This window comes from Phacochoerus africanus, chromosome 3 (genome assembly GCF_016906955.1).
Source record: "Phacochoerus africanus isolate WHEZ1 chromosome 3, ROS_Pafr_v1, whole genome shotgun sequence".
Lineage (NCBI taxonomy): Eukaryota > Metazoa > Chordata > Mammalia > Artiodactyla > Suidae > Phacochoerus > Phacochoerus africanus.
The window spans coordinates 89933208-90004304 of NC_062546.1; the positions used below are offsets into that span (position 1 = coordinate 89933208).

The 71097-nt window shown below is 48.0% G+C and overlaps 1 protein-coding gene across 2 annotated transcripts; it reads right to left on the minus strand.

Moving 5' to 3' along the window:
- Positions 1 to 25616: 25616 nt before the first annotated feature.
- GYPC (glycophorin C (Gerbich blood group)) lies at positions 25617 to 56083 on the minus strand. Of its 2 annotated transcripts, XM_047772144.1 has the most exons (3): positions 55649 to 56079; positions 28368 to 28412; positions 25617 to 26296 (listed from the first exon to the last, which is right to left on the minus strand). In XM_047772144.1, exons 1-3 carry the CDS (start codon positions 55713 to 55715, stop codon positions 26100 to 26102), a joined length of 309 nt encoding a protein of 102 aa, XP_047628100.1. In that variant the 5' UTR covers positions 55716 to 56079; the 3' UTR covers positions 25617 to 26099. The 2 variants fall into 2 exon arrangements, with proteins under 2 accessions (XP_047628100.1, XP_047628101.1); XM_047772145.1 differs by lacking the exon at positions 28368 to 28412 and having other exon boundaries at positions 55649 to 56083.
- Positions 56084 to 71097: the final 15014 nt, after the last annotated feature.

The window sequence follows — 71097 nt, forward strand, 5'->3', positions numbered from 1 at the left end:
ATAGTTGTTGAGGGTTGCTTACAGATGTAAACAGATTCAGTTTTTAAATTTTAACTTCCAAATTATATTTCTTTATAATTATTATTATTTTAAAATTATTCTTTTTAAATTGATGTATAGTTTATGTAAAATATTATATAAGTTACAGGTGTACAATACAGTGAGTCACAGTTTAAGGTTATAGTCCAAATATTTCCTTGCTGTACAGTATATCCTTGTAGCCTGTTTTATACATAGTAGTTTGTATCTCTTAATCCGGCACCTCCATCTTGCTCCTTGGCTCTTCCCCCTCCACTGGTAACTGCTAGTTTTTTTCTCAGTATCTATGAGTCTGCTTCTTTTTTGTTGTATTTTTTAGATTTTCCATATAAGTGTTATCATACATATTTGCCTTGTTCTGTCTGACTTATTTCGCTAAGCGTCATGATCCATGTTGTTGCAAATGACAAAAATTGCATTCTTTTTTGTGACCGAGTAATATTCTAATGTGTATATGTACCACGTCTTTACCCATCCATTCATCTGTTGATGGACATTTAGGTTGCTTCCATGTCTTGGCTATTATAAATAATACTGCTGTGAACACTGGGCCCAAATTCTTTAATTCCTCCCTTAATAGTTTGAAATTTTTTTTTTTTTTCCTTTGGTAAAGTGGTGTTTGAGGAAAGACTTTTGGATTTGGTAATGTTTGAGGTTTCTCATGTTTGTGTATGTTAACCTATTGCCTAAGTGATTTACACAGGTATCTTGGCTTTTACCCATTAGAAAATCTTTACTGGATATTCTACATTTTCTATCTTAGTACTCGTAGGTGTGATTCTATTGACATTGCTGTTGCTATGGAGATATTTAATGCCAGATGGATAATTTTTACCTTTCGAGGCTATTTATTGTTTTTTAGGATGCTTGAAGAATTTTTTTATCCTTTAGGTGTAGTAATTAACTAGTATGTAAGATATTTCAACCTTATACACTTTGTTTATATTTCCTGGATTAAAATGTGCTTTTAAAATCTATATATTATTTTCCTCCTGAATTTCAGAGATTTTTGGAGTTACTATCTTGTCCACTTTTGGGGGCATGTTTTGATAATTTTTGGTCTGTTTTCTTTCACAATTATTTCTTCTGTTATCTTTCTCTTTTTCATCTGTTTTTATTATCCAATCACTTAATCTCCCTGAGCCTCAGTTTCCTCATTATAAAGTCAGGACGACATGCCCATCTCATAGGGCAGTTTCCAGAACAAAAATCTTAATATAGGAGTTTCCATTGTGGCTCAGCAGGTTAAGAACCTGACTAGTATCCATGAAGATGTGGGTTTGCTCCTTGGCTTTACTCAGTGGGTTAAGGATCTGGCATTGCCACAAATTCCAGTGTAGGTCACAGATGCAGCTCAGATCTGGTGGTGTTGTGGCCGTGGTGTAGGCTGGCAGCTTTAGCTCTGATTTGACCCCGAGCCTGGGATCTTCTGTATGCTGCAGGTGCAGCCCAAAAAAGAAAACAAAAATCTTAATATATATAAAGCTCTGAAAACAGCACTCAGTTCAGAGCAAGCCATATGAAGATGGTAGCGATTATTATTTTCTATAAACTTTTGTTGTTATTATTGTTTATCATAGTGAAGTTGTTAATTTTGGAGCCAGACAGCCATATATTAGCTGTGTGACCTTGGAGAAGATACTAAACCTCTCTGTGCCTTATTTTCCTCCTATGTTAAATGGAGATAATAATTATCCCCACCTCATATGATTATAATGAGGATAAGAGTTGATATTAGTAAAGTGCTTACAACTTGGCACATAGGGCTGTATGTGTTGTTAAATAAATATCTTAGTCTTTTCCTGCAGAGGAACAATTATTTTTAGTGGTTTCTGTTTCTCATTGTTGCTAATGTGTTATCAGTTTTGTAATGATGTTGTTTTGTCACTAACTTGCCTTGTCTATGTTCTCTTTTTTATTTCATCCTGCCTCTGAGCCCTCTTGCCCTGTGCTTCAGGCCCTTTTAAGTATTTCATTAGTTAGCTGAAAGCAGTTGCAGAGCACTTACTGTCACTTGCTGAGTTGTGTTTTCTTCCAGATTGGCTTCTTCTTCTTGCATGCTGTGCCCCTTCGCTACATTGGTCACTGGTGTGTGTGTAAAGTGTGGTCCCATTTACCATGTGCCTGTGGAATGGACTTTTTCTCTTGGCTCCTGCCGGGGCTCCAGACCTTCTGCCTGCCCTGCTCAACATTGTGCTGACTCTTCTGTTCTATGAGGCCTGCTTACTCTCCCCTCAGAGACCCTGTGTGTTTGTGGTTTTATCTTGCTTCTGTAGCTGGAGGATGTGACTGATGAGGTGTGCTGGAGTGTGGTCTCTCTGAGAGGATCTTGCCAGTGCTCATCTCTCACGGCCAAGGTGCTGATATGGGACTGAGCTCCTCACCTCCTATGGCTGACTCAGGAGTGAGCGCCTCATCACTGTGAGGTGACGTCAGTCTTTCCTCCCAGCTGTTATCTCCAGTGTCCATGGGGAGAGTCCAGCCACATGGCACGTTCACCCACATCTCCCCAGAGCCAGCAGCCACTTCCACTTCTTCTCCATGAGAAAAGTATGAGCCCCACAATGTACCACCTCCATTTGCTCTGCCCTGGGCTTGAGGCGTGGTGAGAATCCTTGGCCCCTGCAGCCTGGCTGACCTGATCCTGTGGTGGGTGCCCCAGCCCCTGCTGCTTGCCTTGGCTTCCTACCTGGTGGGTGCTTGCTGGGTTATGCCCAAATTCTCCTTTGGTTGCTGCTGGAGAAACTTCTTCTTTGGGGAGCAGGGCCTTTAATTTATGCTTTCATGAGTTTTGTTTATGTGGTAGGTGCTGGGCAGGGCCATTCTGTAGTGAGGTTTCTGTCAGCCAGTCTGACTGAAAACCCTGCTGTCTTTTGATGAATTGTTCTTCCTTTTTATCGTTGCCTCTCTGGCAATCTTTATTTACTTATTTATTTATTTTTTTAGGGCCATACCCCATGGCATATGGAAGTTCTCAGGTTAGGAGTCAAATCAGAGTTCCATCTGCCAGCCTATGCCACAGCCACAGCAGCACATGATCCCAGCCGTGTCTGTGTCATTACACCACAGCTCACAGCAACGCCAGATCTGTAACACACTGAGAGAGGCCAGGGATCGAACCCACATCCTCATGGATACTAGTCGGGTTCGTTTCTGCTGAGCCACAACAAGAACTCCCTCTCTGGCAATCTTTAAAAGACCACCATGTTTTCAAACCTATCAAATCTATGAACCAGGAAGGTGCCTCTGAACTTATGTAAGGGCTTTAAAATATGGCTAATAGATGCTCTTCCCTTCTTCCCAGCTGACTGAATGAAGCAAAACAACCCAAAACTGGGTTGACTCCAGAGCACTCCCATGGTTGCTGAGAAATATAAATTCTCTCAACAGTCTTTGAGGCCTGAGGACAGCAAGGGTCAGGTTGGCTAATTTTAATTATATTCTCTTAGCATGTCTTAAAGACCATAAATCTAAATGCCAATAAATTAATATATCATGCCGAAGGCCTTCCAGCCACAGCACTAAATCAACTATGCAGGGAGTGCCGTGTGGAATAGGGCAAACTCCCCGAAGCTCAAGCATTTCAATTTCACTGTATTAATTTGTCATTAAAGGGGCCCTCTAGTCCCAGTGTCTGTGTGTGTGACACGAACAGTAGTAATTTGCTGGGTATGAGTTCAGTCCATTGTACCCTTGGCTTCTGCACAGCTGTCTTCCCCCATACCCTCAAGGTGGGTGCTGAGGTAGCTTCAGAGGTGGAGTGGTCCTTTTGTGCAGGGATGCTCAGTTGGGCTGAACTAGGGACTTGGTCAGGCCCGGGGTCAGTGCGAGGCCATTGAGAAGTCATATCTCATCTACACCACTTCCCCTGGAGGCCAGGATCCTGCTGTGCACACCCAACTCTGTGGCTCAATGGGTAATATGACGCCTGGGCCATGATGGGCAGTTCAGTTCAAACGGTAGCTTGGTGGCCATTGGCTAAGCTTTGGTCACTGCTAAGATCCAGGAGCAGTCCAGAAACTGTTCCCCAAAGGCAGGAGATTATCCAAAGTTGGTAGCAGAGCCTTGCTCCCTAATCTTAAAGGCCTGTGATGTGATTCCCATTCAGGGATCCCACGAAGGCTCAGGACAAGGGTTCCAAGTGGCATCTCTGTCCACCAATGACCCTTCAAGCATGACTGATCCACTGGTTCACATGGCCTGAGTGGCAGGCAGCTTGCAGGGCAGGCCTTTGTGTTCAGAACTCTACCCAAACCACTCTTTGAGTCACTCAGTAACTAAACTGGAGCCACAAGCCTTTGTTACCTCCAAACCCAGAGAAGCCCTGATAGGTCTGCACCTGTTCCCTGGTAGTAGGGGTGCTGGGTGCCCCAGTGTGTTCCTGCACTTTATCAGGGATGGCTCACCTTGTCCTAGATCACAGGTCCCCATGACTGTCCCTGAAGTGGGAGGGCCCAGATTCCTGGGAGATTTCTCTCTCACTCTCTAGTACATACATGTATTGTCAGTGTTTCTAGTGTAGCTACTGCGTCCTGCTCACTGGGCCAGTCAGCATAACGTAATCCATGTCACAGGCCAGCTCGTCCTGTGAGAGAGAAAGGGGACCAGGACTCTGGGACTAAGCTACAACATGGAGTGGACAGGTCACCACCCTGAGGGGGGCAGTGAGGGTACTGCTGTCCTTGCTGGCTGAAGGCAAGCTTCTTCTGGGGTCTTCATTATCATGGATGGAGTAAAGGCACTTTCCAGATCAAGCTGCACAGCAGGTACTGGAGGTATGTTCATTTGCTCAAGAAACACCACCCATCTGGTTCAACAGAGTCCTGGAGTCACGGGTTGGCTAAGGTGTGGTAATCCACCATCATTCCCCAGGGACCATCTTCACAGGTCACGCAGGAGAGATGAGTGGGGGATATGGCATCTTCCAGGCCTCAGTGGTTGCACCAGTCTCTGCAGTCCCTTGGGAAATGTGGTGTTGCCTCTGGTATACTAATGTCTGGGGCAGAGCTGTTTTGGTGCTTCCATTTGGTGGTTCCCATAATAATAGCCTTCAGTCTGTGGGTCAGGAAAGCCAGGTGGGGATTCTCTTAAGCATCCTGCATCTGAGGAAGTAACCACAGGATGAGGCTGTGGACCTCTGAGATGAGCCTGAACTGAATGTCCATTGCTCATGTGACCACTGTGACTGGGGATCCTCGGTGACATTTTGGGTGTCCTGGAGTGACTATCAGGTTACAGCCAGTGCCCATTAATCCACTAAATTGTTTCAATTTCTCCAGGTCACAGTCACCCTGGTAAGTGGCCAGTGATCCCCATGGGAGGCTGGGAGAGAGATTAGCAGTATACATTTTTGGTGGTACAGAGGGACCCTTTCTCAAGGCCACTGGATTCCCTGTCATTCAAGGACTCTAGGTATGTTGCCGGACTTGCTGGGGACTGGCTGATTGGGGGTACTTTCTCTTTGGGGTCCTTCCAAGGCAGACTGTTCATGAGGCCTTGAGTTCTTAACACTTAGACATATCAGGTCAGAATTTAGCAGATGCCCATCGGCTGCTTTTCCAGAGGCACCGTGATCATAGGTCTGTGAGTCTGGCTCTTCTGTCGCTGCTTTGGCTCAAGTGGGTGTCCACTGCGGTCACTGGCTGGGCATCCGAAGTTGGCCCCCCAGTCTGCCTCTCACTTTCCTTTTCTCTCCTTCCTGCCTTGAGCTTGGGGCTGCAGCAACACTGCCGTGTGTGTGTCCTCCCTCCCTTTGTCAGGCCATCCAGTTCTGCTCTGTCCACCACTCTCTGTGACCCCATGCTCCTTGGTCCCCACACTCTACCCCAGTGGGCAGTGCTTGCCTGCTCGTTTGCCTCTTCAGGCTGGGAGGTTCTCCAGGAGAGGGCTTGGCTCCTGGACAGCTCAAGTGCATGCCTGTTCAGCAGACATGAGCTTTTGAACTGATCCCTGAGTGCCTGACAGAGGCATCTGACCCTTCTCTGATTGAACTGTCCAGGTGAGAGGTGCAGACCTCCGAGTCTGTTCTCATGGGCTCACCTGCGACATGAAAGGTGCATTCCCCATTCATTTAAAACTCTTTCTAGTCTGCATCCCCAGTCAGCAGGAGACTTGGCAAGCCCTGCACGATTTTTTGTTGTTGTTGCTTCTGACAGCCTGTCCTGTCTGTCAACATGATTCCCCATAAATTGTTCTAATTTATAAGGCATTTCACACTACATGAGGCTGGCAGGCACATGGGGAGGGGGAGGGGCATGGTGAAGCCAGCTCATAGGCTCGTGAGGCTATTGGTGCTCCTATAGAATGCTATGATGGGGGGAGGGCTCCCCTGATGCACAGGATCAGGGCTGGGCAGCAGCTGTAATTAAAGGAAAAAGTGGGCACTTCTGGGCTTCACCACTCTCCCAGCTCCCAGCTCTGTGCTGCAGCCCCTGGAAATCCCTGCATCAAGCAGTGAATTATTCAGCAGGACAAGGCAAGTAAACAAAGAGGTGGAGGTTCTCACACCCAGTAAGCAGGTGAGCAGAGCTTCCGCATTGCAAGGGGCACAGACTTAGCGCAGAAACACGAATATTTATTATGCAAATCTCTTAACCAGCTGTATGGAACCAGAGGCAAAAAATCACCGCAAGTTTTTTCCTATGAGTTAGTCTACTGATTGGTTTATTGCCCTGTCCTCATTGGGGTCCCCTACTGTAGCATACGTGTTTGTTTGTTTTTAGAGATTTTGTTATTTGTTGTGATCCTTAAGGTTATATATCGAATGTCATTTCACAAAAGCACATGTGGCTTTATTTATGTATTTGTCCAGAAATTAAATTTATAAAATGCATTTATCTGATGAAGAAGTTGTTTCAATAGCAGTGTAATCCATAGGCCTTCATTAGATTTCCTCAGTTCCACTGGCACCCGTATGTGTGTGTGCATGTGTGATGTGTGTATTATGTGTGTGAATCTGTGAATGTGGGAGTGTTAGTGTGTGGGTGTGTGTGAGCATGTATGTGTGTGTGTGTGCACTTAGGTCTGTACAGTTTATCTCACATATAGATTCATTCAACCACCGCCGTGGTTGAGGTACTGAACAAGTTCCATCAACACAATCACATAAAATAAAATCAACCATTTTATTTAAAAAAATTTTATTTTTATTTTGCTTTTCTTTAGGGCTGCATTTGTGTCATATGGAGGTTCCCAGGCTAGGGGTTGAATTGGATCTGCAGCTGCTGGCCTACACTACAGCCATAGCATCTCGGGATCTGAGCTGTTTCTTCAACCTACACCAGAGCTCACGGCAACACCAGATCCTTATCCCACTGAGTGAGGCAAGGGATTGAACCTGAATCCTCATGGATACTAATCTTGTTTATTTGTTATAGGTTTTATTAGTCTGCTAGGTCTTCAACACATGAATTTGGCGGGGATGGGGTGAGGATGTGATTCAGTCTATAACCTGGGTCTATTTGGGTTTTCTATCTCTTCTTTAGTCACTTTTAGTAATCTATGTATTTCTAGGAATTTGTCTGTTCATCTAAGTTATCTAATTTGTTGGTGTATAATTATTCATGATATTCTTTTATATTCCTTTTAATTTCCATAAGGTTGGAAATAAGGTCCCCACTTGTATTTCTGATTTTAGTTATTTGTCTTCTCTCTTTTTTCATTCTAGTCAGTCTAACTAAATGTTTGTCAATTTTGCTGATCTTTTCAAAGAACCAGCTCTTGGTTTCATTGATTTTATTTTATTTTTTTGCCTCTATTTCATTGATCTCTGGTCTAATCATAATTTTTTTCCCTTCAGCTAGCTTTGGGTTTAATTCACTATTCTTTTTCTACTTTAATGTGCTAAATTAGGTTATCGATTTGTGGTCTTTGTTCTTTTTTAATATTTACTGCTGTAAATTTCTCTGTAGGCATTGCCTTTCCTGCATCCCGTATATTTTGTTATGTTGTGTTTTTATTTCTATTCATCTGTAAGTATTTTCTAATTTCTCTGTGATTTTTCCATTTTCATATTGGTTAAAATTTTGTTGTTTACATGTATTTGTGAAATTTCCAGTTTGTGTTTTGTTATTGATTTCTAGCTGCTTTCTATTTTCTTTGGAGAAGACACTTTATATGATATCAATCCTTTTGCAGAATCAACTGGCAAGGGATTAATCTCCAAAATATGTAAACAACTCATACAGCTCCATATAAACACACACACATACACAAAACCTAATAAAAAATGAGCAGAATATTTAAATAGACATTTCTCCAAAGAAGATATTTAGATGGCCAAAAGATACATGAAAAGATGCTCAACATGGCTAATTATTAGAGGAATGCAAATCAGAACTACAATAAAGTGTCACTTGATACCAGTCAGAATGGCCATCATCAAAAAATCTATAAACAATAAATGCTGCAGAGGATGTGGAGAAAAGAGAATCCTCTTACACTGTTGATAGGAATGTAAATTGGTGCAACCACTATGGGGAATAGTCTGGAAGTTCCTTAAAAAACTAAATATAGGAGTTTCCATTGTGCCTTAGTGGGTTAAGGATCTGGTGTTGCTGTGGTTGCATAGGTCCCAGCTGTGGCTCTGATTTGACCCTGACCCAGGAACTTCCATATACCACAGGTGTGGCCATAAAAAGAAAACAAACACAAACAAACAAAAAATATAGAACTACCATATGATCTAGCAATCCCACTCTTGGGAATATATCCAGAGAAAACCATAGCTGGAAAAGATACATGCATCCCAGTGTTCATAACAGTATTATTTACAATATCCATGACAAGGAAGCAACCCAAGTGTCCATTTACAGAGAAATGGATAAAGAATATGTAGTATATATGCATAATGGATATTATTACTCAGTCATAAAAAGAATAAAGTAATGCCATTTGCAGCAATATGGTTGGACCAAGAGATTATCATAATAAGTGAAGTAAGTCATAGAAAGACAAATATCATATGATCTTATATGTGCAATGTGAAAAAAATGATACAAATAAACTTATTTACAAAACAAATAGACTCATAGAGTTTGAAAACACTTATTGTTTGTAGGCCTTTTGATGCTGGCCATTCTGACTGGTGTGAGGTGATATACCTCATTGTAGTTTTGATTTGAATTTCTCTGATAATTAGTACTGCTGTATATCTTTTCATGTGTTTTTGGCCCTCTATAGATTTTCTTTGGAGAAATGTCTATTTTGATCTTCTGCCAATTTTGCTGGTTTTTTTTTGTTTTATTTTAATTGAATTGTACAAGCTGTTTGTATATTTTGAAATTAAGCCCTTGTTGGTCACATCTGTTGCAAATGTTTTCTCCCAGTTTGTTGGTTGTCTTCATTTTGTTTATTGTTTTCTTTCCTGTGCAAAAGCTTATAAGTTTGATTAGGTCCCATTTGCTTATTTTTGTTTTTATTTCTATTGCTTTGGGAGACTGATCTAAGAAAACATGGGTATGATTTATGTCAGAAAATATTCTGCCTATGTTCTCTTCTAAGAGTTTTATGGTATCCTCCTATCTTTCTTTCTTTTTCTTTTCTTTTTCTCCTTTTTTTTTTTTTTGGCTTCACCTGTGGCATGTGAAAGTTCCCAGGCCTGGGAATGAATCCAGACCACAGCAGTGACCCAAGCCACAGCGATGACACAGGATCCTTAACTTCTAGGTCTCCAGGGAACTCTGGTGTCCTGTCTTATATTTAAGTCTTTAAGCAATTTTGGGTTTGCTTTTATGTATGCTGAGAGGGTATATTCTAACTTCATTGATTTACATGTAACTGTCAAGCTTTCCTAACATCACTTATTGAAGAGACTGTCTTTTCTACGTGTATAGTCAGTCTTGCTTTACTTATTGAAGATTATTTGACTGTAGGTGTGTGGGGTGACTTAATTGATCAACTTGATCTGCTTAGTACTTACTGATTGAAACTAGGCTCTTTGGAGCCCCTATTTTATCACCTTCTCCCCTTCTGTTGCTCAGCAGATGGCTCATTATATATATGGGCATCTTAGGCTCTTAGGGCACTTGGGGTGACAGTCTCAGGCCCGAGATTCCACCCCCAGATTACCAACAGTCTCTGCTTGCTTTTTCTGGCCCGCTGTCATCAGCTGAGCTATTTATACTTTGTCGGTCGGTCAGCTGCCTTGGAACAATGCACGATAAGCAGTTTCACCCCTTGGCTGACTTCTTTATACCTAGTGTGGAGGAAGGAAGCTGGGCAGGAGGTGGGTTGATTGGGCCCTGGGGTTTGGCACCCGGATCTGTAATGTGGCAGATTGGCCAACACCTCACTCTCCAGAAATTCCAAGGTTTTTCACACCTAGATTCTGTGTATTCCTTGACCAAAACATCCTGAGTCATTTCAAGCATCCTTAGGGATTGAAGTGATCACCAAGGGCCTTGGAATTTAGGGTACCCCTGGGTTATCCCAGTTGGAAGTGATCTAGGTAAAACTGGTGGGTGAGAACCAGGTGGCTCTGATACCTGAGGTTAGATGCAAATTGTCCAAATGTGATGCCCATCACCTTTATCTCTCCCATCCCCTTCCCTGTGGCCTCTTTCATTGCCACAGAATACCACCTTCACTTTGAGTGCCCATCCCAACCCCAAGACTCTATCATCATCCCCGCTGCCACCATCATCAAACCCATCTCAACTCCAAGCCTGAAAAGGTACCAGTCTGTGTGTAAAAATCCCAGAGTCCACCTTCTGTAAAAAGTACAGAAACCCTGGCTTTGGTTATTACCTGTTGGCCTTGAATTTGAATTATTGGTGCCCAGGATAATTGGCTTCCTAGAGCAGTTCTTACAGGACCAAATACCCAGAAGGGCCAAGCCAGCACTGCACTGAGTGAACTGGGCAGAATATAAGAGCTGACAACTGTGCACTTCACAACGGCAGCTTCACCTGTATTCTTTTGGCACACATGTTCTCTTGTTAGTCACACTGGAGTGATTGTTCCTTCCACAAAGCGACATGCTCACTCCCAAATTTCTTGAAATGCACGGATCTTCTGGTCTAGCTCTTCGTCTTCCACAAGAAACCGTTCAGAGGCAGTGATAAATGGCAGGGGACTACTGGGTGTCAGGGAGAGAAGTGACAGGGAGAGGGAAGGCTGGGGTCAGACGGGAGAATGAGCCACTGAAAGCTGGCAGCCATCACTGGCTTCCAGCAAGTCAGGAGGGACGAGCACCCAGGCTTTCTGCCTGTTCTAATTTTCCAAGAAAATCCAGAAATCCAGATATTTCTGGTATGTCCCCTGAGTTTTAAATATGGGTAAGAAATTAAAAGTTTTAAAAAGCCCTGTGTGGGGCAGCACTGAGAGGCCCACGGTGGAGTGTGGGGCTCTGTTCTGGAAGGTGAGAGAGGGAGGCTTGCCAAGTGCCTGTTAGTGTGGAGTTGTCCGCACAGCTGCCTCTGTGTGGGGTTGGCTTACCCTGGTCCTCCAGAGTTCTCTTACACAGCAGGCTTTCTGCCAACCCTGAACATTGGTGTGGATCCACTGTCAACACAGAGGAGGTGGGCGGGGCACGTCCTTGAAGAAGGGAGGGGTGTGGGCGCTGGGCAGGGAGGGTCCAGGTAGCCCCTGAGGGTGAGAAGCAGAGGGGTCTGTCCATCATGATCTGGATGTTGTCTTCCCCAAATTCGTATGCAAAGCCATAATACCCCAGGTGATGGTGGGTAGAAAGGGGGCCGGTGGGAAGTAATTAGGGCTCGATGAGGTTGTAGGGGAAGAAGAATTTCCCTCTGTCCTCCTGGGTTTTATAGCTGAGACTACAAAATAAACTTTACAAGGGGCAGAAAAGGTATGCAAACATATTAAGTTTTAATATTATGTGCTCAGAGCATCCCAGGGGAAAATGTGGTTAGATGTGAGGGCTTATATGCTGTTTTAATGGATGGGGAGGAGGGAGGAGCCACTCTGAGGGGAGTAAGTTGTTTTTAGGAGACAAGAATGGCCTTGGACACATAGATGGGAGAAGTGCTAGCTTGTGAAAGCCTCTCAGGGAATGGTGTGGACTTCCTGTCCATTCTCCCTGGGAAGTTGATGGAATTCCCTGGGAAGGGATATGGGACAACAGAGGAGGCTCTGTCTTTGATAAAGGAAATTGAGAGAAAGCCTCTCCCTGCATTCACTATTTTTCAAGTGACTTGAGCTCAAAATATTAAGTATGCAAAGCAACATCTTTGGGGTGGTGCATTCTGAACACTTCCTCAAGGTCATGGGAGCACGGCCCATGAAGGCTGAGCACCCTTACATGGCACCCTCGTCCTCTCTGTGGTAGGAGGATGAGGCTGGAAGGTGGCTTTACCCCCAGGAAGCAGGTCTTCACTGTGTTGGTACCTTGACCCTGGGTGTCTCCACCTCCAGAACTGTGAGGAACGAATGTTGTCTAAGCCCCTGGTCCACACTGTTTTGTCACGGTGGCCAAGCTGACCACTACTCTGTCACAGGCAACTAGTGTCCATGGGAGAATCAGTCCTGCCATGTCCCTGACAGTGAATCAGTTGCTGAAAACAATCTTTCTGGACACCAGGCCTTACACTTACCAGCTCTGCCACCTCAGAAGGTTTTTTGTTTGTTTTATTTTGTTATTTACTCCCTGAGTCTCTGAGCTTTAACTTCTCAAGTGAGGCTAATTATATTCGTCTCCTGGTACTGCTGTAAGAACTAAAGAGATGATGCTTACAGAGAGCCTTGTGTGGTCCTTAGCACATTGAGTAATAGCTCACTCTTGCCCCTGTTATTATTGCTACTACCAAGGCTCCTGCTGGCATGATTTCTTCCAGCCTCATATCTTGGGGAATAAGGCCAGAGAGCTGGGGGTGTATGTTTCATAACTTGCAGCGCTGATCATTGTAATTGACATCTTTGGCTTGCTTTGCTAACTTAGCGCTGCTTTGCAGCAAACATGGTATTTGTCCTGTGCTCACGGTCCCCTGGTGCTTTGGGAAGATGACAGCAGGGGCTTCCATGTGGAGGGAATGGAAGCGATGGGTGCTTGGACTGACCTGTCTCTGTGAGGTCTTGTCTGCTTTTGCTGGAGAAAAACCCAGGCTTTCATGCAGTCCCAGTTGCCCAGAGCTGATCTCAGCCTAGCCTCACATGGAAAGAGGTACTGATTCTTCTTCTTCTTCTTCTTCTTCTTCTTCTTCTTCTTTTTTTGTCTGTTTAGGGCCATACTGTGGGCATATGGAGGTTCCAAGGCTAGGGGTTGAATTGGAGCTGTAGTTGCCGGCCTATGCAATGCCAGATCCTTAACCCACTGAGCCAGGCCAGGGATTGAACCTCCGTCCTCATGGATACTAGTCAGATTCATTTCTGCTCTGCCACAACGGGAACTTCCAAGGTGCTGATTTCTTGGTCATATGTCAGGACTGCAGACCCTCACCTAGACCTCTGAGTTCCGGCCATATGCCCCCAGCAGCATGGTGCACAGGGCCCCCTACCTGCCCAGAGAAGGTGAAGGCTGAGAGGGGTGGACAGTGCTTGGGGCCCAGGTCCCTGGTGTCTAGGGGAAGAGTTCCATACAGGTTGAGGTCACCCTATGGAGGGGTGATCATTGGCCTGTCCCATAGAATAAGCAAAGTAGTGGAGTCTGAGGAAGCAGCCTGATGTGAAGCAAAGCTTGGAGCCAACTGTGGGGCAGAAGCCCTGAGAAGCAGGAAAGGAATGAGGGGACTCGAGGCAGCACAACACTGGGGTTGTGCTTATGTCAGCTTAACATTAACCTTTTCTCAGCCCCAAACCACCCCTTCTGTAAATCAGCTTGTGGTGCTAAGGCCCAGACTCTGCAAACCACACCTGCTTTGCCAGCTATTCCTTGTTAGAATCTGTTCCTTGTGGGCACTTCGGGGTGACTGGGAGGCTGGTGCCAGAGAAGGGGCTGGCTCCTTCTCCTGTGGATTCCCTGTTCCTGGAGCATCACCTGCACGGCTGGCTTCTTTGCCAGAGTGGTGAGAGGTTCCTCCTGCTGCTGCAGGAGCCACACCCATTTGGAACCACCTGTAGAACCACCCTTCTCTCCCTCAGATCTCCAGCACCAGGGAGAGCAGCACCCTCCTTGAGTCTCCCAGAGCGCAGAGCCCTGGGGTGGGGGCGCTCAGATCCCAGCACAGATGGCAGAGACTAGGAAGTCCAAATAACTATCAAGATGCATGGATACTATGCACTTTTATTTCCTTAGGAGTCCAGCTTTTTTCAAACAAGCACGATGTTAGTTCTGTCATACATTAGGTTCCTTGTATGTTGGGTCTCTTACCTGGTTCTCTTTTTTCCATTTGTCTTTTTCCTCCCTCTGCACTGATACATCATGAACTAATTACTTAAGATGTAGAATAATTCTTAGTATCTGATGATAAGGTAAGTCAACACCTAATTTTGCTTCTTTGGGACTATCTTGCTTCTTTTTATTCTTTCTACTTCTGTGCAAATATTTGAGACAGCAGGTCAAGTCACACAACCGGGAACCCAATAGAACACAACAAAATAAACACAAATCTCAACCACTTCTGTGTTTTGATTGGAATGCATTGAAGACATAGATCACTGAGGTTATCTAACGTCTTTTAATTAAGTTTCTAATTTTGTCCCCAGAGGTCATCTATATCCTCTTTGATTTATTCCTGTGGACTTCACATTCTCAAGACAATTTTAAATACATGTGAAGGTGACCTTTTTAAACATTTGTTTTTAGTATGTAGAAGTGCAGTTTTAGAAACTGACCGTGAATCCAGTAATCTTGCTAAACTCCCTTCATTTCTTTGTGTGTGTGTGTGTTTTTTTTTTTTTTTTTTAGGGCTGCACCCTCGGCATATGGAAGTCCCCAGGCTAGGGGTTGAATCGGAGCCACATCTGCGACCTACACTACAGGTCATGGCAATGCTGGATCCTTGACCCACTGAACATGGCCAGGGATCGAACCCACATTCTAATGGATACTAGTAAGGTTTGTTAACAGTGAGCCACAATGGGAACTCCTAAACTCCCTTCTTAATGCAAAAAAAATCATCTGTAAGTTCTTTGGGTTTTCTGTATTATCAGTCATGTCTGCACATAGTGACTCTTTGGTTCTTGTCCAATCTTTACAACATTGCCCTCCCCCGCCCCCTCCCCCCGCCCCTTGTCTGTCTCTGCCAGCTGGACCAGTATGATGTTCGTATGGGTGATGACAGCGGGCCCTTTCCCTGTTACCGATGTTAAGGGAACACTGTCATATATGAAGCTCATATTATTAGGTTAAGTAAATTTCCTTCTGTCTCTAGCTTGCTAAGAATTTTTATGATGAATACATGCTAAATTTTATCAAATGCTTTTTCTACACCTAATAGATAAGCCTATGACTTTTTCTCTTTGATCTGTTAATGGATGACTTTCACTTATTGATTTTTTAAAAAGTTGAATCAACCTCACATTCCAAGAATAAACCCAGTGTGGTCAAGATCGATAAGCTTTCATATGTTTTGCTGAATTCAATTTGCTAACACATTTTTAGGGATTTCTTATGTTTACACTCATGAAAAAGAGATTGAAATTTTCTTATAAAGTTGTGATTGGATTCTGGTATTTGGTTTTCTCCAGCCTCATAAAGTGAGCCTGCTGCCTTTCTCTGGGAGGGTTGTGTTCACTTAGATATTTGGTGTAGCTCTGGTGGTCTCTCTGTGGGAAGGTTTTAACTATTGGTCCAGTTTCCTTAATAGTTATAGGGCCTCTTAGTTTTTCTGCTTTTCCTTTTACCTTGGTATTGGTAAGTTGTGATTTTTATGATTTTGCCCATTTCATATATTTTCAACTTTATTGGTATAATGTTGCTCATAACTTCCTTGTATTACCTTTTTAATATCTGCAGCATTTAAAGTTATATTCTCCATTTTATATTTCACACCTAAATTATTTACTCCTGCCTTTTCTCATGTTTTTCTTGATTACTTTTGCCTGGAAATTTGAAATTGGCCTTTTCAAAAAACCAACTTTTGCATCATTTTTATACCTCTTGTATGTGCTTCTTTTTCATTAATTTTTTCTTTCACATTTAGTATACTCTTCTTTCCATTTTCTTTGGGTATGGTATATCTTTTTGCTTTTCCCAAGTCAGGTGCTTGACTCATTAAATTATACTTTCCTGTTCCTGAAGTTAATATTTAACACTGTCATTTTTTAGCTAATGTCAAATTGGTGTTCCTTTCCATTTTGATAGGCAGTCTTTTATTATCTTTCAGTTTTAAGTGTTTTCTTATATCCAGTATGGTTTTTTTCTTTGACTCAGGTGTTATTTAGAAGTATGTTGTTGAGTTTACATGCTTGTTACTGATTTCTAACTTAATTACATTGTGGTCAGAGAATGTAGTTTGCAAGATACCAGGATATGAATCCTTTAAAAGTAGTTGGAACTTTTTTCTCTCTCTTTTTGATCTTAATATGTTGAATGCTATGAATATTAATTGATTATCTATCATGTATCTATCATCTCCCTCCACTTCCCTACCTAATTACCTATCTTTCCCTATCTGTCTCTCTGTCTGTCTATCTATCTATCTACCTACCTATCATCTGTCTATTCTTCCATTGGTGCAGAGAGAAAAGCACCCCTCAGAGCTTGGCACTCCAGACTATGGGTTTGCTCCTCCCCAGCCTTCTTCAGGGCGTGGGCAGGGCAGACCCATTTGTACCTGCTCACTCATCTCCATCTGAAATTTCCTTTTGTTAATTCAAATAACTGGTGACTCAGGAGCTCCTGCTTCCCCTTTCAGACCACAGGCAGAGTTCTTCCTCCTAGTAGCTTTGCTTGACCAGCCTCTCTCTTCCCTTTCTTTCCCTTCTCTCTCCTTTTCTTGTCCCCATCCCACTGGATGTGTATGGAAACCTCACGTGCTCCCCACTGTCTCTGTGTTTAGCAAGGTGTGGTGACCTTTGGGTTCCTTTCTGTCACTGTCTCTGTCTCTGTGACATGCTTGAGAGCCGACCTTCATCCCTGCAGACCCCGTTTGCACACAGGGCCAGGCTATAGGAGGTCCTCTGCACACATCCTGTAACTTGGAATGAAGGCACTTCTCCTGCCCTCTCTGAGCCCCACAGGATCTGCTTTGCTGTGGTCAGTGCAGCCTGTCTCCTGGGCAACATCCTCCCTTGGGGTTTCCTGCTACCCTGAGAACTGAGTGTCTTCATGGAGGTACATGTTTCTGCAAGGTAGTACCTTTCCCTCCTCCCATGAAACATCCCTGCTGAAGCAGAGAAGTCCTAAAGGAACAGATACCTTATGGGGTATCTCTGAGGATGTACTTGCCTGAATGTTTGAGGGTTTGCTGGGGGAAGCACTTGCATCAGCTGGAATAAATACCAGCTCAGTGGGTAGGGGTCCTGGTGTGGCTCATTCTGGGCTGCTACTCACTCACCTCATGCTGAGAAAGGGCCTCCAGGGATTCTTGGAGTAATTCTCCTGCAAGCTCACAAACCCCAGATTCCCAGAAACTCATTGGAGTGCTCCCATATCGGAATCACCCATTTCTAAAACACCGCACAGTGACTAAGTGCATGGGCTAAAGCCTGGGTTCAAATTCTGGTTCTGCTACATTATTCTAAGCAATCTGGGTGAGTTTCCTCATGTGTCTCTGTCTCAGTTTCCTAAAGTGAAAGGAGCATAATAACCCAACTTCAAAGGACTTCTGAGAGCATTAAATGAGTGACTGAGTAACGCCTAGTAGGCAGTGATGCTCATGAACCATCATGGTTCACCTTCAGGGCACTGTTGTGTCCAACAGGCCCCTGGCCACCTCTCCTTGGTCTGCCCATCCACTCAGTGAGCAGCTGGGCTGTACAACCTCTCGCCTCCAAGCAGCTGGCCGCCCTCCCATCTCACCTGCCCTCCAAGGTAGCTTCCGCACATGGAAGTTGTGTTTTCTGAGCAGTGTGGCTGGGGCTGGGTGTGGGTCTCTGTCACTTCTGTGTGTCTTGAGTATAGTTTGGGTGATACTCAGTACTGTTCCTCTGGTTCTCCAGACCCCTCCTAGGTACATGGTCTTCACCAGGGAAACACCCAGGGATTTGGCAGGAGGGCAGATGCTAAAATACCCTGCAGTTGCAGCAATGCTGCTTCTTGGATGAAGTTCATATAATTTATACTGCCTTTCCCCCTGATTATGTATTTTTGGTAAGAGACTTGGAAAAGTACATGATAGGAGGGGAACATCAGAAAACAGTGATTCCTACCTATTACTGTCTGTGAAGAAGCTCTGGAATTCCCGCCATGGTGCAGTGGATTAAGAATCTGATTGGAGTGGCTCTGGTTGCTGTGGAGGCACAAGTTCAATCCCCAGCCTGGTGCAGTGGGTTAAAGGATCTGGTGTTGTCATAGCTGCAGCTGGGATTCAACCCCTGGCCAGGGAACTTCCATATGCCCTGGATGTGGCCATTAAAAAAAAATGTGGTATTCCCATTGTGGCTCAGCAGCTTAAGAACCTGACTAGTATCCATGAGGATGCGGGTTTGATCCCTGGCCTTGCTCACTGGGTTAAGGATCCAGTGTTGCCGTGAGCTGTGGTGTATGTCGCAGGCATCCTTGCAGAGGAGCGGGGAGATGCCTGGTGTGCAGTCCGCCAGAGACCATGTGGCCCTTTGACAGGAAGTAGACAGCAGGGTGAAGGACCCATCCTGAGGGTGAGACCACAGAAGGTCACACAGAAGATCCATATCCCACAGGGAAAGGCATCTCAGAAGAGTGTCCCTGAGCACTTGGGAGCTTCTCTCAGTGGCCTTGGCCCTGAGTATCACTATTGATAAGTGGATGGGCTTCCCATCTTCTCTGTGCCTTTTAGTGTGCCTGCATTACATTGTGTATTTTCACATTTTTCATGTCACATTATATCACAAGCATTTCCCCAACTTATTAAAAACTTTCTGCAACACCATTTTATTGCTGCAGAATATCTAATTGCAAGTCTGCATTGTAATTCTCCTAACATTCCCCTAATGATGAATGCTTAAACAGTTCTATATTCTCCTCACTGTAAATACAGCTATTATGGACCTTTTAAAATTGAAATCTTGGTCGATATTTCAGGTATTTTCTCAGAATAGACTCTTAGAGGAACATTTCCAAGATTCTGGGTGCAGGGCCAAATGCACAGCAGAGAAGTGAGGGGGAGGTCTGCCCTCACCGGTGTGTGCCCAGTGGGTCCTCAGTGGCCTTGGGAAAGTTTCTTTCGGATAACCTCTGCCTAATTAATAAGATAAAATGTGATACACACACACACACACACACACACATCCTTTGATTAGTAATGCAGCTGTACATTTTTTCCTCTTAGAATCATTTTTCAATGACAGGTGATTAATCGTGGGTGGAATAAATAAGTTAGAGAACCAGCTTCTCCTCCCCTAGTGGGTAGCTGCTGCTAGATGCCAAGAATTCCAACTCAGCTTGGTTGTTTAAACTCTCCAGCTTGTTTTTTTTTTAATTTTTCTTTAAATTTTTTTTCATTTTTTAAAGTTTTATTGAGGGATAGTTGATTTACAACATTGTGGTAATTTCTGCTGTACAACAAAGTGACCCAGTCATACATGTAGATTATCAGAGAATATTGCGTAGAGTTCCCTCTGCTGTTCAGCAGGTCCCCATTGGCTAGTCATTCCATACACCTCAGTGTGCATGTGTCATTCCCATGCCCCCAGTCCATCTCTCCCTCAACCTCTCCCCTTTGGTGACCAAAAATTTTTCAAAGTCTGAGTCTGTTTCTGTTTCTGTTCTGCAGATAAGTTCATTGGTATCCTTTTTTTAAGAGTCCACGTATACATGATATTAGATGATGTTTGTCTCTCACTGTTTTTTTTTTTTTTTTAAATCAAAGCTGTCTGCAGGGGGAAAACACTTCCATATAAGCAACAAAACATATCTTTGTGATGATGCATTTCAAAGGGTGTTAAAAAAGGGGAAAGTCCATGGTAGAGGCCTTCTCCTCATCTTCCTGAGCACCTGCAGGACACTGGCCCGTTGCAGCAGTTCCCTGAAGAAGGCACGGTGGTTCTTCATGTCCCCTTTCTACTAATGAGGAAACCAAGGCTCTGAAAGGGGAGCATCCTAACTCTGCTCTGTGCCATCTCCCAGGAACCAGGCGGTCTTCCTCAGTGGGTGACAATCAGCTGTAAGACCCAACAGGTCCCCCCTTGTCAGAGCACCTGGGTGTGGGGTGCAGGGAAGGGGGGGGAAGACCAGCCCAGCCTCGCTTTAGTGGAAAGTGCATCCTCAACTGGCAGTGCCTGCCAGGTACATGGGGTGGCAGGACTCTCACAGCCCAGCACTGCCCAGATGCTGCACTTACAGTGAGGTGGAGCCTGCTGTCCCCTTTGGAGTCTCTGAGCTCCCATTTCTTCTTCTACCAGAGAAGTTAGAAGACTGGAGACAAAGACCCCGATTGGATTCTCTGGCCACTCTGGTCATTCTGCCTGACTTCAAGCATAGTTTCTTCTCTACATTGTGGCCCTGGGTGAGCCAGGATGGTGTTCTGACCCAAGGAGGGTGTCCCAGCTGAGGCCTGGCATATTCGTGCAATGAGAAACATCTCCCTTCTCTGCCCTCCTGCCTCCATCCTCCCTCTGTCGTGCAGACTTGCTCAGCACCCCATCCTGCTCTCCACCTCCAGGCTCTGGTGCACTGGGTTCTCAGACAGGAGAGGAGGGGTGTCAGCCTCCTACCCCTTTTCCCTGATGCCAGGAAGGATGGGTGGTCGAGAGCTCTGCAGGGTTTCTTCCTGAAGAATAAAACTTGCTTTATGGCATTTCCGACGTACGTGGGGTCGAGAGTTTGGGTAGCATGCCTTCTGTGGGCATCTCTGAAGCCATTTAGGTGGGCTTTAAGAGGGAACCCTTCTGAAGCCTTTGTTTCTATTTCCCCTCTGGGATTCCAGCCAGTACCTTTTGCCCCAGAGGAGCTGCCATATGTCTCCAGGAAGCTGAAGACCTTGGTTCCCCATGCAGATCTTAGAGACAAAGGCAGATCCACAGACCCCACACATCTATCTTGAACTCATGCTTGGGGGATGTGGTGTTCTATACACATAGTCCATAAGCAGGACAGAGTCAGGCAGATTCCTACTTGTGTCAGAAGAGGATCTTGCTGCTGTCCTGAGGAACCTGTTATAAGGTGCTTCCCCTACTCAAGCATCAACAATTTCTCGGCCGTCTTTCCTCCCAGAGTCCACCTCTCATTCATACTCAACATTGGCCACCAAAGTAATCTTCAAACTGGATCATTTCCAAACGCTGTTCCCTCCCATAAGTCCCTTCAAGAGCTTTCTACCGCCTCTGTGGCAACATCCAGACTGCACATCATGGCGGCCAGGCCGTTGTTACCTGGTTCTTTACCGTCTCTGGGTCCAGCCTCATCCTTGGTCACTTCTGCACATGTCTTGGGAGCCAAAAAGAATAGCACACTTAAAGTTTCTGGAATTCACCTCTATTCCTCTGCATTTCTCATTCCTGCATCTGTCTGACTCCTTCAGAACCAGGCTTAGAATTCCTCCTTCAAGAGCCCTTCCCTGACCTCCCACAGGCCTTTTTTAAAAATTGAAGTAGAGTTGGTTTACAATGTTGTGTTAATTTTTAGGTATACAGCAAAGAGATTCAATTATGTATCTGTGCATCTATCTGTAAATAGATATATATATTCTTCTTTAGATTCTTTTCTAATATAGGCTATTGCAAGATACTGACTATAGTTCTCTGTGCCACACAGTAGGTCCTTGTTGTTTATCTGTTTTATATACAGTAGGGTGTATTTGTTAATCCCAGACTCCTAGTTTATCCCCCGCCTTTGGTGGCCATATGTTTGTTTTATCTGTCTGAGTCTGTTTCTTGTGATAGACTTCCCCAGGGGCCTTTCACAACCTGAGCTGATTTGACACGTCTGTGGTGGGGGGTGTCCTCCAGAGCACGGGAGGCCTTGCTCACATCTAAGTCTCTGGCGTTGTGCCCACCATGTAGTATAGACCCAGAGAGTGCTTGTGGGATGATTGAAGGCGTTTCATTGCCAGACACTGGGGTCTGGTTGTTCACATCATTTTGTCCTAACATCTCCATTGTCAGCCTTAGAGGACAAGGTCTGATGAACAGCAGCCACAGGCTGAACTGTTCTTCCCTGGTTTGCCGCTGAGACATTGGCGGGCCTGTGGGGTGCTTTATCCGGAGAGTATCACGTAGAACTCTTCCCTAAGTATTTTTGACTTAGTGAGAAAAGGAAGAAGAATTCCAGCTATTTGACAATAAGAATTGGCCCAAGTGTTTGGCTTGAAGTCAGAGACTGGGAGGTCTGCATGTCTTCAGCGTCCTTGGAGAGCTATCATGTTGGCTAGAGAATCTTCTCCATCACAGGATGACCTCAGAAGCAGAGGCTGGTTGAAGCCATCCAGCCTCATGGCCAGGGATCTGGATTTATCAATTTACCTGTGAACTAAGACTTTCCACAGTGCCTGCCTCTATTTGTTCCTGTGATGGCAAACCAGCAAAAACCACCAAAGCTGCAGCCAAAGCTCTCATCCACTGGCAAAGAGAGGCAGAATAGGTTCCTACTTTAAACTCCCTCATATACCTGGAGAAGCAAAAGATACTGTCTGATGTGCTGGGGAGACGACAGTGGGGCCATTATTTAGCTCATTGCTGGGAGTGCCCTTGGTCCCAGGCACTGTGTTAGGCAGTACCTAACTTTTTGGGAGGTAGTTCACCATGGATCCCTCATGTGCCTCACATCTTATGACTGAAGCACTGACTGCCCTTTGTCCTGGACCATCTTTGCAAGGATGTTTGTAGAACTGGCGGCGACAGTACTTCCTCCAGCACAGAGGGCAGGCATGCTCACTGCCCCTTAAAAGGGACTCAGTCTCTTCTAGCCCAGTGCTTGCTTCTGGAACTTAATCTACTCACGTGGGCTGTCTGGGACCGTCCTTCAAGCCACGTGGGATGTGGGGACAAAGAGAACAGATGAAAAAATGCTGATTGTTCATGTCCTGGCTGTGGTGTGAATGGCGAAGCCCTCAGTCTCTGACCAAGGACTCTCCTTACCTCCTGTCTGCACTCACAGAAGTGTTAACTTGTTCACTCAAAAGCAGGTAAAATCTTAGCGGCTTCAAGGTTCCTGACAAGTTTATCTCCTTGTTGAATTTTATATGCAAAACACCTTAAAATCCAAATATCTTTATCCTTGCTTGGTTCATTCTGAAACAGAGAAGTCACACTTTATAGGTCACAGAGCTAGTTTGTGCCATGGTAGAGATTTTTTGTTTAGCTCTGTCATCATAGAGAGAACCACTCTCTATGATGTGTGAAACTGTTCAGTTGCAAACATTACAGTGCCTAGGTGCCTATAGGTCCACTGTGGTACTGGGCTGCTTAAAATCCCATTGGTTCCTTAAATCATCCCATTGACATGGTGATAAAGATGCTCAGGGAGGACAAGCCTTTCCTCAAAGGAAGGTAAACAAGATACAATCAACAGGAGTTCCTTCCACTGAAGAAAATGTTCTCATCTAATATTTGGATAACACTTGGCTGGAAGAAGCCCTGACCTACTGCCCTTCCTTCTGGTGAGGGGAAGAGAGCTGTTTCCCACAGCAGACAGGCAGGGTGGACCGCATCCTGTGAAATGCAGACTCAACCACAGCAGAGCTGGTGGGGGGGGTGTGCTCAGGGTGAGGCTGGCTCAGCCCTTGGGCAGTGTCCAGACCTTGCTATTGGAGCCCTGTGTATTTCCATCGTGCGTTGTCCTCTGTGTCCTGTTGAATTTATTAATTGCTACACCCTCATGGAGACTGACCTGTTCCTTCAGCAGCTCCCTGTTGCCCGTGGGACAAAGCAAGTTCCCTTTAAATCATGGTTACTCCTCAGGAATATTTAGAAGTGCTGCTTTGGAGTTCCTGTCATGGCTCAGCGGAAAGGAACCCAACTAGTATCCATGAGGATGTGGGTTTGATCCCTGACCTCGCTGAGTGGGTTAAAGGATCTGGCGTTGCCGTGAGTTGTAGTGTAGGTTGCTATGGCTGTGACTGGCAGCTGCAGCTCTGATTCAACCCCTAGCCTGGGAACTTCCATATGCCATTGGTGTGGCCCTAAAAAGACAGAAAAAAAAAAAAATTACTGCCCTGAGGGACTTGGGCTGGCTGGTACATACACACTCTGCAACTAGCAGTGATTATGACATCGAAGGAAAATTAGAGTGCCTTCACCTTTGCTCCGGCCATGACCCCATGAGCCCGTACCATGTCCACCGGAGGGACCAGGTCACTGAGGCTGGGGAGGTCCAGAAAATGGCCTAAGATCCCAGGGACCAGGAGGAGGGGAACCAGGGCCCCAACCCAGGGAGTGGGACCTTGCGGTCTGTGCTTCTAGCCACTCCACTTAGTGACAGTGACAGTTAGTGACAGTGTGAACCATCATCACTAACTCATCCAGGGAAGGATGGGGCGATAGGGTGATTTGTGGGAAATTTATGTTTGGCCATTCAGATGACCAATATACAAATTATATTTCTCATTGATATTTGGTCTTCATCCAGCCACTGCTCCTGGCCCACAGCTCCCCAAACCCTTGGAATTTCCTAAGTGTTGAGAGTGATGGAGTTGTCTTTTGTGGTTTGAATTAGGTGACTTTTGGAAGCACAGAAGGTTGGGGGCTGGTTGCCAGGGGAAACAAGCAGGCTGTTAAGAGATCTGTAACTTTCAGTCTCACCCCCTTGATTTCCCAGACAGGAGTGAGGCTGGAGGCTGATGGTCGGTCACCACTGACCAATGACTTTGTCAGTCATGACTGTAATGCAACCCCCGTAAAACCCCACAAGACAGATTTTGGGCTCTTTTTCAGAGTTTCCTTGTCAGGGGACCAGAATGTTTCTGTGCCCTTGTGCTGGGACCTTGTTCAGGACCTTGCCCTACATATCTCTTCATCTGGTTGTTGATTCCTACCTTTCAATAACCTTTTCTAATAAATCAATAATCTAGTGAGTAAATGGGTCTTCCTGAATTCTGTGAGCCCTTCTAGCAAATTAATCCCAGGGAGGAGTGGTTGGAACCTCCAGTTTGTAGCCAGAAGCATAGGTGACAGCCTGAGCTGTCCCTGACCTCTGAAGTGATGGTGTCCTGAGAGACAGAGCCCTTTACTTGAGGAATTTGATTCTATCTCCAGGTAGATAGTGTCCAGACAGAGGTGAACTGCTTGTTGCCATGGGGGAGCCTCCACACACGTGCTTGAAGGGGGCTTGGGAACCCTTTTCTGATGGGGTTTGCTCATATTTTTAACAGGTCCTCTCTAATACCAGGCATTTGAGAAAAACTTCAGCAGTGCCCTGGGGGCAGGGACAATCCATTTCTAGAGAGACACTGCATCTGTGCATTTGTGTCCCAAAGCTGTGCCAGTGTGGGGAAGGGAATACTGGTCACTGGTCCCTCCCTGCTAGGTCAGGCCCAGGGTCCACATGCACCCTCCATCCCCTTTGAGAACTGCTGATGGAGCCCTCCCAGCACCAGCACAAAATTGTGTGGGCAACAAGTAAGCCCTTTGAAATGTTTATCTTTCCCTAGACAATCACAGCAACGTCATTTGACTGAATGCTCCGTTACATTTATTTCAAATTTATTTCCAATCACTGAGAGCTGAAACAACGGCAAACAAAGGTGCCTTTGAGCTCTGGCACCTGCTGTTCCCCCCAAATGTCACTGGGCTGATATTTGATGCCATTAACCCCAGTCAGCATAATGATGACTCGCTTCCTTATTCCCCAGCCCCCCCCCCCCCCCCCCCCGGCCCAGCACCCTGCTCACATTCACGCCATGTAGGTGGCAACTTTTATGGTCCAGGAGGCCCATACCTCCTCCCTCTAGCGGAGAATCCCTGGGTCCCTGGGGGAGAGGCCTCTCCAGCTCCATCCTCCTCTGCTCCCTCCGCGCCGTCCACATCCCATGTCCGAGGTGAGGTGCGTGTCACGCGATGTGGGGGTGCTGGCTGGCTGCCTGGTGCCGCGGGTGGTGGGGTCTTCGCTCCTGGACGGAGGCGCTGGGGGAGGAGAGTCCTGGTGAAGTTCCTCAGATGAAGTACTCCTTTCTGCTGTTGTCCCCGCTGTCCTGGAGGGACGGGTCGTCCTGCAGCGCCGCGTCCGCACTCTCGGCGAACTCCGTGCCCTTGGCCTCGTTGGTGTGGTAGGTGCCCTTGTGCCGGTACATGTAGTGCAGCGCGAGGAGAAGAAGGCAGACCAGCACGAAGGTCACGGCCGTGATCACGCCTGTGGGAGGGAAGCACGGCTTCGTGGGGGCGGGGCCAGGGCCGGTCCGGACTGACACGTGCTGGACGCACGCCAAGCGCTGACAGCCTGGCTGGTTCCTGCCCCCTTCCCTGACTGGTGTACAGTGCCCATCAAGCGTCCCCTGTCCTTTCTTCCTCTGCTCAGACCTGCTGACAGCTGCTGTAACGGGGCCCCAAAACAGACCCTGCCTCAAGGACCTCCGGAGCCGCTGAAGAAGGCGGACCTAGCGCAGCTTCCACAGAACACAATCATTTGTCTGCTGAAAACTGAGGTGTTCGCAGCTCTCAGATCTTGCAGGGTTTTTTTTTCTATGTTTTGTTTTAAAGGGATAAACAAGTTTAATTCTAAAGAGTTGGGTATTTTATATACCGATATTAAAAGACTGGGAAAATTATTTTATAACTTGGCAAATACAGAGAAACATAAACATAAATTAAAATGTCCTTAATCCTTTAGCTCAGAAATCACTGCTGTTAACAATTTGATGTCTTTCTCTCACAAGAAGCACTCACGTTTAATCCAAGTTCTCCTTCAGTCTTTTGAGTGGCCCTGCCTACACCTCTGCCACATTTTAGTATTTGGAACTTGCCATAATTTTCAAACTCTTCTTATTGTAATCTATCTGGCCGCTTTGGTAATTCTCCAAATACTTCTTATTTATTTATTTGGTCATGCCCAAAGCATGTGGAAGTTCCAGGGCTAGGGATCGAACCCCCGCCATAGTGGTGGTCAGAACCACAGCAGTGACAATGTGGGATCCTTAACTCTCTGAGCCTCCTAAACACTTCTTATTTGACCATTTTCCCATGTCTGCTGAAGATATTAACCCCTCCCCATCTTCCTGGTAAACCAGCCTCTCCCTCTCCTCCAAGAAGTCCTCTTTGCACTACCCTCCTTCTCCTGGAGAGGGAATCATAGCTCCCCTCAGTGTTTCTGCTACACTTTACACGTGGGAGAATTGAGAACTGTGAGTTTTAAAAGCAGGACAATCCCAAGGGCTTCCTGGGCTTGGGGCTTGAGGAGCTGCAATGAGAAAAAGTGCTGGGAGACAGGGAGACCCTAAACCCAAGAAAGTTCCGGGGGAGGTGGAGACTGGGCGTGGCCGCCCTCTAGGTGCCACTGTGCTGGGCATGCGCAGAGAGGGAGTCCAGGGGTGTGTGGCTTATGCTCCCCTCCAACCCTCCCAACTGCCCTGTGCTCCCTGGAGGCGGGGTCTGCAGGAGGGGCAGGAGGTGAGCCCTGAGAGTTGGTTGAGAAGGACCAGGTCACTCAGCCTAGGGGTGAGGGGGTGAGGGGGCAGATGGAAGGGTCTGGGTAGGACTAACATGCGGCACTCCCAAGAGGGGGGCATTCAAGTTCAGCTGTTTGCTGTGAGGCCATAGAACAAACCCTCTGCCTTGACTGAGAAGGTGGGTTTACTTGGGGAGGGGCTGCTGGTGAATATGGAAGGAGGTGCCTACAGCTGTTCCCAAGTCCCTTTGGGGGACCATTTCCTCACTTTCCCACCACCTTCAGGGGGACACTTCTGTGTGCATGATGTGCATGATAGTGGCTAAGAAAAAGAAGGTTCAGCTGTCCAAGGTGTGGGAGAATGCCAGGAGATCACCTGTTTTTATTTATATACTTAATTGTAAAGTTCCTTGACCTACGAATGAGCTAGTGAGAAGTGATCATCTCAGAAGGAAACAGCAAGCTGTACCCCACAGACTTTGTCCTGAAACAGTTTGGGGTCATAGCTTTGGCCCTGGGGGCCAGAACAGGCATCAAAGCAAGGCCAGGGCAGGTTTAGGATGGGTTCAGAGCGGGGGACCTGGGGTAAGGAAAAGTGTGGCACCAGGGAGCCTGGACCCCTGCCACTACTACACCTGTAGTCCCGGATCCCTGTGGATCTAGGGCCCTGACAGGCCCTGATATGGGTGCCTCAGCCCTTCACCCTCCAGCACATGTTCTTATGGGGTAGGGTGCAGAGTCCTCCAATCCACATCCTAACCACCTATGAGGGGTTTCCTCTGACCCTTCTGGCTGCCTGAAGGGCCCTAGGACCTCCTACCTGCAATGATGGCAATGTCACTGGAGGCCATCCCCGGGTCAGGCTCTGTGAACAGAACAGAAGTCCCCAAGGTGAGAGAGGACACAATGCATAACTCAAAACATCTCAGCTGTCTGCACTCTGCTCACATGTGTACCAGGCCAGGGTTGCCAGAAACATCATGGCACATGGCAAGCCTCTGGCTGTGGGCACACAGAGCGGGGCCCAGGTTCTGCTTGCTTGCTGACCCTTGCTGGAGAGCACTGGGTGGACCCTCAGTATTGTCAGATACTATGTTGGCATCTTTAGGACCATGCCAGCCACCTGAGGGATCCCTGCTTCATCCCTGAAGCATTCCTGACCAAGTGCCCTGCCTGCAGTTGCAGGTGCTCACAAGACACCTTTGGGGGTATGCATGGTGGGCGAGGCTGTGCAGCATCACCTGCCTGTCTAGGCCTCAGATTTTCTGAGGATGATGGTAAAAGGAGACCACCTGTGGAGTATCTGCACATGGCAGGTGCTGGTTTGCCTTCCGCTAGTATACCATGTGCATGTACTATTGGCCCACTGCACGGTTGGGACACTGAGGCTCACAGTGTGATGTGCCCAAGTCACACAGCTGGCCCAGTGGCTTGAGGCCAGGACATCACCTGTGCTCTCACCTCTGGGGGGGCACTTTCTCTCTCCTCACTTGAAGGCCCTTCCCAGGAGGGTTCTAGTCCCCAGATCCCTCCCTGAGGCCCCCACTGGCCTCTGCATCCTTCTCCTGCAGGAAGGACCACTCTGTGGTGCTATCCGAGTTATTAAGTGCGTTTTCTCGAAGCTCAGTGGTTTGGCCAGAAGGCCAGGATGTTCAGGAGGCTGGAACCAGCACAGAACATCCCGTCCCCTCCCCTCTGGGAGATGTGAGAGAGCAAGGATTATTAGAGCACGGAAATATCAGTGTTCATGGAAATCCCAGATTCCCATTACAATGGCTGTGCATATTAAAACAGAGAAGCCTGCTTCTAATAGTCATTTCCACTCAGATCATCACTGCAATTATAGTGTGATGAGGTCATTTTCCCCAGCCAGCTGCCAGATACCTCTTTCTGATAAGAAGCTGGCTGCTGGTGGGGGAGGGACGCAGTGGGAAGAAGCCAGGCTCCAGGCTTGTGTCCTGGCAGAGAAGAGCCAGGCTGGGGACTCTAGGGCTAGTGCAAAGCCTGGGAGTGAAGGAGAGGAGAAAACAAATCCTCTGGTCAGCAAGGGGACAGAGCAGGAACAGGCAGGAGGTCAGCAGATGCTGGACTCTGCAATCCAGGGTGATCAAGTGAAGCTGTGACACTATCTAGCACATAGTAGGTACTCAGTAAATGTTTACTGAATGGGTGATTGTGAGAATGACTGCAGGCATCAGATAAATGCACACAGAGGCAGGTTCTGGACCGTCCTCAAGGAGCCCCTCACAGTTCAGCTAGAAAGGACATTACCTTACTTAGGTTGCTGTGGATGTGATTGTGACATATGAGTCACTTAGGGCAGTTTTGTCCAATAGGAAAGTCAGAATCAGCTAGAGAGAGAGAGGCAAAGAGAGGCAAAGAGAGAAAGGGAGGGAGAAATAAGGAGAGAAACAAAAAGAGGAGGAGAGAGGAGACAGAGAAAATAGCCTAGAAAACAGCGGGCCCATCACCGGCAGGTGGGATGCTATTTGGGCAGCTCTGATTTATTTCTTGCACACACCGCAAGCATGTGGATCAGAGTCACAACGTAAAGGGTGTTTCTTGCAGAGGGCGGCATTCACTGTGATGTTTGCAGACTAATTTAGACAATAGCACTATAGAGGGAATAAGCGACAGCTGTCATCCTACAGTGTTGGGTTCAAGGGTCGCCTGACTAGGAGATGGAGCAGCACACGGACAACAAAGCACAGCTTCATGAAGCTGATGTGGGTGATGGCAGCCAAATGGCTGAGTAGTTCAGCACTTCTGGGCTTCTGAACACCCCCACCCTCAGCTGCAGCCCTGCTGCAAGGCCAGGGCCAGGTCATGCGCCAAGTGCAGAGGCAACAGATGTTTCCCGTGTGGGCCCGGGGAGCGAGAGGAAAGGGAAGGGCTGTTCCTGCCCCAAACCCACATTCGGGGTGGTCACCACCTCCCACGGTGTTGGGGGTGGGGTCGAGATCAGGGTCACAGGTGATGCTCTCTTGGAGGCCTTGGGAAGTTTCAGGTGTGGGAAGAATGTTCCAGGACCATGGAAGTGATGGCTCAGGCCCAGGAGACTCAGCCTTGGGGGAGGTAGGGGTGCAGACTTATTGGGCAGCAGGCACTGGCTGAAGTTGCCATGTATGCGTCCTCATTCAGTCCTACAGCAACCTGGCAGGAGGGAAGTATTTTCTTTTTTTTCCCCAGGTATGGGTAATAATATGCATGCCCAAAGAGGTCAAGTAAGGTGTTGAAATCTCACAGTCAAAAGGGGCAGAGCCCATGTTCTAATCTGAGGTTAGCAATGTGGGCACTCTTCAGAGCGCCAGCAGCTGGCTTGGGAAAATGGCTTCTTTCCCTGCCATCAGTGATCTGGCTGCAGCCCAGCCCTCTCTGGCTTCATGGGTCAGCAATGGGGGTTAGCCATCTGCCCCTGGGCAAAGGCAGCCACTCCCAGGCAGCAAGGTGCAGAAGTGCTGTCCTTCCAAGTCGGCAGGCAATGTTCTCCGCCCCAGCTGGCACCTTGGGTACAGCCAACAAGGCACAGAGATTTGGCAGCTGGCTCCTTGGGGTCAGGTGGTGTTCTTCAGATGTCAAGAGAGAGCAGTGGTCAGGCAATGAGCACCGGACACACACCACCCTTGTGTCACCACTGAGAGGACTCAATTATCTTTTCAGATGAAGCCGTGCTGGGAAGTTCTTTTTCCTGAGGTCTTGACACCTCCTGACCTACCTCAGGCATCTCAGAGGAAGCACCCTGTTCCTGTTTCCTGTTGCCTACCTGGTCCAGCCCAGGGGGAGAATTCAGGTACCGGGAGGGGTTGGACGACTTCAGGAAGAGGAGGACTATTTCAGCCTTAGCATCATGAAGGGAAGAGCAGGTTTGTGTGAAGTCCTTGGAGAAGTTTGTCCATGACCATGGTGCTGGCAATGCAGTGGTGGCCTTGTCTGTTGCTCGATGCTTTGCTCTGGGCTCCGTACCCAGAGAGTCTTCTGTTTCAGGGAGTCTACAGATCTGGTCAGAAAAGTTCACTTGGCAGAGTTCCTGTTAGTTCAGTGGCTAACGAACCCTACTAGTATCCATGAGTATGTGGGTTCAATCTCTGGCCTTGCTCAGTGGGTTGAGGATCCAGTGTTGCCGTGAGCTGTGGTGTAGGTTGCAGATGTGGCTAGGATCCTGCATTGCTGTGACTGTGGTGTAGGCCAGCAGCTACAGCTCCGATTTGACCCCTAGCTTAGGAAACTCCATATGCTGCGGGTGAGGCCCTAAAAAGACAAGAAAAAAAAAAAAAGAAAAGAAAAGAAAAGAAAGAAAAGACACTTTGCCAAGTGCTCTAGGGGTAGGGAGGCCATGGTTTGCATGAGTCTGATTTGGGCTCAGGAGGAGTTCAGGAACTCTGTGGTGTAGACGTTTCTCCTTGTCTCCACTGGAGTCTCCTCTTCCTGCTTTAGATTCTGGCCTCAGAGCCTGAGGCAAGTGAAGCAGAAAACAGCTGACAACTGTGTTTACTGACTTTCCTTTTGCGGAGGAAAAAGGTCAAAGGCATTTTCTTTTCTTTGATAGTTTGTTGCTTTGTGGCCCTGAAAGGGTGTAGCATTCATGTACAACTGGGGAAGAACCAGTCTCAGAAGACAAGCGCCCCAAGGAAAGGAACGGATGGCCTGTGACCCACTGTTCATCTCTCCTGAGAGCTGGCTGGGGTGGCCAAGCATTGGCCTTTGCCCAGGCCCAGGCTTAACGGGCTGTGCAGAGGAGGGGCCTGTCCCCAGGAGGCTTATGAGAGGGTTGAGGGGACGCAACACATTTACATGGAAAGTTAGTTAGGCTGCCAGAACTCTGTGTGATTAGGTGTCAAAATGAGCGATAAAGACATGTCTGGGCTGTTGTCAGGATGGGGGGACCTCAACCATCAGCCCCAGGATGCCCAGCTTCTAGGACAGACAGACAGATAGCTCACGATGTCGTCTATTCATTCTTCCCTTGGGTAGACTTTCTCCAGCACCCACTACGGTCCAGCAACGTGGCTGTTTTTAGGGTGAGGTGCCTGCATCCAAGAGTGTCTCTGGGTGAGTCTGGACAGGGTTCTCTCTGGGTCCTCATGACGGCTTCCTGGAGGAGGAGGTCCCAAGATGTCTGCTGAGATGCTGGGAGTGCAAGGCCAGCAGCAGGGGCAGGAGAAGATGTGAAGGGAAAGCCCAGACCTCCACGTGGTCTGGGCATTGTGTGTCAGAGGTGGGGCTCCTGGCAGCCTCTGGTTGTACCCTGGGGGAGGGGGTCATCTGCCTGCAGCCTCTAGATGCAATCTCTCCTGTCTGTGCAGAGAATGTGTGTTACCTGCCTGGGCTTGCAGACCAAGTTCTCAGGCCAAAATGCCTGGCCAAGCAAGGCCAGTGTCAATGTAACCTGCCTTGATCAGAATGCGCCTGCTAGTCTCAAGGTCAGAATGACTGCCCCATGATCCCTGTGTGTCACCTTGTAAACAACCTCCCCAATCCTAGGGCTGCCAAAGTGCTATGCAAAGTCATGACACTGCTCTGAAACCCTTCACATGACCCAGCCACGCTCTCCTCCCTGCCCAGCCTTCCCTGCTGTCCCCAACCTGCTGCTCCCAGGTAAAAGCAGAGATGGAGATCTGGGGTACCCAAGCCACATCAAACCACTGCACTGCTGGGTGAGGCGCTGAGGCCTGTGAGGTGAAGAGGAGAAGAGGGCTCCTGCCCAGGAGAACAGAGCCATTGCCAGCATTGGTCAGCTGGGGGATGCTGGCCGGGGCAGAGGCAGGAGGGGGTCTGCCGGCCTCTGGACCTTTGCTCAGGGAGTCCTCACATCCAGGCATTTGGGGGATGTTCTCAGTGGAGGGAACTGGAAAGAGAGCTGAGGATGCCGTAACTCACCACCCAGATTCAGGCTTTCCTCCACCCGCATCCCCCTGCTCTTAATCCTTGAGCTTTTTAAAAGCAGAGCCTTATTCAGCCTAAGGACTGGCCTGCTCAGTTGAGCTACAGGGTGCAAGTAAAAGGAAGAGCTGCTTGTCCTCCATTCTTGGGCCCAGAGTGTAAAGAACGGAGCCACTGTGCCCTCAGCCCAGAACACTGACAGCAAAAAAGAGTAGGCAAGAAGCCCTAAGGGGGCCAGTGTGGGGAGACGAGGGTCTGCTGAGAAGACACAGGGGTTCTCCTCGGAGGACTTGTTACCTTTGCACCATGTGGGGTGGGGCTTATTGAGGAGGCAGCAAATCTCCCCCTTTGTCCATGGCTCAGAGTGAGGCAGGGGGACCACTGCATGCTCCCCACATCCCACCCCTGCTCCCTCCAGAGGATCTGAGGATTTCTAAGGAAATGGAATTCAGAAGAGACAGGAAGACAGGGAGGAAGTGACCCCAGTCTCCTGCTGTGTCTGGTTTGGGAGGAGCCTGGGCTGGGCCTCCACCAGGCCAAGGTTGGGCTGGAGGGGTGACCGGTTCAGCAGACGCCACCAGAAGCTGAGACTCAGACAGGACCAAAAACCCGGGGGAGCCCCTGGATGTGTTCTCTGGGACAGAGCCTGCCCTGGAGACTGCTGGTGTCACAGCCAAGAGGGGACAGTGATTTAGCCTCTGAGCTGCACTTACCCCCTGTCAAGCCTTCTGATCTACACACTGAAGAAAGGACGCGGTGACTGGGGAAGAGAAGCAGGGAGGAGAGGGGGTGGCCCAGCCTGGAGGCCCTGACACCGCACCAAAGAGGGGAGGTGGGCTCGTCTGTGTGTGCAGAGCTGTTTCACCTCGAGGATCTGGGTCTGTGTGATGCTGATCAGTGTGCAGCTGGGGCCCTTTCCCGGCCGACCGCCCTCTCCTTGGCCAAACCCCATCCTCTGAGCCCAGTGGCATTTGGAGGTGGGTTGTCCTTAGCTCTGTCCTCAACCCTGACCCAGATCCAGCCCATTTCCTAAGGCCATGGTCCCAGCTCAGGGCTGAGAGGTCTCCTGATGTATCTGCCTCGTCCTCCCCAGGGGGAGGGGCTCTACCTCCCCAGACCCACTTCCCTGACTCCCTTTGACTCCTACCTGTGCCTCCTCAGCTTGCACAGGGTGATCTCTGGGCTCTGGTCCCCAGAGGAAGAGAAAGCCTACCTGCCAGGGTGCACCCAGGGCAAGCCTGATGTGGAGGATTCCCTACAAGCAGGCCTCCAGGGAGAGAACAGACTTTGAGGCTCTGCCTCTCTTTCAGGCTAAAGGGATCCTGGGAGCGCTCAGTGGGAATTTGCTGAATTATGGATAAAATAGGAATGCTGAGTACAGGACACAAAGCCCTAAGGAGGAAGGACTGAATGGCCTGAGGAGTCTCACTAGTCTGCTCACATGGCCAGCACCTCGTCCTTCCGTCTCCAGCAGGGTCATGCCTACCGCGGAGATTGGAATTTCTCAGGCAGGTTGCCCCACATCTTGGGCCTCTTTTCCTCATCTCTAAAATACACACAGTAAACCCCCAGCCTAAAGGAACTGACCGTCGAGGCCCTGGTTCTGAACCTTGCATGTGCATTGCAGGTCCCTGGGGGTGTCACACCACAGCTCTGGGCCATGTCCCCACTGCCAGGCTCTGAGTCAGCAGGTCTGGGTTGGGCCCAAGATCCCAGTTTCTCATAGGTTCCCAGGCGATTCTACTGGTCCAGGAGCCTCCCTTTGAAAACCACTGAGCTCATTAGTACTCTTGCAAGGGGGCGAGGTTAGTTTCAGGAGGCAGAACTGAGGGGGTGGCTGGCACCCTCTCAGCATGCAGACCAGCAGTCACTGTCACAGCCACCCATCCTCACCCTAAGCCCTGCACCCTTTCCTTCAGGACCAGCTGATTAGCTGGAGACCAGACACAGTAACACACTCTGAGAATCTGTCACCTCTGTTGGCTCCCCTGCCTGGCCTGAGAATGAGGTCCCCCCACCACCCAGTATCCTCACATGTCACACCATGAGATGGCATCACTCCTAGGTTCCCTGTGAGCCTCTATGTGGTGAATCCAGGGCTGGTGCCCAGTGTAGACTGGCTATTTGAACATCACTCAGGATCCTTGTCAGCAGTGTTGACGCAGCTTCGGTTAAAGCAGGTTCTCTGGGTGCTTTGAGTCCTCTCCTATACTATTTGGCAAACTCATCACCCTGAGAATCAAAAACCCCATCTCTAGTCACTGATCCTGGAGAAATAATCTGAAACAGAAAGAAAAGCTCATGCTCAGCAAAGTGTATCACCATCTGGTTTAACATGGAGACTAAAGGGGAGGACAGTTGGAGTGTCATCGTTGAGGAGCTGGAGACGTAATATTGATGCACCCACGTGACAGGATGAGAAACGGGAGTTCTTGGTGACAGGAGGGAACGCTCACGCGTGTTTAACGTGAAGGAACAGGACTCTAAATTATGTTAAATATTCCAAAAATGTGTTAGAAACAGGAAAGTAAATCTGCTTTCCTGAGATGGTGGCTATGGGTGGTGGTTAGGATATGGGGGTGTTTTCTTCTAATATATAGTTTCCACCCACATCTGCACCCCTACATACCTGTGCACATACACAGCCTCCCATGACCTGCAGCCCTAACAGTGATCCCAGGCTGACTTGGGTACTTCTTTCAGGCATGGTCCTCAGCATTTACTGGTGAGACCATGACTGCAATGTCCCAGCCAAGGCCAAATGTGTGGGGGAGGAGGGTGGAGGCAGGTGTGGGGACCTCTCCAGCTTGGGGAGAGCAGAGGCAAGGGTGATAAAGCCTCTCCCTGGGAGGTACCCTGGGCATCTGGCTGCTCTGAAGCTCAATCAGAAGACAGTGTCACCTGTCAGCCCCCCACCCCCACCCCATGAAAGCAGAACAGCCCCCTGGTGGGTCCATGTGGTCCTGGGGTGGGAGCAGTCAGGAGGCCACTGCAGCTGGAGTAAAGCAAGCATGGTGGCAATAGATGCGGTCAGAAAAGCGACAGTGGCTGGATCCACAGCGCCAGCTTTTGCTCAAGCAGACAGGGCCAAGGGGAGGGTTTTGAGCAGAAGCGACGTGAACCAGCTATCATGCTCTTAGGATAGCTGCTGCGCAGAGGGTGGGACCAGCTGGGGCCACAGTACAGGCCAGAGGTGAGAGGTGGGGCGTTTGAGTGTATTTTCTAGAGCTCTCGCCATGGGCTGTGGCATCTAAGATGCATGGAGGAAATAGAGTATGGCAGGAAGTGGGCAGGATTGGATTCTAGGTGCCCAGGGGGCTGAGGAATGGTGGGACTGGAGATGCGGAATCAGCCAGGGCCTGAGCAGAAGTGCTGAGAGCAGGGGGCGCTGACAGGAAGGGTTTGCAAGTCCCCGATGATGATGATGATGTCGTCTTCTGGTTACTGCAGGGGCGGGAGCTGGTGCCAAAAGGGGGACTGATGTAGGTGGGGTGTGTGTGTGAGTGTGTGTGGAATGTGAGTGTGTGGTCTGTGACTGTGTGTGTGCTGTATGTAAGGTGAGTGTTGTGCGTGAGTGCATGCATGTGCTTGTGTGTGCTTGTGAATATGTGGTGTGTGTTATTTGTATGTGGGGTGTGTGTGTGTGTTGCGTGTGTGCGAGTGTGCACACACATGAGTGTGTGTGGACAGCACGTAGGCTGATATGGGAGGTGGTGTCTGGGAGCAATGGCAGATGACCACCTAGAAGAGAAGGAAGTGACGTGAGGGAGGAAGGGACAACACTGGACGCCTGGTGGTGGAGGGAAACAGCCATCCCTGAGAGGGTCCTGGTCCCTCCAGGGAGGGAGCCTGGTGTCTGCTGTAGGGGAGGGTTGCTCTATGGGGCTGGGGTGGGAGGCTGGGTGGTCTGTGGTCCCTGTGGGCTGGGATGTCAGGGAGATGGGGATCTGGGGTCGGCTGGGGGTCCAGGCATCTTTGTGTCCTTTCTCCCTTCCTTCTAGCTGCTCTCCTCTTCCATGAGTTCAGTCCCAGAATGGACATCCCATGATTCCAGGGCCAGCATCACTGAGTGTCTGTCCCTCCCCACTGGGGACAGTAACGTCCCACTGCCCTATGTTTCAGAAACCTTGGTTCTCCCAGCCCTCATTCAGGGGCACTTCCTCTGAATTTGTCTCCTACTGTTGTTTCTGGTATGCAATAGGCTGGCTGGAGGTAAGCTCCTGGAGGTGGAGTTGCCGCGTCTGCTATAGACACGCCTGCTCAGCCAGGGAGGTTGGGTCGAGTCACCTCCTCTGAGAAGCCCTCCCTGACTCCTGCTTGCACTCCTTCCTCTGTTTCCGCAGAGGCAGCAACCTTTCTCATGAATATTTTAGCCTTTGCAGCCCACATGTAGTCTCTGTTGCATATTCTTCCTTGTTTCACAAGTTTGTCTGTTTTTTTAAAAAAACTTTAAAAAGATACAAGCTATTGAAAAATTGCACAAACTACTTGCCAGCATCAAAGCAGGCCACAGGCTGGGTTTAGCCCGCAAACTGTAGTTGGCTGAACAACTTGTCAAAACACCATGAAAGTGCTTTGTAGTCTCTGCCTCTGCTCTAACTTCTGAGCTACCGCATTTTCCCCCTAAACACCTGACACAGAGCTAGGTGAGTGACTAAGCCATGCTGCATAAAATATCCTCTGACAGGCCCCAACTGACTCTTTTTTCGGCTGTGCCTGTGGCATGTGGAGGTTCTCGGGCCAGGGATGGAATCCACGCCACAGATGTGACCTGAGCCACAGCAGTAACAAGACCGAATTCTTAACCTGCGGAGCCAAATGGGAACTCCCAACTGACTCTTATCATTATTTTCTCTTCATGCCTGCCTCTCACATGTTAAATAAATAACTCCCCTAAGTGTCTCCCAGTCAGCTATTAAACAGTCACTCCACAGATGTGCATGGAACTTCCAGTGATATTAATGGCTGTCATTTATTAAGTTCCTGGTTTGTGGCAGGCCACTGTAGAGTCCTGGGGACCCAGAGGTGAAGCTGACATCATGTGTGTGTATGGTGTGTATGTGCGCCTGTGCTCCCACACCTGATTCAAGTACAGACCTTTGGCCTTCTATGCAGCCCCTGGTCACACTGACGTGCCCTCTGCTGTCCCTGTCCTCTAGCTGGATCACGTGTGCTAATCCTTACCACCTCTCTGAGGATTTAATTCACTTAAAAAATCATATAATTGCATTTTCAGCATAATTAGGTACCTAATTACATGACTAAATGTCCTTGATCAGGCTGCATGTGTAAATAATGATGATTTAGTTAGCCACGCTTTGTTATGGGGTTTCCAGAAGGCTCATCAGTTGGCGAACAGGAGAGAGAAAATATTTCTTCTCCCCTCTTGGGCCTGGACAGGCAGGATGGGCAGAGCCCCATGTTGTGTCTACAGAGTGGGCAGGATGGTGAGGTGGCCGGAGGTGGCAGGGGCCTGTGCTGCCCTGGGACTCTGGAACTCAGTCCAGGCCTCAGGTTGAGCCCTCAGGGTGAGGGGGTGGAGTGCTCGCATTTGATGTGCTAAGGGGAGGATGTGCTAAGGGGAGGCCAGAGTGAACCAGCGGTGCAGGACCTTTGGTCCCAAGAGTGTTAAGGACCCAAGAGTGTCAATGTAGCAAAGGGTCATTGGAGGAAGGAAAGCATCTTCCTTTTCCATCTCCAGGAATGTTCTTCCTCCTCCCCAGCCATCGAGGGGCTGCATGGAGGGCGCCCCCTTCTCCCTGCCCTAGCTGGCCCTGACATTGTCAGTGGTACACTGTGATTTGTTCTTCCAGCTGGAATAGTGTTTGGACAGAATGCAGGGAAGAGAAGGTGCACCCGGATCTAAATCCTGGGAGTGGATTGCTGGGGGGTGGGGGTGGGAAAGACAGGGCGAGTGCTTGTTAACAAACTGCTCTTTACAAAAATGCTGAAAGTGCCTTAAGAGGGCATCTTGGGTCAAGGAGCGTGGGTGGCAATGCCAGAGAAATGGGGCCATGAGTCCTGGATCCCCACTGTGACATGTGACCTGTTGCATGTGACCCTCTCCAACCCTCTGCTCACTGCTCTGTAGATAAGGACGCAGCTGCAGGGCTCCAAGGGCAGGGGGTGGGGGTGGGGTGGGGGAGGTGGGGGTGTGCCATCACCTGACACTCTTCTCATCCTCGTTTATTTGAGAATAGCTCCTTCTCCCTCTCCCCTCCCACACTGCCCCTCACACATATACACACGCATCCCTTACACACACACCCCACACAACACATCCACTGCGGGTGCATACGCACATGACCTCTGGGGAAGGCATGGGGGCCAGTTCCCTGACTTGGGGGCAGTGAGTACTTGTTTACTTCCTAGAATAGCTGGGCTTCCCAAGCACTTCCCTCAGGACTGATGGCCTCCTTTGTTCTCGGGGTATCAGGGCAGGACAGGGGGTCAGGAAGTCATCAATTCTCCTCATTTTGCATCAGGCAAGGGAGCTAGGGGCCTACTGCCCCTGGTTCAAGCCCTTGTGCTGTTTTTGTGCTTGGGGAGGAAATTCCATTTCTCTTCACTGGTCTCTCCCCGCCCCCCAACCCCTGCCCCGTTCCATCCTCCCTCTGTTTTCCTGGCTGATGAAGATACTCTGTAATATGTCTCAATCCATCACTCCAGCACACTCCTGCTCCGTCTTCCCATCTTCCCAGCACCACTCTCCCTCTAAGGTCTCTTGATTTATGTTTTGCCAACATTAATCTTTTAAAAGCAAAGAAACCATAAACACACACATAACTCTTCCTCCTGTCAGTTGAAACCCCATGACACAAATCAATTGCCATATAAATTAAATGTTTCTTCCACAGAAAGTGATAAATGCCCTGGAGACTCATCAAAGAAAGACAACAAACTTAGACTTTGTTTCACTTCAGAATTTTGTAGGTGGTTTTTTTAAAGTCTGACAACTGGTACATCTATTGACAACCAGCAAGGGTGAATTGCAGCCTTCTGCTATTCTAATGCAGCCAATATAATTTGGACACACTGCTCAACTCTCCTCAGCAGGGATCCTAACACCTCAAAATAGTGTTTGAGATTGAACACATCTTAGGGAGAGAAGGGCGAGTACAAACACCATTTACTATTCTGTTGGACTGGTGTACTAATTTCTTAAAACAAACTAAATAAGAGCAAAAACAGAGCTACCAAAAAAGACATTGGCCAGCTACAGAGTTGGATCTATTTGAATGATCAAGATTAGGGAGGGAGTGACTCCCAGATAAGCCGGATGGTCTAAGATAATATAGATTACAAATAATTTTATCCTTTTTAGTATGGCTGATTTCATATTGAAACAAATATGAAATTTGTTCATATTTTACACCTTCCAAATAGCTATTTGGAATAGGAGAAGGAAGGAAAAATACAAATGACTAAATTTAATACATGTCTTGAGTTTGTTATCCTCTCTTCCTTTTCCTTGTCTTATTACTTCTTCTACCATCACTACCACATTCAACATCATTAATAAACTTTATCCATTCATTTTCTTGGTGAGTAATGAGCAATGAAGAATCTTAACCGTCAGGTTAGAAAGCTGGGTCTTCTCAAAGGCACTGAGAATGCGAGAGATTATAGAGAAAGGGAATCTCTAGAAATTTTGAAGCAGCATAGGGATGGAGAGAAGAGCTGTCTCTCTTCCAAGTTTAGAGAAGCACTTGGGAGCTACTGAAAAAGGATGAGCATGACACAGAGACCACAGGGATGAGAGTTGTGGACAAGGAGGGGGTAGGTATAGCTGTGAGGTGGGAACTCCAGGGAGGCCAACTGTTCTCAAGGCTGGGAGTCTTGAGGGTCAGAGAGCTTGAGGTTTTGGCAGGAGTGTGGTTACAAGTTAGTGCAGGAGACATCAGTGTGTTGAGATGGTAGGAACATTATGAATAAGAATTTATTGTTTTGCACTTAAATATATCCAGTTATGGGATCACTTCCATAGTTACCTCATTTATTTTATTTTATTTTTTTCTTTTTAGGAATGCACCTGTGGCATATGGAAGTTCCCAGGCTAGGGCTGAATTGGAACTGCAGCTGCTGGCCTATGCCGCAGCCACAGCAACACCAGATCCAGGTCGTATTTGTGACCTATGCCCCAGCTTGCAGTAATGCCAGACTCTTAACCCACTGAGCGGCCAGAGATTGAACCCACATCTTCACAGACACTATGTCTGATTCTTAATCTGCTGAGCCACAACAGGATCTCCTACATTGTTTAAAGTATTAAAAAATTAAGATGGGTTGTAGACTTTCCAATTTACATAAAAAATAGATTTTTAATCACTGTGAGAGGCATCTATGAGACAGATGGAAAGGGTGAGTAAGAAGGAGATCTCAAAAGCTTCCCAGGAGAAGTTTCTAAGACTGGGAATGCTCCATCTACTCAGAAGTCTTTGCCCTTGGGGACCGGGCCTGGGACACGAGACAGTGGGCTTGCTCACAGCAGTGCAAGCCTCTTGCTCATGGTTCTCAGCTCTGTATATCAGACCCTTTAAAAACACCCAGGTCTAGGTCCCATGCTCCTATGGTTGTCAGATAAAGCAAGCTGTGACTTTTGGATAAATAACCACGTGATTTTTAGCATAAGTACATCCCCCATATCACATGCCAGCTTCATAGACTGCCTGGTTCTCTGTCAATTCACCAGATACGCTGTGACTTTCTAAAGGGGGTTCCCCTGAGGAGAACCAGAGCCACAGGTACAAGAATCCCCCATTGTCATCTCAGTGTCCACATCCCGCCTGTCCCATGCAAGTGTCCACAAAGTCACATGGACTCTGATTCTATTTTATGTTCCCAGGTTCCAGCTCATGCTGTGCCCTCTCCTCTGAATGGTCCTTCCACTGCCCCTCCAGCATGTATCCACACAAGAACCCTCACTGGTTCAAACCCAACCCCCCATAGGAGGCACCTGTGCTGACCTTCTAGGAGGAAGTGACTTCCTGTTTCTACAGCAGACCCAGCAAGCACAGCAAAATGACTCTGGGGTATAGGGGAGGCTATGGCATCTTCCTATGGGTGTCCGGCAATTTGCAGGGTGAACGGCACAGGGAAGGTTGTCACACAAAGCTCCTCCTGGCAGCCTGGTGACATGCAGCAGGAGAAACACCCACACAACAAGTTAGGAAAGCAGGAGTTTGCAGTACTGGCTGAACCAGTCCACAGAGCACCTGCTGGGTGCTGGGCAAGAGGCCATCTGTATTGACCTCTTGGCTGCAGAGAACTTGACACACATTAGGCCTCTGCCTCCCATGACCACAAATGATGCTTTAACTGATTCCAGGGGAAAGACCTGAGGACCCCTCCCTGCTCCTTCCCCAGACCCCAGCTCATGGGCAGCCCTCCTGCTCTGCCCCCACCTGCCCTTTCTCCCACCCTTAACATTCCCCAGCCTTGGTGTCTGGGGAGGCTGGTTGCTTGGTATTTCAGCTGTAACCTCACACCTCCAGCTCAGTGTCCATCTCAGGGCAGACCACTTGTGTGGCTCTGCATTAGCTGTTTATCCTCTTGGCAGTGTCACTGATCCTTTCCATGAGGTTTGCTCTGACAGGGCTGCCTTGGTGCACCACTCTGAGCCCCTCCCATGGGGCCCTCAGGGCAGGGCAGGGTGCACCTTCCAGGGAAGGCTCTGTTTACCGGCCCAGGGTGTCAGGTGGCCCTGCCTACCCTGCCCTGCATGGAAGCTTGGTCCTGGAGTGTCCTCCATCCTCCTGTGCATCCATGTGCAGAGGGCAGCTGGAGGTCTTCCCTGGGTCTGCTCTGTGCTAGGACCTCACTCACTTCACCTCACACTCAAGATACTTCTCACCCCAAACTCCCTCTGCTGGGCCTGTCACAGGCGGCGAGTACCTCTCATTAGCTGAACTCCCCAGCAACTCTGCAGCTGGTATTTCTACCCCTGGTTGTAAATATAAAAAGGCTAGAGCTCAGTTGCCAAGGACAGAGCCAGGATTCAAACCCAGATGAGGGTCTGTGGCTGGACCTGCTGCCAGCCCCTGGCCCTCCCTCCACTGATGGAGGCAGTGGTGGCCACTGGTGGGAGGTGCCCTCCAGCTGTGGAATCCTGGGTGCTCCTGGCAGGGCATGGCACACAGTCCATATAATAGGCAGGACAACTAAAGTCAGAGAGGCCAAGTCACTTTTCACAAAATAGTCAGCTAACCCAGTCTGTCCTACCCTAAAGAGAGGACATTTACCAGTGACCCAAACTTAAAGGAAAAGAAGTTAACATTTGAAGGTAGTGAAGGTAGAATTTCTATCTTCAAATGGGGTGTGTGTCGGGGTGGGGTGGGGTGGGGGTGAGGACTTTGATCTCCTTCAAATCAGAGCCCCCAGGACTGGGGTGGGGGCAGTCTGAGCTTTGGGGGCTGGCAAGCCTGCTGCAAACCTCATCCCATCTGCCCTATGAGGCCAAATGCCTTCAAATTGTCTGCTGGGCTCAGCATCTTACCCAGGAATCAGAACAACAGGGCTTGCCCCATAGGGAATTCTAAGAGGACTCACACCAAAGGCTGATCCTGATAGGCCCCAAGAGAAGCCAACTCCCACTGCCATGTTCAGGCCCTAAGGAGTAATTCCTCCTGCAGCATCCTGGCCAGACCTCTGTCCCCAACTTGCTCCCCATCAGGTGACTGTGGTCACTGGAACTCAGTTCTGGTGTCTAAGAAAGGGAAGAGACTTCCTGGCTCCCACTGCCTGCTTCTGTGTCCCCCCTGGGGACAAGTTGAGAAGCAGCTGGTGAGTGCTGGGCCCAGGCCCGCTTTATCAGCACCAGCCTGCCTGGTGCAGATGGGGGGTGGTGGTGCAGATCCCCTGCTGCTGCCTGATAAGAGGCTCAGCTCCACTTGCTGGAAACTGAGGGAACCTTATCAGAGGCAGGCCTGGGGGAAGGAGCTGTTTCCATCAGCGCGCATGCATAAAGGGAAGGGAAAAAAAACTCGGGAAAAAACAGAGGCAGACACAGCCAATCTGCACAGGGGGCTGAGCTGTGCGCCTGCTGGTGCAGAGGCTTGGGCAGCCCTGCTCAGGAGGGAGGGGGCCCTGAGCTGAATTGAAGAGGCAGGGTCAGATATCCTCTGTGTATGTGTATGTATGCGTGTGTGTGTGTGTGTGTGTGCATGCACACACTTAAGCATGAAGCACTTGTGTCCGTGGACTTGTAGCGCATAAGCACACCGCATCATGGGGGAGGATATAATGCCTGCAAGTGAGCTTGTGGGTGGAGAGGTGGTGGGATCAAAAGGTGCCTGCACTGTACCGCTGCCTCTACCATTTGTTACTGGTGTGGCCTTGGGACAGTTCCTTTACACCTTTTCTGGGAACACTCTGGATACCAGTTGTATGAGGGGCTCGGACCCCCTTTCTAAGTGGTGTATAAAGGCACCCCCCTCCTCGGGGGGCGCAAGGACACCTGCCCTCCGCTTTGAGAGACTCAGGAGATGCTGATGCCCTCTCCATGCCCCCACCCTCCTCTGGCATACAGGCTACAGCTGGGTGAGGACCCCTGAGCTTTGGGGCACTAGCAGGTCCAAGGACAAAGGGATGTGCACAGCCTACGTCCCTGCAGGGCGGTTCCTGGAGACAAGAAGCAAATTATTTGAGTGGCCCCTGGATTCTCATGCTGGGATCGTCATCCAGGGGCAGGGGGCGCTCAGGGTAAGCTCATAGGCTGCGCTCATGTGGTTCTGGTCACTTAACTGCATAGCTCAGCAGACCAGACATAACGGTGTGTAAATGTAAAGCAGATGAAATAACCTCTCAGTTTGTCCCGCCGATGAACCTGGCTGTTGCCAAATTAAGTTATGCCTCCGACATGCGCTGTCAGGGAGACTGAGGCGGGGGCCACCCAGCTCCTGACCCGAGCTGTGGGAGCCTTGTTGGTCTCCTCACCACTCTGTGCTCAGAGAGAAGGTGTCTGTAATTCCAGGTTGTGCTTTCACCCCTCCAGGTCACAGGCTCACATGTGCATGCACAGAGGCCGGCTTTTGGAAGCCTCTGAAATCATGGGATGCAACTTCTGGTGAAGCCTTGGGGTGAGGCTGAGCATGATGTGGGGTCTCTTTTCCCAGAAAGGTAGAAGCTGGGATCTCAGGAGCCTCGCGCCAAGACCACCCTCACCCACACCCTTTCCTGGCTCTTTTCTCCAACCCTGCAGGCCAGACCCTCCACCCTGGCTGCTCCCTGCCCTCTGCCGGGCGCCTGCCCTAGCCCAGGGCTTTGTGGACCTAGAGCTGCGGGGGAGGGGCCAAGGCACCCTCTCCCTGCTTGAGGCTCTCTCTTGTGTTTATTCTTGCTCCCAGCCCCTCCCAGGGGGTCCAGAGGGCCTGTGACTGCAGCTGTTGGGGATCCGCATTTGCACTCATTCCTTGCGGGGCCCAGACGGTTCTGCTGAAAAGCTTCACAGGGAAGATGCACCAGCAACTTCAGAGGGCCCTGCTTCTGCTTTAAACCTTGCATGGGGTTCAGGCCATCTATGCTGGGAAGACTGTAGCCTGGGCCTCTTTGATTCGGCTCTTTGTACCCCCCTTGGCCTGCTGACTGGCCAGGCTGTCACGAAGAGACTCTCAGGTAATTCTGGGCTTGGAGATGCCAGGTCCCAGGATGGGACTAATGGTCTGTCCAGGTGGCTCCAGGCGGGCTGCACCAACAGCCTGCTCCAGGGAGGCCAGAGGGGGCATGGGCAGCATCCTGCAGTAGAACAAGTGTCCCTGAAAGACAGGGGGACCTGAGGCCCACCCTCTGCTCACTTCTTCTGGGGGCGACCCCATCCCTGGGGGCTCAAAGGAACAGCAGGGGCCCAGGCAGGGGGCAGGGCAGTGAGAGGTCAGTCTTTTGTTCAGAGACAATCGGCCTCTGTTCCTGGAGCCTTGGGGCAAGGAGGCCAGGAACTGACAACTGTGCCTCCAGGCCGGGTGGCCTCAGAGCTAGCTTTTACCAAAAGCACAGCTGGCTGGAGACCAAGGCCTCAGGATATACAGAGCCTGGAAGAAGTGCCTGTAAATGGGGAAACAGCCCCACAGCCATGCCTGAACTTGGAAGGAAAACTATGGCTTTCATCTGCCTTCGACTGTCCTCAATGATGTGTTCTGACTTCCTCCAGCACTGTTTGCTCTCTCAGCGAGTGACAAACATCGTTTCACTCCAATGAGTTCTTGAAAAATAGCATGTTCTAGAAGAGCTTTTCAGAAGCTCTGAGATTCTTAAATAGGAAATGACCTGGGGGGTGGTAATTACCAAAGCCTGATACAGATACATGTAGTTCAAAAGCCCATCAGAACCAACTTTCTTCAACCCTCCTTTGAAGGGAATTTTGTTTTCTTTGAAAGAGAACACAGTTCCTACACAGACATGCGGTGGTGGTGAGTGGGGCTTACATCCCTGTAACCTAAGTCATTCCCCAGAGTTTGAACATTCTCAACAACCAACACTGGCCAACAACTTCTTCAAGTACAAAGTCTTTTTTTTTTAGGGCCACACCCAAAGCACATGTAGGTCCCCAGGCTAGGGGTCAAATCAGAGCTGCAGCTGCCAGCCTACACCACAGCTCACTGCAACGCCAGATCCTTAACCACTGAGTGGGGCCAAGGATTGAACCTGCATCCTCATGGATACTAGTTGGGTTCGTTACCGCTGAGCCACAATGGGAACTCCCAAAGTCTTAATTCAGCAAGAGAAACCTCTATCTAGTTAAGGAGAAATTCACCATGATTTAATATTAGCTGTTGAGATTAGCTAATTTTAGATACCCATGCATACTTGAGCAGTTATTTTACTATTGTTATTTTTTAAATATCTGGATACCTATTGAAGAATCACAGGGAGACAGGCAATTAGATCTGAAACCAGAGTTCGTGTGAAAAGAAACTTCCCACAACGAGGGTTGGATGCTTTGATTCCTGCCCTGATGTACGTCTTGCTGCCTCAGAAGCCCAAGGATAATTTGAGGGCAGGGTCCTTGTCTCAGTCCTTTCCTCATCTCCTCCTGAATCCCTGGGGCAGACAAAGGTGGACGCATCATAAGCCTCTGAGTTTCTCTTGCATATGGCGGTCTGTAAGCGTTTGTGGATAAATTGTTTTTTTAATGAAATTATCCATCTAGTTTCCTTCCTCACTTTTCAAATTTTCTTCATAGACTTTCGAAGTTCGATAAGAACCTTTTTCATGGAGTTAATTGGTAGGATGAGTGACGTCTGGGTGCACAGTATAGTCTGGCTGTAGGCAAGTATTTAACCACAGTGAGAACATCTTGCACTTAATGTGATGGTAACGTCTCAGGTGGAACAACCCTCTGAGACGCAAGCCCCAAAGTGCCATCATTGATGACAAACAGTGACTGGACATCAGGTGGCCATCCTGCAAGACACCAGCCAGGAGGCTGTAAACTGGGCTACGTGAGGCCTCAGTGTCCAGCGATGATTGGACAGGGACAAGGGGGTCCCTGGAAGGGGTCACCAGGCCTCTTATCCCCAACCCCAGTCCAATGGATGGGCTTTGATCTCCTTCATATTTGCAAACCTCATCTAAGAATGAGCATTTGTAGAAATGTCACTTCTGAAAATAATTGCTCTGGAGATCTGCAGTTGTGACATCATTTCGATGTGTGCGTGTTTGGGGCAAAGACCCCAGTAGGCAGCCACTGCTTTGGAGATTCAGGGATGGGGGACCTCCGTTCCTTCTGGTGACTGCAGTCCTAGGATCAGTGCCTCAATGTCACCCTATCCATCCCCACTTAGAACACTGCTAAGTGGGCGTCTGTGGCAAAAACAGTGCTCTCCCAAGGGAATCAGAGACCCGTGTCCAGCATTGCTCCGAGCACTACCTCTGGCTTCTCCAAGCTTCATTTCATTCATCTGTCAGAGAGGGCATGCAGTGTCTCTTGAGTGAAGAGAAGAAACAGACCTGAAAGCACCCAGCAAAGGATAACACCCAAGGAAGGAGCAGTCCCGTGGCTTGTGATGGTCCCATGGCTTGTGATGTTTGAATGAAAGGCCAGGCTGTCAGCTGGGGTTGGTTCCTTGGGGGAGGCAAGCCTGGAATTGGTTGGCAGGTGGTGGGGGTGTTATTCTCTCTTGGTGCCCTTGCAGTGACCCCAAGAGGCAGCTGCCCACGGCTTCCTCGGGAAGAGAGCCCTGGTGTAGGCTGGCCGCAGTGCTTGCCAGGTCACGGCCACTAGGAGCATTTCAGCAGCAGCTGCTCTGCTGCTGGGTGGGGTCCAGCAGGGGAGGACAGAGCCAGCACAAGTGACCCAGGGTGGGTAGGTAGGTAAAGAAAGGCCTTTTCTTCTGGGGCAGGAGAGTGACTTCAGGACCATGAAGAGCTGAGTGGAGGGGCAAGGGTCCTGGGGTGGAGGCACACCTGGCTCAAGGCTGGATGGGGCCAGTGATGCCCAGCAAGGCTATGGGGAAGTAAATTCTTTGAACTTCAGCTTCCATATTTTTAAACTGGAATTAATATTCAGACATCTGGGTAACATCTGGTTGAACAAGATGCCATGTGCCTCCCCTCTAGGCATGGACCAGCATAGCCCTCCTGCCTGGCTCTACTCCCATGCTGAGCTCCACCACCCCATGATCAGTGCAGGCTCTTTGCAGCTCCCTTTGGACCCTGAGCTGCATGGCCTTTTTACCCTGAAATCCTCCATCTTTCTCTCTGCCCAGGTCTCCTTCTGAACTGCCTCCCAGCTGGTGCCTGGCTGTCCATGTGTACCTGAGGTCACCTCTGCTCTAGAGAGAAGCTTCCTGTGCCCTTCTCCTTGGTCTTGTGTCTATAACTCTACAATGAACACAGGCTGCTTCTTTAATGGAGAGGGCAAAGAAAACTGACTTTTAAACTTGGAAGTGAAGGAAAGCCCAATTTTATGGCCTAAAAAGCCAAGAGGATGAGAGAGAAAGAGAGAGAGAGAGGGGAGTGAGTCCTGGGTCTCCTCAAGCATTTGCTTCTGGTTCTCAAAATCTCCCTAAGGTAGAGACAGAGGGTGGCCTGGCAGCTGCCTGGCCCAGGGGCCCTGCCATGGAGAGCTGGGCCTGGATGGGCTGAGCCGGGGCTGCAAGGTAGCCTTCATAGGTCCCTTCTCTTTTCAAATATTAACAGGTATATTTTAGAGTGGTACTGATAGAAAGCCAGATGCAATGTTTTGTCGTAAAAGTTCATTATTCACTTTTGATTTTAAAAGAATCACACCTTCATGTGGGTCTCTAAGAATTCTGAGCACTGGGTCTGATGTGGAGCAAAGAAACAGTGGAGCAAGCTTGAGCAAGCAAGGGGTCGGTGGCTCGCAAGTCACGGAACCTCTTGAGTTTCTGTATCATCACATACAAAATGGAGATAAAAATACTTGCCGGAGGGCTGCTGAGGGTGAAGTGAGATAACTTCAGCGGGTGCAGCGGTGCAGAGACTTGCTATGCTCTGAGTTAGGGAAGCCATCTCCATAAGAGGAGGGCGGGTCAGTATAATTTATAGAAGTTGTAGAAAAGGAAAAAAAAAAGGATAAAAAAGGATATTGTAAAACTAAAAAAAAAAAAGGAAAAAAAAAGGAAAGAAAAAAAAAAAGACTACTAGAGGTTTTCAGCCAGAACTGAAATTAATTCACTAAAATGAGGAATTTGGCAGAGGCTGAATGAGGGCCATTCAAGTGACAAGTCAGCCCAGGGCACGACCAAAGGAGGGAAGGCTCAGCCTCCTCAAAGGAGCTCAAGTTTGGTGTGGAGGCTGGAAAGGGTGAGAAGGGGGCCCGGTGGGGGGGGGCAGCTGTGCACCTGCTCAAGGGCAGCATCGAAGGAAAGAGAAAAATGCTGATGAGAGAAGATGTTGTAAGGAGGAATAGCTGTGGGCCAGGTGGGAGGGGAGAGGCCACTTGCTCACAGATTAGGGTACACAAGAGGCACTGGGTGTGCACAGGCCACTGTGGGCCACCAAGAGGACAGGGCTTACACAGGACTGGGAGAGGATGTGGGTGAATAAGGGACTCTCGGTGTAGACCAGGTTTGTCTACGCTGGTTGGATCTTCACCTCCATTTACCCACCCATCCATCCATCCACCCCTCCCTCCATTCATCCACCCACCCATACATCACCCATCCATACCTTCATCCATTCATCCATCCATTTATCCATTCCTCTATCCTTCCATCCATCCATTCATCCATCCATCATCCATCCATCGATCCATCGATCGATCCATCCATCCATCCATGTTTTTAAGGAGCATACTCTTTCCCGTGGAGAACAAGACAGCTGTGACCCCTATTGTTAAGGGTCTTGTGTTCAGGTGAGGCTGGGGAGCAAAGCTGGTCCTCTGTGGGTGCTGCGTGGGGAGACAGAGCTGCAGAGGGTGAAAGGTCTGCTCACAGTCACACAGCTCCTGGGAGAGGACATGGGCTCTGGCTGCCCTCAGCCCCTGGCTCTACTATGATCAGCACAGGAAGCAGCAGCATTCTAGGGCTATTGCCAGGGTGGCTCCCTGCTGGGTCTGGGGGCCTGGGTGGGCCCTAGCACCTGGCCAGATGGTTCCTCCTGTCCTTGGTATTGTTTTCAGCAGCAAATGAGCAAATGGGGCCAGAGGCAGGAGTTCGGAGGGAACCCGGCAGAAGCAAGTGAGCCAGAACCCACCGGACCACCTTCCAGCCCTCAGGCTGGGCAGTGATGAATGGACCCAGGTGCTATGCTAGTTTTACCTATAAGCTGAGATGCAAAGGGCTGGTGCCATATTCAAGGCCATGGCCAGGTCAGAGCTGGTCCACATTCAAACCCAAACCCTTAACTCAAAAGCCAAGATTCTCAACTCATCACCAGCAAATTGAGGCCAAGTGTATTTGCACCAAATGGCTTAAAAAAGCACAGCAGGGGGACCTCTGCTTGCTGGAGGCCATGTGTATGGTTCCAGCAGGGTGCCTGGCCAGCAACTCAAGAGAAAATGCCTTTCATGGTCAGTGGACTTTGCTTCCAGGTAAGCAGAGGTCACAGCCCAGAGCCCAACACAAGAGGCAGGCAGGTTTTGGGTTCAGCTGGTTTTGATCTGGCACATAATCTCCTTCACTTGAGGACACTGCTGAGAATACATGAGGTGAGGCTGGAGGTGACCCCATGTGAAAGGTGCCCAGGGCATGGCCTGAGCTGCCCTGAAAGGCTGGGTGGAGCACGGCCCTGGGCTGGAGTGGGACAGGCCTGACCACAGAGGAGGGCATGATGGCCACCAGCAGTGGGCCGAGGCTGGATCACAAGCCTGGCTGAAAAGCTATGGGGCAGTTGGCAGATTCTGAGTGTCTGCGCAAAGCCATAGCCATGATTTCCCGGGCCCAGTTCTCTTGGTGTGTGGGCAGCTGGCCCACATGTACCCTGATTTCCCCTCAGGCCAGTCTCTGCTAGCATTGACAGCCTGGCAGTGCCCTGGGGACTGGGGAGCCCAGGGGAGGGTCAGCCCTCCACCTCCAGTGTTTCATCTGAAAAATGGGTAAGAACATGCCTGTGAGACCAAGCAAGGCTGCACCCAGGCTTGCCATATAGGTACTGATGTGGTGGTTACATTAGAGACCAGCTGCTGTCTGCTAGAGCCATGCCAGAGATGACCAGCACCTGTAGGCCAGCTTTTGCTTCCACAAGCTCTGCTGACAATAGCCAAAGGTACCACCATCGCTGGGCACGGCACCAGGCCCTATGCTCTTATCTGTCACATGACCCTGTGAAGCAGCTGTTACCACTGAGGTACCATGGAACTCCCCAAAGTCAGTGTGGGGATGGGAGCAAATCCGGGTCTGACCCCACCGCACAGCACGGAGGGAGACTCTGGTCCTGCCTCTCGCTCGCCATGGGACAAGGGACACAGAATTTAACTTCTGGGGCATGTTTCCTTGCTGGGGGTAGGGGGCTAGAGAGGAAATGGGTAAAGGCCTTATGAGCTACTTCCCAGCCAAAGAAACACAGTATCTTACAGAGGTACAGAAATAAATGCAGCATCACTTGTAATTACAGAGGCAGTTTCAGAGGTCTTATTAATTAGATTGGCCAAGATAAAAACCACACTGTGAATGAGGATGTGAGGAAAATAGCCACTTGCCTTGGTTACAGGTGAGTGTTAGAAAGTCATGTGACCTCTTGGAGGGCAATTTTCCGGTGTCTACTAACATTTTAAGTGAACATACTCTTTGTCCCAGAAATTACATTCTGGGAGGGTGGGGAATTTATCTGATAAAACAAACACATGGCTGTAAATCCCTGCTTATAAGGGTTGCCAATGCAGCCCTGTGTCTGGTTAAAAAAAGAAATCAGGGAGTTCTTGTCACGGCTCAGCGTAATGAATCCAACCAGTATCCATGAGGACAAGGGTTTGATCCCTGGTCTTGCTCAGGAGGCTAAAAGATCCTGGCATTGTCATGAGCTGTGGTGTAGGTCACAGATGCAGCTCAGATCCTGTGTCACTGTGGCTGTGGCTGTGGCTTGCAGCTGTAGCTCTGATTAGACCCCTAGCCTGGGAACTTCCATATGCCACCAGTGTGGCCCTAAAAAGACAAAAAAAAAAAAAAAAAGAAAGAAAAAGAAATCAAAGACTGTGCACAATCTAATGTCCATTTGTGGAGGAGTCAGTTAAATGAAATAACCAATTCATTTATTCATATTATGCAGCTGCAGGAGGAGTAAATCTATCTATGGTGAAAAGGTGTAATCTGTAAGATATATTCTTATGAAAAAAGGTGAAGTAGAATATGTGTTTCATTTTGTACATAAAAATTGCATATATATACATATATATATATACACACATATATTACTTCTAGAAGGATTCTTATAACTCAATAAAGTTACTGCCCTTGAGGTGGGAAGAAAGTATCTTTTTTTCTCTTTTTTGGTAATAATTTTATTATTATTTTTTAATTTTAAAGTTTTATTGAAGTATAGTTGACTTACAATGTTGTGATAATTTCTGCTGTACAGCACAGTGATTCAGTTACACAGTGATTCAGTTAATAGAAAGTATCCTTTTCTATTATTAACTCCTCATTCAGCATTTACATTTGTTTGCTTTGTGTTTAGCTTGTGCTTATGGGCCTTTGGTGTTAGGCCCTGGAGGTGCTTCTGACCCTGAAGGGCATCTGATGTGCTAGGTGTCTGCCACCCACCGAGGCAGACCGGCTTGACTTGCCAGCCTTTCTCTGCTGGTGAAGGGCCTCTTCTTTCTCAATGTGGAAGGGTGAATCCTCTCCATGCAGACAGGGACCACCTCTCACCCCTCACTCCTCTGTTTCCCAGGGGGGACTGAGAGTCCCCATTAGTAACTGCCTAACTATGGGCACTGTGGAAGGTCCAGCTGCTGGCTGTGCCCAGTGCCAATGCCATGTGATATCTGGAGGGGCTGAGCCATGGCTGCAAAGGAACTGCATTTGGACTAGGCACAGTCCTCCCTTGCTTTTGCCAGAGGTGTGGCACATTCTATATAAAGCTGCCAGACCTGGCTGTCTCCTCGCTTAGCTTGACCCCTTCCATCCAGAGTCAGGCAATGGATTTCTGCACATGACTCCTTCGCAATAACCGTGGCCTCCGGGCTTATGGGAGCTGGCTGAACCCAGCTGGGGGCTGGGCAGGTCAGGCCTGGTCTGAGCAACAGGTCCTCTGGTTCCAAGCTCTGGTTCTGAGGAGCAGTGATGTAAACTTAGACAGGATATAGACACATCCTGCCTGAGTTAGCTTGAGAAACAGGGCCTGAGCTTCTTCCACAGCAGATCCAGCCCTAAAGTAAATTCTAAAGGTAATCTGGCCTGGAATGCAAGTAAAGGCTGCATCCCTGACAGTGAAGGGAAGTGTCTGCAGTCATTGGTCGGGGTCTGAAACTTGAATCCTAGAGAAGAGCTGTGGGGGTGGGGGCGGTGGGAGGACCCCAAGGCTGCCAGAGTTAGCTGGTGCCCCCCACACTGGACTCTGCAAGCTTGCAGGTCTCAGCAACTGAACTGGAGTGATTACAGTGGCCTTGGCCCCTCAGCCCTGGCCCCCACCCTCCCAACACACACTAGTATCTGACTCACACTCACAGACACACACAAACTCATGGATCCACAGGAAAGTAAGGACGCCTGACATTTATCAAGCACCTAGTACCTGTTCATCTCTGGTGAGCCATTTACATGCACATAATTCTCACAACCCAAAGCTCTCCAATGGCTCTCCCATTGTTCCCATTTTGCAGATGATGAACCAGGAGTTAAGGGAGGTTGGCTTGCTTTAGGTCCCTGTAACAAGTGGCACACAAGGTCTGCAGGCAGACCCACCCAGGTCCTCGCACACCCAGACGGGGCTGAGCACCCTACCCACACACGTACACACAGAGGCACATGGTACACAGATCCGGCCATACTGAGCCAGGCTCGGGTTTGCCACCAAAGGCACTTTTTAAAGTGGCCTATCTCCAATACACATCAGGATCATAAAAATCACTTAACGCGATTCTGTTACAGACTCAGAGGGTCCCTTTTCTGACAGTCTCTATGATCAGATGGAGCAGGGGTTGGGACAGGAGGGATCAACTTTTTTAAAAATAAAATTTTAGGTTTTCATTGCAAAAGCCCAATGGCGGGAGGCGCGCGCGGGGGGGGGGGGGGGGTGGGAGGGAGACACGTTTCGGGGAGGCTGAGCAATGTTTCAGAACACTGCTTTTGAGATTCAGAAAGAATCTCAGGGCGATTTCCTGTTGGCAAGAAAGCCTGTGCTGGTTTTAAAAAGAAAGAAAACAGGCTCGACAGAATTACCACCGCCCCAACGGTCCAGCAGAGCGACCCAGCGCCGTCTGCAGGGAGTTGGCGGTCAACTTGGAGTTTCTCAGAGCGCGGCCCCGTCCTGTCCAGAAAACAACTTTTTGTGCTTTTCTTCCGCGCCGCCGGCCGCGCTGCCTCTCCTTGCTCCGGGGCCCCGATGCTTTCGCTTTGGGAAAAGTTCTGGCCACCCGCGCTTCCCCACCACAGCGCGAGTAAACAGAAAAGCATGGATGAACCGCCGGGCCGCCTCTCCAGGCCTGCGACTCCGGACGGGACCCCACGATGCCCGGGGACGCGGCTGATGTCGCGGCGCTGAGCCCGCGGGCCCTTCGTCCTCCAGGAGGTCGGGAGCGGGCCGGAGCCCCGGAGCTCCTAGGCTAGGCTGGGCCCGCGCGCCCCCTCGGCCCGACCCCGCGGACGCTGGCCCGCGAGTACTCACCGTGGCCCGGCGTCGGCATCGACAGCGGTGGCGGCGGCGGCGGCAGCGGCGTGAGCGAGCTGCTCATCCCCAGTGGTGCGGGTGCAGCGGGTCAGAGGCCCTGGGGAGGCGGGACGGTGGCGCGCTCCTGACCCTCAGCAGCCGCAGGAGGAAGCGGCACCTGTGTCACACTCGGCGCGGCCCGAGGGGAGGGGCTCCGGCCCGAAGAGATAGGCAGCCGTCATTTAGTCTGTTATGCAGACTTGCACTAGGCCGGCAGGGTTTCCACTTTTTTTTTTTTTTTTTTTTTTAACTCACACACCCGCCCACTTCTGAAAGCTTCTGGGCTCGGACTTCCCAGCTCAAGATTCACATTTTTCTAACTCTTGTTTCTGTTTCCATCTGCAGCTACCAGATACGGAGGTTGTGGTTGAGAATTACCCTGGGTTGAGAAACTCCCAGATGTGACACGCTGCCGGCGGCAGCACCAGCAGGGACCGTGACCAAATAGGGCCAGACCTGCGTTTGAACCTTGGCTGATAGTCCTGAGGCCTTCAGCACCACCGGCTTTTGTAGCTTAGGAAGAGTTCCTGGCTTGCTGGCCCCTCAGGGGCACTGTTCCATCCTTGCACTCATGTTTGGAAAAGATTCTTAGAAAAAAGGATTACTGGACAAAGGCCTATGATTTATTTGGATCACTTGTCTGACGCTTCCAGACAGAGTGGAGTTTATGGGGAATTGACTTTATTAGGCAGTCAAAAACCGGACATGGATTTGACACTCTGGTTAGTTAAATGGAGTCCACCCCCATGACAGCAGAGAATGTCTTGTGATATGTAGCGTTAAATTCCCCAGGCACATAGAGAAAGGCAGAGAGCTTGAGCATATGTCACCCTAGTTTTAAATCCCAGCCCCAGGAAACACCCTGTACTTCTCCATCTATGTTTTATCTTTGCTGTGGGGCTTTACATTGCTGTTTACTGGCTAGTCCTCCTGTGCACTGCCCCATGACATGCCCCCTGCCCCCATCACTAAAGTCTTTGTTGCAATCCCAGGACACCCTTCCAGCTGTCTGCATAGTGTGTGCAGCTGGGAGCACCATCCAGCTCCAACACAACTTGAGGCTGCCCTCTGGAGATGTGCGAGGCAGATGCCCAACCCAGCTCTTCCCAGGCTGGACCACTCCAGCATCTTTACTAGAGTTGCCTGTTAGACACAGTGGGCAGGTGTTTACTGTTCTTTTTAGTTGGATGCTGCTCAGAGATCTTTAATCAAACTTCCATGCTCAGCATGTGCCTGCTGATGTGACATGAACTGTTCACAGAATGTCCAGGTGTGGAAACTTTTGAGTCTCAGTTTTCTCATCTGAAAAATGGAGACAAGAACACTTACATTCCAGAGATGTAAAGAGGCAGGTCTATAAAGTAACAGTGGGAGAGAAAGGCCTTTAATATAAAAGAAGCTAGCAGTGGTTATGTAATAGTTTAACACTTTGTTCTCTAACACATGTAGGTGGATAACAGTATACCTGTGTTCCAAGTTCATAAATAAAACAGCTTCAATTATGTGAAATGCAGACAGAGAGCTGAAGGGACACCAAAGACCCACCAGGTGATCAAAGAGTAGTCCTGCTCCTCTCTCATGGGAGGGCTTCTCGGAGACTCATTTACAGTCCCTTTGGACATAAGCATGAAAGGTTTGCTTAATTAACCTCTCTGGGTGGAACAAGTTCAAAGCACCACAAAGTAGCAAGAATCCCTATAGCCAGGAAGACAAAAACTAATTAAATAATTGAACAACAAAATACAGAAAGCCAACAAAATACAGTTTAGATACAAGAACAGAGAATGAAGTATCATTTAGTATACAACTAGGACATCACAGCTTTGTCCATAAGCAGAGGGTGTGGCTGCATCGTGGGCGACCAAGGAGCTCAGGCTTGAGAGTCCAGCGGGGTTTAAGTCTTTACTGCTTTCCAGCTGGGTAACCATCAGCATTTTACTTCACTTCTCTGAGCCTCACTTTTCTCATCTATGAACTTGAAGCAAACTGCAAAGTTTGGTTGTTAAGAGTAATACGTTAGACAACTAATCCCTGATGGGATGGTATCCTGTCTTACTCAGCACAGTGGAGTTTAGGCGTATTTGGTTTTTGTAAGGACCCTGAGCCATTCTAAAAAGAAGGTAAGCAGTATTAAATAGTCAGTAGTTTAACTGGCAGGGAAACATTGGACTGATTTTAGATTTAACCATGGGAGTGTTTAATTTTAAAGAAATAAAGGCTGTCTTAAGAAAGTAAAGTAGTTAAATGAAAAGTTAGATCCTATGGCAAGAGTTAACCTTAAATCATAGAGTTTCTAGCGTGTCTTCATGTGTTGGATGTTTATTAATAGAGTAGAAAGAATTCAGCTATATCTTGTAACATAAAACTGTTCTTAACTCACTTAATTCCCATAGAAATACCCTCAAAGAGGGTATTGCTGAGGGCCCATTTTAAAGGTGAGGAAACTGAGGTTGGGAGCAGTAATGAAGAATGGTCCAAAGTGGTGGAGCCAGGCGGTTCTGGAAGACTCTGGAATGTATGCAGGACAGGCTGCTATAAGCTTGAAGCCTCCAGGGCTGACCACGTTCTGGAGACCTTTTCCTTCTAGCACTGTGTGGTACAGGAGCTGCTCACAGGAGGGTTCCCCTGCCTGCTCTTCCAGGGCTGACCACGTTCTGGAGACCTTTTCCTTCTAGCACTGTGTGGTACAGGAGCTGCTCACAGGAGGGTTCCCCTGCCTGCTCTTCCCACCACAAACCAATGCACACTCAGTGCCCAGGCCCTTCTTGGGAGGGGCTTGGAGGTGTCCCTGCTGTGGTTGCTGCCTCTGGGTTATGAGCTCTTACAGTTAGAGGCTGGAAGCTATTACCTGAGTCTTTTCAACTTTCTAATTATAAGTTCTGCCCTTTATCAAAGTAATAGATACTCTCTGTATAAAAAAAATTTAATGAAGAGTGAAAAAAAACCCCCAAATTCTAACAACTGCTCATAATCTCTAGCACCTTAAGGTATATTTATTTCTGGTCTTTTTATGCATTTGGGGACATTCATTTTATACTACTGAAAATTTCCTGAATATGTGATTTTCAGCGCTGGGTTTTCACTACCAAATGTTATGTCACAATCATTTTCCCATACAAAAGTATAAAAGCATTCCAATTTGTTTTAATCACTAAGTTGTTCCTTTTCCTTCGCTAGTTTAACATTGCTGCAATAAATCCTGTGAACATAAATACCTGCATTTCATGTTTTTTTCCCCTTAGCTTGTATTCCAACAAATGGAATTATTGGGTCAAAGGTTAGGAATGTATTTAAGGCTTTTGATACATTCATAAGTTGAGGCTTAACAATTCGTATTCTCTCCCATCAAGAGTACCAGTGCTCGTCTCAGAATTAAGTATTTGATTTTAAATCATTCTGTAGACTTGGAGATGAAAAAATGTAGTTATCTGAGTTTGCATTTTCTTGATGACTAGTGAAGTTGAACAAGCTGTCATATGCATAGTCACAAATAACATGTTCTTTTAGGGGAACATACTGTTCATGCTGTTTCCAAATTCAGAGAGGAGAGTTAATATGTTTCTTACTGATTTCTTTGACTCTTTACCCACACAAGGCAATAATACCTTTTCATGTATGTTGCACATATCTTCTCCCTGGGCCATTTTCTGGTTCTCTCCCATTGGCACAGAAATAGTCTGACTTATCTGATTGGTGAGTTGGCAGCTTTTAGGAAAGCCGAACTGTGGCTCTGCATATTTTAAGAGGAACTGGGAGAAGAAGCAGGGCTTTGGTTGGGTCATGCTGTCTCAGCTGTGAGTAATGAGGAGCGTGGGAGCAGAGTGGGAAGTGGGGGCCAGAGAAGCAGAGAGACTAAAGGTGGCACCCACCCCCCCAGCTCCCCTTTCCCATCAGCACACAGGGTTTCTGAGGAGACTTGTCAGTGAATAGGTGTGAATGCCCAGGGGGAGGAGACCCATTTTTTCTTGGCTTTGCAAGAGGGTGCCTCTCAGCTTGCTAGGTAGAGAGGAAGGTGCTCAAGTTCAAAGTCCATGAGGCTGTGAGACCCGAGCAACAGCTCATGCCCCAGACTTACAGGGTGCCTCATCCAAGGGTAGATCTTTAAGCATCCATATTTGCCTGCCTCTGGAAGCTTCTAAACTACACCTTGAGAGGAGGAGTAGCAGCATAGAGAGCCAGCAGAAACACTAGAGGGTCTGGGAGAGTTTGAAGTGACCATAGGTGAAGTTCCCCACACTGGGGACAGCTCTCAAGCCAGCCTATTATGGGATGGGGTTGAGACCAGGGTGCAAACAAAAGGACAGAAAGAAAGAGCCCAGAGGAAAGTTGGGGGGGGTGTGGTTTGACTCTTAGAGAAGTGGAGTCAGTGGAAAGAACACTGCCTGGGTGGTTCCAGCACTATAGGGGAGATCTGACTTTCCAGGGAGACACAGCTCAACAGGTGTAGATTGTACAGGTGGGGACAATGTTCCGAGGACCTAGCATGTGCCAGGTCTGATGTGATGTGAGGAGCTCCTGGTGATACTGCTAATGTCACAGTGTCCTTACAGGGTGTGTGGTGCTTTGTTTTTGTTTTTCTTTTTCCATCTTCACTGTACAGCAGAGGAAATGGGGACCAGAGAGGGAGAGAAACTGCTCAGGCTCACAGAGCTGCTCAGGATGGCTCGGCTGTGGGAGAAGGGCTGCCAGTTCACTTCCCTTGGCACCTCCCTCCCATCATTCCCATGTCCCCGGTGACTCAAAGATGTGGCTGCCCAGCTTGATGGGGCTGTTGGTGCTGGAGGCCCCAGACTTGAGGGAAGAGGCAGGGTGAGTTTCTGTGGTTCCCGTCAGAGCTGAGGGAAGTGAGAATCTTCTGGCAATTAGTGAGATACAAGCTTTCGGGGAGCCCTGTTTGTATCACAGCCCTTTGCCTCTGGGTGTGAGTTCTTGGTAGTGGGAATAACACATTCACATGACTATAAACAATAGATGGTTCCTGAGAGCCTAACATATGCGTGACTATAAAATAGATGATGACCGAGAACCTAACATATGTACATGACTATTTTACTGCGTAAAATAGATGAGGACTGAGAACCTATCATAGAGCACAGAGACATCTATCAGTAGTTTGTAATAACCTATGTGGGAAACAGAATGGATACATTTATATGTATGACTGACTCACTTTGCTGTATACCTGAAATGAATACTACATTGTAAATAACCTATACTCCAATAAAACTGAAAAAAAAAAACCCCACCAAAACCTCACCTAAAACATGGCTCCCTGTTGCTCCATATGGGCTGTCCTTCAGGGGTGGCTTCCCCCTGAGACCCACCTTTGCTTGTGGCTTTGTTGTCTTGGGCCAGCAGAGAAGGAGGGATGCTGAGCAGGGCTCTGGGGCTGGGAAGAGGGAGGTGGCGTGGATTCTGTTTGCCAGCCTTCTGCTGTGTGCTCCCCACGTGATATCTCACTGAATTCCCACAGCTGCCCTGTGAGCAAGGAAACGTCAGGAGGACCAGGAGTGTGGCTTCTCCTCCCTGGCCACATGCCCTTTGCTCAGTGTCTTCGCCTCCAGATCTTTTCAAGTGCAAGTGGGGGTGGTGACTCCTACATCTGACATGCATCTAGGGAGTTGGTGCCAGTTCCCTGGAAGCTCACAGATTCATGAGGTAAATGAGGAGAGGGCTTCATGGCTTGTGAACTCCACACCCTGGGTCTGGACGGGAATGGCTGTGGCTAGTCCATTGCTTGTTGGTTTCTCCCCTTAGTTTCTTCTGGTAGAGGATGGTTCAATCCAGAAACAGTGCGTTCTGCACTCTCATTCTCCATAGCCCATACAGGATATGAAAGGAGCCATAAAAGAAATCCACTCCCAAAGTGAAGAGGCTTTAGGGGGACCCTTTAGCACATGTGAAATTTCCAGAATTCCAGGCAGATGGAAAGGATGTGAGGCCAATCGAAGGGAGGAAATAGGGAGATGGATTTTCTAGCCAGGAGGAGCTCGGTTGGGGGGAAGTCTGGGGGAGCCATGGTGGGTGGGGGGGATGTGACTAAGCCGTTCAGAGATACAGGGGTTTGGGTTCAGAGCCGGCAGGCTAGAGAGTAGGAGTTGAAGGTCCATTGAGGGGGCACTTCTCCCCTCTCCCAACCTTAGGGCACTAAATGTCAGTCCCCCCACAGAACTTTGCCCCAATGCAGAAACATGTGGTTGTATTTAAGAAAATTAAGAGGACCTCCCTGGTGGTCTAGTAGTAGCTAAGGATCTGGTTTTGTCACTGCTATGGCATGGGTTCAGTCCCTGGCTGGGGAACTTCAGTGCTGCCGGCACGGCCAAAAACAGAAAGCAAATTAGGAAACTGTGTAAGTGAAAGCTGCTAGTTTTTTAGTCCCACCCCTCTTCTCTGGGACTTGGGGGCCCATGGCCTGTCAGGAAGCTCTTCTCCCGCACACCCTAAAGCAGAGACCACATAACACAGATAATCCAGCCAGATTTTGCCTCCCCAAGGAAGGGCTGATCAGGAAACAGATGGATTCAGACAATAGAAGAGGAAGTTCTTGACAATTCTTTAGAATAACCAGTCTGCTCTTTCATTTTTAAATGTTGATATATAAACTCTACATGACAACCAAGTGACATACAAGAACCGGGTCATGGGGGAAAAAGGCCAAGTTGAACAACCACAAAAAACTGATCTCAGTTAAAGAAAGAGAAATAAATAAGAAAAGAACTTCAGATGAAGGAACAGGGCAGAATTTTAATATGCTCAGAGATTTGGGGAAAATATTGAACCATAAAAGAAAGAATTCTCAAAAATTAACAGTGTAATGGCCCAAGTGAAAATTCAGTTAAAGAGTTGAAAGTTCAAGCTAAAGAAATTCTAGACTCGGGGGCAAACGAGAGAAAAGATGAGAGATGATACAGGTGGTCCAGCAAGGATGGGTTTCTCCAGGAGAGAGCAGGGAGGATGGAGGGGAGAAAATTGCATGCCTGTTATGTGAAGGAGACAAGAGGAAAGAGGACATAGTTCAGAGCTAAAAAGAAATATAGGTCTTCAGGCTGGAGGGGCTGAATTTAAAAAATGGGGAGTTCTCATTGTGGCGTAGTGGAAACGAATCTGACTAGTATCCATGAGGATGCGGGCTCCATCCCAGGCCTCACTCAGTGGGTCGGGGATCCAGTATTGCTGTGAGTTGTGGTGTAGGTTGCTGACATGGTTTGGATCCCATGTTGCTGTGGCTGTGGTATAGGCGGGCAGGTGTAGCTCTGATTCGACTGTTAGCCTGGGAACTTCCATATGCTGTGGGCATAGCCCCCAAAATTTTTTTAAAAAGCGCATATTTCTATATTTTATCATTTCATAGCAATGCTAGTGAAGAGAAGATTTTTCAGAGACGGATGGGTGGGGGTGGGCAGTGGGAGGCACCTTCTGAAGAAGCATGAAACTAGACTGGTCTCAGAACTCACATCAATAGTGCAGGATGCGAGGAGAAAGCAAGGCAGTGCTTTCAAAGTTCAGGGGGTGGAGATGCCATGAACCTTATACTCACACTGGGCTGAAAGAACAGTTGATGTGAGGAGAAAAAAAGACACCTCTGGATGTGCACAGACTCACAAAATTTAATTCTTGCACAGAAGAGGGCTGTTGGAAGATGACATATTCTAGAACAAGGGAGAAGTTCCTGCAGAGGGGCCTGGATGCAGGCGTCAGTGGCCATGGCAGGAGGGCTGAGCAGGGTGGCTCCAGGGCTTTCCTATCCTCCTGGGGGAACGTGAACTTCAGGAGGGCAAAGTTATAGGAGACCAGACAATGGAGCAGCTGGATACACCTGGAAGTGTGGTGAGAATGCACATATAGCTTCTCTGCAAGGAACAGAAATGTTGGCCAGCCCCCCAGGAAGAGAGACAGAAATCTGTACAAATCTGTCATGGTTCAGATCTAAAGCCAAGTAAAATGTGGCATCACTTTAGGTCATCTATGGAGTATGAGAAAAGTTGATTCACGTTGCCACCAGTGTGGGGACATTCTCCCTTGGGGAATGCAGGCAACAAGATGCCAGACCCCAAGAATGGGAGACATAAACACCTCACACCATTGGGCTCTGCAGCAGAAATGGCTCTGCAGCCACCAATGCAGCGCTGTTCATTGGTATTCAGGTATAAAAGAAGCCTGCAGAAAAGAAACCCCCCAGAAGGCAACTGGGGTCAGAGCACAGACTGCAGTTTTGGATAACATCTTGCAAGGCCAGGTCTCTCAGTAATGGAGGTGGAGGGGGAAGGAGAAGAAATGTGGAGGGAGGAGGAGGATGCTGATATTCTAGCTTGACACAGAGGGCCTTGAGGTGTGATAGTGTTTGATGATCACATGTGCGCTCCACACTCTCCTTAAAAGTTACAAAGGCAGTCACCGAGGGGAAGACCAACTGTAATGATGCAGCCACTTGACTTTTGGAGAAAGAGGGGAAAAGAAGTGGGGGAGGTGCCAAGGGGCTAACCTACCACAGTTCTCAGGCCCCTGGAGCAGATGACGAAGGGGAGGGGGGGACACAGAGGGTTTTGAGGGTGGGCTGGGTTAAGGCCTCACCTCTTCGGATGAGCAGGTCCCAAAGGGCAGGGGAGGAACCTCTTTAGGAGAGCCCTGGGCCTGTGCTGGGGTGGGGCTGCATTAAAGGGTCACAGCCCGTCATTGCTCTGCTGAGCCTTGGAGCAAGGGCTCAGGGGTGGGTATGGGGATAGGGGAGTAGAGGGTTGGGCTGTGGAGCCATTGCCCCACCTCTTTTTCCACAGCCCAAGTGGGGCCTCTGTGGCCCAACCTAGTGCATATTCACTGATAAGCCCTCCCCAGCTGAGTCCTTCCTCTGGGTAGGACTCAGAGGAGTCTTGAAGGAGGAACTTGAGCTGGAGCTGGGACAGTGGCGGGGGCGATAAATGCGGAAGAACTGGCCTGAAAAATCAACACACATTGTCTGAGGTTGGCAAATCAAAAACTAGGATGATTAGTATGTTATCTATAAAAATGAAGTGACCCACTGGAGATCTCATCTTAGAGATGGTGAAGACCTCATCTTTTTAGAGCAGGCCTGGGGTGGGGTGGGGTATGTGGTGGGAGAGGGTTGCTTTGAAAACAGAAGCCCTCTGTACTATTTGAATTATGTTTTTACATTTAATTTTTTTTAATTGAAGAATAGTTGATTTACAATGTTGTGGGGTTTTTTTTTTTTAATTTTTGAAGGCCACTTGGGAACACCTAAAATATCAAAAACAAAAAACAAACAAACAAAAAACCTTCTCTGGTTAAGATAATGAGCGACTTAGCAAGAGGACATTTAGCAGCAATTAGAATTTCTGAACTTGTTTCAGCAAAATGCATCAGGGTACAAGGAGGCACCAGGTGGGGTCTCCCAGCCTGGACTCAGCAGATTGAAGGGTCCATGAAGAGGGAGAGGTCCCATGCTCAGGGGTATCTTTGAAGGTCAGGTCCTCAGCCTCCCCACCCATAAGCAATTCCCTGTAAGGCTCTAGGTAGAAGTGGTGACCCTCCGCATGTACCCTCCAAGTTAATACGGCTGTGCCTCCTGTTGCCTGAGTTGTCATCCAGAGCCCATGTTTCCCAGCTCTTCATCCTTAATGTGACTCCACTGCTCTTTTCTTCTGATTCTCCAAACCTTCCTCCCCTGCTCCACAACTTGGTTCTTCCAGTACATTTCCCTGTGATCTGTAACCCCTTGTTAAATGTTGCCTTTTTCTCCCTCCTTCAAGATCCAGGCTTTTGTTAAGGCGTTTCTCCCTCTTTAGCCTTCTCAAGTGGAGACCATTACATCTTCAAATGTTTTTGTTTGCTTATATGTCTGTTTCTGCCTGTGTCTCTGCCACAGCATCTACACCTGTGTCTCTATACACCCCCTTTACACTTAGGAAGATCACTTTCCAAAGTGCTAGCTCCATTGCCACCAGCAGTATACAGAGTTCCTGGCACTTCACATATGCCAAACACTTGGTGGGCTAGATCTTTGAAATTTAGTTTTTCAGTTTGGTATGCCGGACTATTTCACTGTGGTCTTAATGGGCATCCATCAGTCAATCAGATAGAGTGGCCAGTGAAGGAGAGCCTCTAAGAAGCGGGAAGGACTTGTGGGCAATGAATGGGCTGCACCAAGTGGGCTTGATGTCCAGCTCTGGCCTGGACTTTGTGACATCGGATTAAACACTCTATCTTTTTATCTGTAGCTTTCATATATGTAATGGAGGCATAGCAATGCCTACCTTACAGATCTATTCTGAGAACTAAAAATCATACACAGTTATATAAAGTGGCAGGGACATACTAGGTACTCAATAAAGTACAGCCCTTTTTTGGTTCTCCTTACTCATTCGGTGGTAAAATTCACCAGAACATAAAAGGCAGGCAGAGACCCATGGGACAGTGAGGAGGCAGCAGGGGCCTGAAGAGTTAATTCTGAATGACCCTCGTGATAGCTTGTACTGTCATCTGACAGCATTTACTCTTCCCTTCCACACTGGGGGCTCAGTGGATGGCCCTGCCCTGTGCATGTGGGGCTTGGCCATGATGTTTGCTTTAGCCAGGGGAATGTGAGTAGCCATGAATGACCTTAGCCTCATCCCAGCAGAGGCTTGGAATGTGTCTGTGTAGTTGGGCTTGGCCTCTGGTCCTCCAGCGCCAATACCCCCCCACCCCCCGCCCCCTGGGGATGAGCGCTCCTGGCAGCCGCTGCTCTAGTATGCACCATGCCCTGGAGCCTTCCTGGCTCTTCCTGTGCCATCCTGGTACCTCTCGGCTGGCGTGACTGTGGGGAAGTACTGATTGTGACAGCAATCTGAAACGCATCAGGAATCTCATGGTCTGCGGCAATAATAAAAAAGAATAAACACAGAAGAGACTTTCTTGACAGATAGAAATGAATATGACAGTGGGCAGCCACTCCGATGTTTATCTTTGAAGCTGTTAGTGCTGTTTTCTCAGAAACACAAAACATTAGATACAAAGGATCTGTCTGCTTTGAAAAGAGGAAAAGCAGCTAAAGCAAATAGCACTATTTTAGTTATAGTTTTCCCTGCATTGGTGAGGCTTAAAGAGTAGAAATAAATTCAACATGGAGTCCTCATCTTATCTCAGAGAGTTAAGAACCCAACATACTGTCAGTGAGGATGCAGGTTCGATCCGTGGCCTCCCTCAAGGGGTTAAAGATCCGAGGTCCCTGCAAGCTGCGGTGTAGGCTGCAGATGCAGCTCTGATTTAACCCCTTGCCTGGGAACTTCCACATGTCGCAAGTGTGGTCCTAAAAGAAAGAAAGAAAGAAAGAAAAAAAAAAGAAATGAAGAAACGAATTCCACAACTCTGGATTCTTCAGAGGAGGAAGTAAGCTAGATCAGAGAACAGGAATATTGGCAGAACAATAAGCTCTAGAATCATCTGATTTGACCTTCCCGCCTACTCATAATAGGGAAATGTTGGTCCATCCCCCCACATACTCACCTATGCCTTTGTACATCCATTGGTCCAACCTTCCAAATTCAACAGCTGTTCACTGATTCCTCACCCTGAGCCAGACAATAGTGCAGAGGATAGAGAGGGGAATCAGACGGAGCAGACATGAAGAAAAGCAGAGATGAACAGTGGAGAGAAATGCTTGACAGGATGTTCCCACTCGGTGCTCTCAATGCTACCCAGGGGTCTGGGCAGGGCGGTGCTTTGGGGGGCTGCAGCAGAGTGGGCAGTGCTTGCACAGGATGTGCAGACCTTCACAGACCAAGTCCTGTGGTTCTTCCCTGAGTCCACAGCAGCTGGCAGGGTGGGGCACACAGAGCTGCAGGGAGCTGAAGGTGTTGATATGAACTCCCCAAAATCTTCTCCCACAGTTGTCAGGTTGTGGGCTGCCTAGCACAGCCCCATGGCCTGATCTGCCTGGTTCCATGCTACGACCCTCGACCCACCTGGGTAGCATTTCTGATCCGTGCTTCATCTCCTCCATCTAGCCATTCTTTTAAAAAGTTTGCCTCTTTTACCTACTGTTTGAGGCAAAAGAAGAACGTTATTCCTTTTTTTAGCGTTAGTTTCCTATTTCAGCTTCCATTCACACTGGGATATATCTGTTGCTTCTATGCCTTTTTGAGAATTATGTAAGTTAATATACATAAGGCACTCAGAACAGAATCTGGCAAATAGTGAGGATGCTATTATTAGCTAATATATCTTTTCCCCCAAACATAATAGAAGTTTATTTCTCTCTCACCTACTACCCAGAGCAAGGCTGGCAAGTGACTTTCTTCCATGTGAGGAGTCAGCAATTCAAGTTCCTTCCCTATGGTCTCTTTAAAAAAACTTTATTGACAAATAAATGATTTACAATATTGTGTTAATTTCTGCTGCATAGCAATGTGGAGCTACCATAATTTTGTGTACTTTTATGAAAATTTCTGAATGACAACCCCTTAAACATAGAACTGCTGAAGCTAAGAATAAATATATTTGAAACACAGAGAGAAACTGCCAATTAATAATTTTCATTCCCACATCCTTAGGGTATGAAAGTCCCAGTTTCACCACCATAGATCAATGATGTATTGCATTAGTTTGTAACTTAATTCAATGCAGGAAACATAGCATCTTATTGCTTTTTTAATTTGCATTTTCTTGACTAAAATTGAGCCTGCAAACATTTCAGATCTATTCTTATATTTGTGTTCTCTTTGTGAATTCCCTGTTTATATCCTCTGTCCATTTTTCCTTTGTGGTGATGCTCTTTTCTTATTTATTTGTTAGAACTCTTTATATATTGTTAATAACTACTATATCTTGATATAGTAGGGTAACATGAATGTATACATATATAAACATCCATAGAGGTGTACCTTTAAAATTTGTGCATTTGATTGTATTTTTGTTATAATGCAGTTAAACAATTTTAAGATGGAAAACCAGAAAATAGAAAGAGACCCACAGAAAATTCAGGTATTGGGTTTATTTGAAATGAACTCTTTAAAAATATGTTCTTGGATAAGAAGACTTGCTTGCTAGTTCTATTATAACTCTTGAAGTTGGGCTGTGTTAGTTCTCCAGCTTCGTTCTTTTCCTTCAGTATTTTGTTGGCTATTCTGGGTCTTTCATCTCTTCGTATGAACTTTGGAATCAGTTGTTCAGTATCTACAAGGTAACTTGCTGGGGTTTTTACTTGGATTGCACTGAGTTTATAAATCAAATTGAAAAGAATTAACATCCTAACAATATCAAGTCTTCTTATCCAGGAGCATGAAATATCTTTCCATTTACATAAAATTTCTTTGATTTTTTTAAAACAGAGTTTTGTAGTTTTCCTCATATAGATTGTGTACATACTTGTTTTACATCTATACTTAAATATTTCACTTTCAGAGGCTAAGTCATTTTGTGTTTTTAATTTCAAATGCCAACTGTTCAATGCCAATGTATAGGAAAGAAATTGACTTTTGTATATTGACCTTGTATTTGCAAACTTACTATCTTCATTTAGTTTTGGGAGTTTTGGGTTGATTTGGGGGATTTTCTACATAAGAAAGATGGAAAAGATGTGGACCCTGGTAGGCATCTCTGAGATGGACAATTAATCCTGACATATCCTATTAATGGGCTCCCTGTTTTATAAGCTAACAAGTTGCTTTACTCAGAATTTTTATTGGGCTTTCCCATTACTTAGCCACTATAGCATCATCACTTATACTATCCAGAGGGTGGTTTTTGTTATGTGTGACTATATCGGTTACTAGAATTTCTTTTTTCAGATGGAAGTGAGAAGCCACTTGGAGTTGTTGTCTCTGGAGAGAAGGTAAGGCAGGGTTTCAACTGGCCATTTGGGCTTGAAATCCTGGCATCCTGACCCCTGCTAGGTCCTCTTCTCCTTCTGACTTCTCCCTCCGCTGAAATTCTACCCCAGCCTCTGATCCTGAGTCAGGCTCCTCCCCTTGTAAATTTACCGCTTTTGATTCCAGGTGACAACACACTGTTCTTATGCAGCCACTGGTCGAGTTACAGAAGACAAAAGAACCTCACTTAGTAAACTTGGACATCATTTCTCATGGTTTCATACATGTTTTTCTGTTTTCAAGGCTGGATACACTCAAAATGCTCTCTGTTATAATTAACATGATACAAAATGAAGTTAAACAGAGGCTTATTATTTATTTAGCAAGAAATCTGGAGCTAGTCAAGTGAGCACGTAGGCATCTCAACAATGACCTAAAAAAGCCAAGGTCTTTTTTCCCTTTTGCTTCACCATCCTTTTCGTATTTCCTTTTTGATTTCAGGCATATGGCCTCATGGCAAGTTTGACAACCACAGCTCCAGTCATCTTTCAGACTTGCTTTATTAGAAGTCAGGAAGGAAGGTGGTTCTGGGATGGGTGATGTCATCACAAACCCAGCTACAATCTTCCATCTGCTCTGCCTTTTCAGCCTTTGAACTTAAGCTTCTCCTGTCATCGTCAAAAGATGGCCCCAGAACCTCCAAGATTCTCAAGTCAAATATCAATGTTCAGAAGCCAGAAAAAGATGTTCCTTCCCTAATATCTCTTTTGCAATATGGAATGTGTTCTTTGACAACTTACAAGAGGCATTTCTTTGTATACATCTTTGTCTAGAAGTTCTTAACTAATCACTGATGAGAGGGAATGGAATTATACAGACAGGATCAGACTAATAAAATATTGTTCCCTGTTGCTGGAAAGGGACCTCTCTTTCCTTGAAGTATATGGCCGCCTGTTAGGAAAAGGAAAGGAGAGGAATAGGCAATAAATAAATAAAACAAAAATAATCCACCATAGAAAATTTTCCTTATCCTGGAAAATATTGAGCAAGGATGGACAATGAAGTTACACAGTCCTGACTTTGTGAAGTTTTTTTTTTTTTTTAATGAAAATGTTTGAATATTGAACTACTTTACAGAAAATACCTGGGAAGGCACCATACAGAAATCACTCTACCTTTAACATTTTACCATGCTTGTTTTATCACAAGGTAATAATGTGTCCATTGCTTGATCCATTCATCATTCCATTTTAGTTTTTTTGATACATTTCACAGTAAACTGCAGGCAATAACACATTTCATACCAAATACTTCAGCATGTACATCACTAGAATTACATACTTTGCTTGTTGTTCCTTTTCTCTTGATATGCAATTTATATACAATGAGCTGCACATAATTTCAGTGTACACTACCTTATCTGAGTTTTGGTAAATGTCTATACCTATAACCTGTGTAAACCAAACCCTATTGAAACAAAGACCTTGAACATTATCATGAGATTTTCTTGTGATCTTTTCAAGTTTATCCTCAGCTCCAGCCTTCCAGAGGAAAATACTGTGCTGACTTTTTTTCCCACATAGATTAGATTTTCCTATTCTAGAACCTCTTCTGACTAAAATA

Excerpts from the sequence above, each read along its gene's own strand:
- GYPC (XM_047772144.1), bottom strand. The coding sequence starts at position 55,715 with ATGAGCAGCTCGCTCACGCCGCTGCCGCCGCCGCCGCCACCGCTGTCG. Across the intron at positions 28,413-55,648 it reads GATGCCGACGCCGGGCCACG|AGCCTGACCCGGGGATGGCC; the intron begins GTGAGTACTCGC and ends TTCTGTTCACAG. Across the intron at positions 26,297-28,367 it reads TGACATTGCCATCATTGCAG|GCGTGATCACGGCCGTGACC; the intron begins GTAGGAGGTCCT and ends TCCCTCCCACAG.